Source organism: Anolis carolinensis, chromosome 3, assembly GCF_035594765.1.
Source record: "Anolis carolinensis isolate JA03-04 chromosome 3, rAnoCar3.1.pri, whole genome shotgun sequence".
Taxonomy (NCBI): Eukaryota; Metazoa; Chordata; class Lepidosauria; order Squamata; family Dactyloidae; genus Anolis; species Anolis carolinensis.
In genome coordinates this window covers 59,699,267-59,771,355 of record NC_085843.1, presented here as the reverse complement: position 1 = coordinate 59,771,355, position 72,089 = coordinate 59,699,267, and the positions used below count along the sequence as shown (strand labels likewise).

At 40.7% G+C, this 72,089-nt stretch overlaps 1 protein-coding gene across 1 annotated transcript; it reads left to right on the top strand.

The window, feature by feature from the left end:
• The first annotated feature begins 62,294 nt into the window (after window positions 1-62,294).
• LOC134297417 (uncharacterized) lies at window positions 62,295-67,766 on the top strand. Its single transcript, XM_062974976.1, has 2 exons — window positions 62,295-64,077; window positions 67,306-67,766. Exons 1-2 carry the CDS (start codon window positions 62,494-62,496, stop codon window positions 67,345-67,347), a joined length of 1,626 nt encoding a protein of 541 aa, XP_062831046.1. The 5' UTR covers window positions 62,295-62,493; the 3' UTR covers window positions 67,348-67,766.
• Window positions 67,767-72,089: the final 4,323 nt, after the last annotated feature.

Here is a 72,089-nt window from a genome sequence, read left to right as displayed (position 1 = left end):
TCAGGGGGCAGAGGACTCTTACAAGTAAAACAAACAGTCAAAGAAGAAGAACATGCCCTGATATAATATGTAAAGCAAAGTGAAGAACCTGCTTTGATTGAAGTCAAAAATCAGAAACTCCTCAAAACACAGCAGACAAAGAATCAGTACAAGAAAACCGCACTCCAAACTAGAGCTGACAGCTGGCACAACAAAACATTGCATGGAAAGTTCCTTGACAAAATTGAAGGAAAAGCTGATAAGACCAGGCTATGGCTCACGAATGGGACCCTGAAGAAGGAGACAGAAGGCCTGATCCTTGCAGCCCAGGAGCAAGCCATCAGAACAAATGCAATTAAGGCCAAGATCGAAAAATCAGCTGATGACCCAAAATGCAGACTGTGCAAGGAAGCTGATGAAACAATTGATCATATCCTCAGCTGCTGTAAGAAAATCACACAGACATACTACAAACAGAAGCACAACTATGTGTCCCAAATGATTCATTGGAACTTATGCCTCAAGTACCACCTCCCAGCAGTAAAGAACTGGAGGGATCACAAACCTGCAAGAGTATTGGAAAAGATACTGTGGGACTTCCGAATCCAGACTGACAAAGTTCTGGAACACAACACACCAGATATCACAGTTGTGGAAAGGAAAAAGCTTTGGATCATTGATGTTGCCATCCCAGGTGACAGTCGCATTGACGAAAAACAACAGGAAAACTCAGCCGCTATCAGGACCTCAAGATTGAACTTCAAAGACTCTGGCAGAAACCAGTGTAGGTGGTCCCGGTGGTGATGGGCACATTGGGTGCCATGCCAAAAGATCTCAGCTGGGATTTGGAAACAATAGACATTGACAAAATTACGATCTGCCAATTGCAAAAGGCCACCCTACTGGGATCTGCACGCATCATCCGAAAATACATCACACAGTCCTAGACACTTGAGAAGTGTTCAACTTGCGATTTTGTGATACGAAATCCAGCATACCTATCTTGTTTGCTGTGACATAATAAAATAATAATAATGATAATAATAATAATAATAATAATAATAATAATAATAATAATAATAATAATAATAATATACTTTATTTATATTCACCCTTCTCCCTGAGGGGACTCAGAGCAGATTACAGCATTTATATACATACATAGCAAACATTCAATGCCTTTACAATCACATGAAACACATAAACAAACAAAGCCAAGGCTTCTCCTTTCATTTCTGCCTTCAGGAGGCGGTGCTCTTCTCTGGCTCTGGGAGGTGCTTTTCTACATTTACAAGCTGAAGCCTGCATTGTCACCTCCTGGTCATGTGGCCAGCAAGATTGCTTGGAGTGTCTTTGCCTTTTCCCACCAAAGCAGTACATATTTATCTTCTTACATTTGCATGTTTTCAAACTGCTAGGTTAACAGGAACTAGGGCTGACAAATGGGACTTCATCTGTCTTGTGAATTTGAATTGCCAACTTTCAGGACAGCAGTTTAGCAGCACAAGGGTTTAACCCATTATGCCACTGCGAGCCCAGCTTTAATGACAACTAGTGTATAAGTAGTATTTATGAATATACTTGGTGTTATCTAGGTGTCGGAGGGGCTGCTGTCCCTGCTTTCATCCCTTTTTTCTCTTTATTTCCTTCCTCCCCCTCATACTTTTCCCTTTGTCTTTCTCTACCTTCCTTCTTTCTCTCATTTTTTCTCCCACTTCCCTCTCTCCCTCCTTTTCTTCTCCATTCCTTTCTTTCTCTTCTCTTTCCCTCTCCAGCTCTGAGAAGTGCTACCTCACATGTCTTCATAGCAACATGGCTATCTTTGTGGCTCTTTCCATCCATCCTTCCTTCCTTCCTTCCTTCCTTCCTTCCTTCCTTCCTTCCTTCCTTCCTTCCTTCCTTCCTTCCTTCCTTCCTTCCTTCCTCCCTTCTCCACATACATCTCCTTTCTTTCCCAGTGATGTTGCCTAGCAACAGCCTTTGTGGCATAGATAGACATACTTTGACTTTACACACACACACACACACACACATTGTAAGATCATCCTGGATAGGTGACTTACATTTTTAAAATGCATCTTTTCTAAAAATTAAGTATATTTTGACAAAAAGTTCTATGTTTTTTGTTGAAGTGCATTTATGTTTTCTATAATAGTAATTGTTAACCCATAAAATTCAAATTATAAGAAATAAAAATAGGAGACAGGGTTTTCAGAGAAGCTGCCATTCCAATACATTAATTTTCTTGATGTGCAGATTAGGCAGATAAAACACTGTAAATCCTTTATGCCACCATGCTGTTTTTACAGGCTTCACTTCTGTTAAACAGCTGCAGTTCCATATTGTTATCGATAGGCTTTTTCCAGTTTATAGGCAATGTGTTTCTCTGACTACTGCCATCTTTTCCAGTGAAATGGTGAACAAGGAAATTGAAAAACAACATTTCCCCATTCCATTATATTCCACCTTGGAGTAGCATTTCATACTAGGTTGAAATGTCACATTGATTTAGCACATTTTGTTGATGGAAAAGTTTTTGGCACTGACTGCATTGTGATTTTTTCTTTTGAATGTGGAGTGTCAACAGGTAACGTTCCTACATAGGCAGGCTTGAAGTCAGCCAATCAATCAGCATCTGGTGACACCAAAATATGGTGCTTATTGAAATCATCAACATCACAAAATTCACATTGATTACTGCTGGAGTATTCCTACTTATCCCTATATACACAGTTCATCTGGTCTTTCTGCACAATGTTATCCTGTGACCATTAAAAAAAACTTTTTAAAGGATTTAATTTTGTCAGGTTTCTATAGTGGCAGTCTAAAGCTCCCAAGGCTGAAATTAGAAACAGTATTTGAACTCTTCAATTCTTGAAGTAGGATGAGTAACTAACTGCACATTTATCCTATTCCTTACACTGTGGCCCTAGACATGCACTTCTACTAGACAGCCAATGTGATTCTAGGCTGCAGCCAATGCCATTCTAGACAGCATTAAATAGGAGAATAGTGTCTAAATCAAGAGAAGTAATTGTCAGGCATTTTCCTCTACCTCGGTAGAGTACTAAAAACCATGAAGCCAGCTAGGCCCCAGATTCCCTTGAGTGATGCAAGGGACTTACTGTGTAATAGAGTCCACACCAGATATTATTTCACTGATAGAATGCAGGCAGGCTTTATCTTTAGTTACTTAAGATATAAACACAACTATTAACACAATACACACACTCTACCGTATCCTGTGCAGCTCTACCATATAGTGTGCAGCTCGAGTCTACCATATGTTGTGCAGCTCTGAACAAGTCTTCAAACACAGCACCCAAACACAAATCAATGAACATGAAAGGCACTGCAGACTAACTCAACCAGAGAAGTCAGCCATAGCAGAGCACTTGATGAACCAACCTGGACACAGCATATTATTAGAGAACATAGAAATGCTGGACCACTCTAACAACCACCTTGTCAGACTACACAGAGAAGCCATTGAAATCCACAATAATAATAATAATAATAATAATAATAATAATAATAATAATAATAATAATAACTTTATTTTTATACCCCACCCCATCTCCCCGAAGGGACTCAGGGTGGCTTACATGGGGCCAGGCCTGATAAAACAAACAAAACAGTAACAAAGCAATAAAACAATTATCCCAGTAAAAAACATCAACATCAATAAAAACAATCATTAAAATCAACAAGCAGGATACAGTGTTAAAAACAGGAGACTAATTCGTAGATCCCAGGCGAGATGCAGAGTGATACGAAATGGGAAAAGGAAATTTCACAGTTGGACAATAAAGTGTGGGATAAAATGGCAAGACAACAACAATGGGACTATTATGGAATGGACAGATAGATCAATCCAGCAACAACTAAACATCAAAGGCCTTTTGAAACAGCCAGGTTTTTAAGCTCTTCCGGAAGGAGAGGAGGGTAGGGGCCTGCCTGATCTCTCTAGGTAGAGAGTTCCAAAGCCGGGGGGCCACGACGGAGAAGGCCCTCTCTCTCGTCCCCACCAACCGCGACTGCGAGGGTGGTGGGAGCGAGAGAAGGGCCTCCCCCGACGAGCGAAGAGAAGGTGTGGGTTCATAGAGGGAGATGCGGTCTCTAAGGTAGGTGGGTCCCAAACCGTTTAGGGCTTTGTAGGTGATAACCTGCACCTTGAATTGGGCCTGGAAAGTAAATGGCAGCCAGTGGAGCTCCTTCAACAGAGGTGTTGAATGTGCCCTGTAATTCGCTCCGGTTAGAAGCCTGGCTGCCGAACGCTGTTCTAGTTGTAATTTCCATCTTCAAAGGCAGCCATACGTAGAGCGCATTGCAATAGTCCAGTCTAGAGGTAACTAAGGCATGGACCACCCTGTCCAGCTCCCTGTGGAGGTCATCCACCAAGGCGACCAAAGCTGTCTCGGTACTGAACCCAGGCCTGAAGCCAGACTGTGATTGGTCCAGAAAATCCGTATCTTCCAAGAATCCCTGGAGCTGCGAGGCAACCACCCGCTCCAAGACCTTGCCCAAGAATGGTAGGTTAGAGATTGGCCTGTAGTTACAAGGATTGGTCGGATCTAATGAGGTCTTCTTCAAAATAGGCCTTACCACGGCTTGTTTTAGGCTGGATGGAAATTTGCCCTGCCCCAAAGAGGCATTAATTATTGCCACAAACCAATCAGCTAACCCACCACTGGCCTGTTTTAAAAGCCAAGATGGGCAGGGATCTAGGGCACAGGTAGTCGCCCTCACCGCTCCAAGAATCTTGTCCACATCATCAGGTTGCACAAACTGAAACGAATCCCACAAGATCGAACAGACAGATGCCTCGGTTACCTCACCTGGCAATGCTTCAAGACTGGCGTCCAAGTCGGAACGAATCTGAGCAACTTTGTCTGCAAAATGGTGAGCGAACTCGCTACACCGAGTTGCCGAGGAGTCAGGTGCCCCCCCCACCCTGAGAAGGGTGCAGGAGCTCCCCAACAACTCGGAACAACTCAGAAGATCTATTTGTTGCAGACGCGATGCGGGCAGTCGTGAAAACCTTCCTGGCTGCCCGCAACGCCGCGGAATAAGCCCTAATAGTGGCTTTAGACCGTGCTCGGTCAGAAACGTCGCGAGTTCTCCGCCAGCGCCACTCTAGTCTCCTTCTCTCACGTTTCATCTCCGCCAGCTCCCCGGTGAACCAGGGAGCCGGAGCAGCACCACGCAGCGAGAGGGGACGTTCGGGAGCAATCATGTCAATAGCCCTGGACAACTCGGTATTGTAACGAGCGACCAAGGCATTGACAGGATCGTCAGCCTCCATAGCAGACAGAACCCCAAGAGACGTCAGGAGTCCCTCAGGATCCATAAGTCTCCTGGGGCGGACCATCTTAATGGGCCCACCACCCCTGCGGAGGTTTGAGTCTTAAACTGATCAGATAATGGTCAGACCATGACAATGGACGAATAGTTTGCTCTTCCACTCTGACCAAACCGTCGCCCACAACAAAGACCAGGTCGAGTGTATGACCAGCTTGATGGGTGGGACCCGATATTACTTGGGACAGCCCCATGGTCGTCATGGCGGCCATGAATTCCTGAGCCGCACCTGTCAAGGTGGCCTCAGCGTGGATATTGAAGTCACCCAATACCAAAAGGCGCTGGGAGCCCAACACCACGTTAGAGACCACTGAGGTAGCTCAGGTAGGGAGACTGCTGTGTCGCGGGGTGGAAGGTACACCAGCAGAATCCCCAAACTGTCCCGGGTACCCACCTTCAAGTGGAGACACTCAAACCCAGCAGTTTGCAGAACGGCGCATCTGACCAGGGCGATGGACTGCTGAAAGACCACCGCAACCCCACCTCCCCGCCCTCCAGGCCTGGCCTGCTGATGCACCCCGAAACCCGGAGGACAAAGCTGGGTAAGGTTTACCCCACCCAGTTCAGCCAACCAGGTCTCGGTGATGCAAGCCAGATCCGCCTGCTCATCCAGGATTAAGTCCTGGATAATTGCAGATTTCCCACTGACGGATCTGGCATTAAGCAGCAGTACCTTCAACCCGGAGGGGCTGCCATGGAGGCTGCCACACCTAACCTTCTCCAGGGTCGCAAGACACCTGTTGCGCTTCTCCCTGGGAAACTGTTGACCGCACCCCCTCCTCCCCCACACGACCTCGGTGGAACCCTCCTCCCCCCGGACCCCACCCCCAGAGATCCTGGCTCTACTGAAATGTTATTAAGAGGGCCTAGTCAGCTCCCTGAATTCAAAGGTCTGCAAGGATCTCCATCTTGTGTAGTGTCTAAAGAAGGGGACAGATAGAGCGTATCAAAGGGGGGAGACCTCTCGAAGCAGCTTGAGAAGGTGTTAGAAAGAAGGGCTTCTGGGCAGGGTATGGAGAGGGGTTGAGCAGATTTAACTGAAAGCGAATTTACCGGGGAAGAGGACCTGCACAAAGGGTTAAACATCCTGTTTGACTTAGCCGGGGCTCGGGTATGTGAGGGCAGGTTGGGCATAAGAGGGCGAGTCGAGGGGTCTACAATTACCCTTCTGATGGTGATACTCCAAGAGTTCAGCTGGGACCTGAGAGCCCATAGTTCTTCTATTAACCGCTTGTCCTCAAAGGTGGTAATGAGGAGAGTCGAGTGATCATAGGATTGAAAGTCCTTGTGAAGCCAAGAGATGGTCTTAATCTTGATTTCTTTCAGGCTCCTAGAAAGAATTTGGGCCAAGGACCTCCGAATCCCTCTTTTTGAGGTCCATCTGCCTCTATTCAGTTGAAAGTCTTTGATATCAAATGCCAGTTGTTCCACTTGAAACGGATGGTCATAATGGCATCCTGCAGACCAGAGGGGAAAGTCTATCCCCAATGAAGTGTTCATTATCTGCTTTGGTGCTCCCGTTTCAAAATCCATACTCTCATCTTTCCCCTGTCCATGTTGTTCACCAGACAGATCTCCTCCTCCCTCAGCTTCCCCATTGTCTAGTATTTCATCCTTGCTACCCTTATGTTGTCCAATCTCTCCCTCTCCGATCATATCTGAGGGCCAACTGATCTCCGTTGAGTTATGTCCAATGATATTAATTTCCTCCCCAGGGGTATTATGCTGAGGAAAGTTATTTGCCATCAACGAGAATCCTTTAAGAAGAAGATCTACTTTCTCGTTCAAGGTTACTAGCTGAGAGAGGACTAGGCTAAAAGACCTTCCCATCAGCTGGCACAATTGGGACATTTCATGGTTTCCATAAATGTCGGTCATTTCTAGGGAATTGTGTGATAACCTAGTCCTAGTAAACCTATAAAATATCAATAACACTAACAAACAAGTATTAATGGCCTAGAATCAATTAAAAACAGTATAATTACTAAAAACAACATAAATTTAACAGGGGAGGAAAAGGACAGAAAAGGGGAGAAAAATAACTACGCCAAATGGTCTATTATGGGTACACCGTTCAAATAGACCAATAGGTAAGACAGACTCTCGGTTCAGTAGCCAATGCTGAGGGAAAGCGAGGAGGGCAGTAGGCCCGCAGCAGGAAACAGAATGATTTTAACGTCAGTTCCTCTGCCTTCTTCTTCCTCCAGATGGCCTCTTCTGCAGCAGAACAGCAGGCTCCTCAGCTCTGCCAGGGCCTTGTGGACTCAGGCTTTATAGATATGTAGCTTCCTTCCTAGGAAGTGCCGAGTCACACCCAGATGGAAAGGGTCTGGGGCTGCAGTCTACTCACAAGGAGTCCCAAAGGCAGCAACAGACAGGCTGGCTGGAGATGGTTCTGGCCTCTTCTGCAGCAGAACAGCAGGCTCCTCAGCTCTCCACAAGCATGTGGACAATTTCAACCGAAAGGAGAGAACCATGAAAATGGACAAAATCTGACTATCAGAATTAAAAACTCTAGAATCAACACAGTAAATAAAGAACAACACTCAGAAAACAGGAGAATTCCAGACAGGAAACAATCAGAGCCAGCTAACACCTCCCAACAAAGGATTTCTTCAGGGAGGAAGCAGCCAGGCCTTGAAGCTGCAAGGCTATTCACTGCTAATCAAGCTGGCCAATTGCAACATTCATACTTTCCTCAAACAGACAATGACATTCTTTCTCCTACCCCGGACATTCCACAGATATATAAACCCCACTTGCCCAGTTTCCCACAGGCCTCACAACCTCTGAGGATGCCTACCATAGCTGTGGGAAAAACATCAGGAGACAATAAAGCCTGGAAAACTCACAGCAAACCAATATTAATTATACCTGTAGAAGGAGAATAAGGGGAAATTCCCTCTAAGGACTAAAGGGCCCAGAATTTGCAAACCATAGTGTCAGAATTTCTAGACCAGATGTCTGACATTCTTCACCTGACTTCTCTATTGCAGTTGGCTGCAATTCCACTTTTTTAAAAAAAAGAAAAGAAAAGAAAAACTTACACGAACGGAATCCTACAGAACAAGTATTGTTGGTTGTGAAATAATAATCATCATCATTATCATCATCATCATAATCATCATTTTTATTTATACCCCACCACCATCTCCCCAACGGGGACTCGGGGTGGCTTACATGGGGCCATGCCCAGAACAATACAATATAACAAAATATAAATAAAACAACAAATCATAACGCATTAAACAATACAATAAAAGAAAATATACACTACAATAAACAAAATCAAAAGAACAGTAGAACAATAAAACCAAGGGCGGGCCACATGAACACTAGGTTAAAACTCAGGGTGAGAAAGGAAGTAGGAGTAAAAACCACAGAGAACAGGGTTATAGAGTGGTGGGGCAATCTGGAGGACAGATCTTGGAGGAGAACAGCAAAAGGGATATATGTAGCAATTACTCTCCAAAAGCACAGCAGAAGAGCCATGTTTTCAGGTCTTTCTTAAAGGCAGCTAGTGTGGGGGCTTGCCTAATCTCACCGGGCAGTGAGTTCCACAATCGGGGGGCCACAGCAGAGAAGGCCCTCTCCCTTGTTCCCACAAGGCGGGCCTGAGACATCGGCAATGGTAACAGGAGAGCCTCCCCTGACAATCGAAGGGATCGGGCAGGTTTATAATAGGAGATACGGTGACGAAGGTAGGTGGGTCCCAAATTGTTTAGGGCTTTATATGTGATGGTCTGCACCTTGAATTGGGACCGGAAAGTAAATGGCAGCCAATGGAGCTCCTTGAACAGGGGAGTGGATCTCTCCCTGTAATTCGCCCCAGTTATTAGTCTGGCAGCCAAATGCTGGACCAATTGTAATTTCCGGGCCGTCTTCAAGGGAAGCCCCACGTAGAGCACATTACAGTAGTCCAGTCTAGAGGTAACTAAGGCATGGACCACCGTGGTCAAGTCAGACTTCACGAGGTATGGTCACAGTTGGTGCACGAGTTTGAGTTGTGCGAAAGCCCTCCCAGCCACCGCCGACACCTGTGCCTCAAGCGTCAACACTGAGTCCAGGAGGACCCCCAAACTGCAGACCTGTGATTTCAGGGGGAGTGCAACCCCATCCAGCACAGGTTGCTACCCGATACCCCGATCAGACGAGCGACTGACCAGGAGGGCCTCTGTCTTGTCAGGATTGATCCTCAGATTGTTCCTCCTCATCCAGTCAGCCACAGCGGCCAGGCACTGGTTCAGCATCCGAGGGGCTTCCTTGGATTCAGATGGGAATGAGTAGTGGATTTGCGTGTCATCTGCGTAGAGATTACAACACCCTCCAAAACTCTGGATGACCTCTCCCAGTGGTTTCATGTAGATGTTGAATAGCATGGGGGATAGGAGGGACCCTTGCGGTACCCCACAGGTCAATGGCCAGGGGTCCGAGCAGGTATCCCCCAGCTTCACCATCTGGGAACGACCGTCCAGGAAGGACCGGAGCCACAGCAAAACCGTGCCACCGAGCCCCATCCCAGAGAGCCTCCCCAGAAGGATAGCATGGTCGATGGTATCGAAAGCCGCTGAGATGTCCAAGAGAACCAGCAGGGTCACACTCCCCCTGTCCAGCTCCCTGCGGAGGTCATCCACCAAGGCGACGAAAGCCGTCTCGGTACTGTGCCCAGGCCTGAAGCCAGACTGCGAGTGGTCCAGAAAATCAGTGTCATTGAGGAACTCCTGGAGCTGCGTGGCAACCACCCGCTCCAGAACCTTGCCCAGGAACGGGAGGTTGGATATTGGTCTGTAGTTGTTACATACAGGGAGGTCTTTTTTAATAGCGGTTTTACCACCGCCTGCTTAAAGCAGGATGAAACTGTCCCCTAGCCCAAGGAGGCATTTATTATAGCCACAAACCAATCCAACAACCCATCTTTGGCCAGCTTAACCAGCCAAGAAGGACAAGGATCCAGAGCGCAAGTGGTCGCTCTCACAGACCCAAGGATCCCCTCCAAGTCATCAGGAAGAACAAGCCGGAAAGAATCCCACAAAATCGGGCAGACAGGTACCTCAGTTACCTCTGCTGGAACTACATTTAAGCTGGAGTCCAACTCAAGACGTATCTGAGCAACTTTGCCTGCAAAATGGTGCGCGAAATCACTGCAACGAGTTGCCAAGTCATCGGGAAGCCCCTGGGCCTCAGAAGGAGGCAGGAGCTCCCCAACAACTCGGAACAACTCCGATGGCCTGTTGGCTGCAGACGCTATGCGGGCAGTTGTGAAAGCTTTCTTGGCTGCTCGCAAGGCCACGGAGTAAGCCTTAATAGCAGCTTTAGCCCGTGCTTGGTCAGACACATTGCACGCTTTCCTCCAGATGCACTCTAGTCCCCTCCTCGCACGCTTCATCACAGCCAGCTCCTCAGTAAACCAAGGAGTCGTCGTGACTCTACGCAGTGAGAGGGGACATTCGGGAGCGATCGTGTCAAGTGCCCTTGCCAACTCGCTGTTATAGCGATCAGCCAGGACATCGACAGGATCGCCAGTGTCCAGAACAGGAAGATCCCCAAGAGACCTCAGGAGTCTATCTGGATCCATCAGCCTCCTGGGGTGGACCATCTTCGTGGGTCCACCACCCCTGCGGAGGTTAGAAGATACGGCGAAACTTAAACAGATCAGATGATGGTCAGACCATGACAATGGAAGGATGTTTTGCTCTTCCACTCTGACTGCCCCACTGTCCACAATAAAGTCAAGGTCCAGCATGTGTCCCGCCTGATGTGTGGGCCCAGATATAATTTGAGTCAGCCCCATGGTCATCATGGCAGCCATGAAATCCTGAGCTGCACCTGTCAATGTGGTCTCGTCATGTATGTTAAATCCTCCCAAAACTATAAGTTGTTGGGAGATCAGGGCCGAATTAGAGACCACTTCTGCTAGCTCAGACAGAGAGACTGCTGGGTCGTGGGATGGACAGTACACCAGCAGAATCCCCAGGCTGTCTCGGGCTCCCACCTTCAAGTAGACACACTCAAACCTCGAGGATTGGGGAATGGCGCATTTGATCAGGGTGATGGACTGCCGAAAGATCACCGCGACTCCTCCTCCCCACCCCCCAGCCCTGGCCTGCTGATGCACCCCAAAACCTGGTGGACACAGCTGGGTGAGATTTACCCCACCCAGCTCGTCCAACCACGTCTCGGCGATGCATGCCAGATACGTCCTTAAAAAGAAAAATGACTCAAATTTTGGCACATTAGTAAGAAAAAAGAATCTTAACTTCACATCTTTATTATTTACTCAAAGGTCATACCATGACTGATAAATAGAATTCAGACTCTGCCCCTATCTCTCCTGTCATAGGGTAAGGGTGTCATGAAATAGATAAAGTCATGAGACATATTATGTATGGTTTGAATGGAGCTGTATGGAAGGAAGGAATGAGAGATAAATGTTGGAGATACCATTCTAAAATATTAAGGCCTGCAATGACTAACTACTTACTTGCTGAATTGTAATTAAAACCTGCTAATGAGACCTGAAATAGTTGACCTCTTTGGTAAACTGTGATAAGAACGGTGACAGTGATAAGAGAAATGTTTACATCTGTTTACATCTGTCAACATTTGCTGACTTGATGAACTTTTGGGGGAGAGACAATGACTTTTTTAAGTTAAGGATGTTAAATAGGAAGTCACCCCAAGGCTAACATCAATCAAGAAGAGTCAACATCTGGTTCAGGAAATTGAGATGGAGCCACGATGGAAGACATCTATCATTCATTTACAACTTTGAGACAACATCACCAAAATATTGCTATATAAGTGAACTTATGACAATCCAGAAATTGTGACAGAGATGCTGTTCACCCGCTATGCTATGCTCTATGGGAAGGAGAGAGATAGGGTACCTTTGGACTTCCTTTTCTCAAGGGAAGAAGAAGGAGTGCATTTTGGAGTCATGGTATGTGTTGCAGGGAGTCAGTTCTGCTGTATGGAAAACAGGGTCTGAATGTGTGTGAATGCTGAGTGAAAATGTAAACCTCCCCTTGGTTTGTTAGCCAACGTAACTTAACTGTAGGTTGTTTGTGAATCCAATGTAGTTGCTTAGAATATTGAAAAGTTATTCATAACAAGGGGAGGGGAAATAGATCTCAGAGTGAGAGTGATGACTTGAAAAATATGTGCATATATATATTATCTTCCTTAAATTTTCTCTTTGTTGCTGTTGATTATGATGCTGTTATTATATGACATTCTCTGTGGTTGACGCTTAATATGTCATGCTGCTGACTATGCCTATTATAACACTTCCATCATAACATCATCGGGGCCTTCTTCTCTGACATCACAAGATGATATTCCTTGACTTCAGAATTCTTTTTCTTCTGAAGAAGCAGGTTTACCACTTGAAGATGCCTGAAAACCAGCCAAGCACCACATCTGTTCAATATTTCAGTCCAGGATCAGAGGAGGAAAAGCCTACAACCCCAGGGAAAGACATAAGTACAAAAGTCTGCACTGATTCTTCCCTTCAGAAATAGTGTGAAGCTACAGTCAAGAATTTACGAAGGATACAAATGAAGGATGATGACAATAAAAAGGCAGGAGGTTGAGGCATTGGCCAAACACCTCTGCCTATAACAGTCAAAAAACATCAGCTCATTGTTAAGGACAATACCATTCCTGACTCACTCATGATTCCCTCATTCCCATTGACCTCTGGCTCTGCTTGACAACATTATTAACCTGGGATTGGATGATTTCTGCTTTGTCTCTTACTATTAACAATGTGTCTTTCCAGTACTGAAACTTGACTTCCTTCTGATGACAGTTCACAAAATGTAGATGCCTGAAGTAAGACACAAGGCGTTACCCCAAGCGTTAATGACACAACATGTCTACTGGCAAATGGGGTTACCTAAAACACTGGAGCATCAATACCAAACACCTACTGCAGCACCTATTTCCCTATGCTACCAATGTGAAACTGAGGGAGAAATAGGATTTTCTTGTTTTCCATTTTTGTTGTTGATATTGTGGTATTGCCATTGCTATAGGGCTGTCATAATCTCCAACCCCCCTCCACCCACACACACACATATTGGAGACATGTTGCAAGACTGAAAAGGATTTGGATTTCATAGATCCAAAGTCTCATCCAGTATGTTTTGCTCCTGGTGTATCCATCCTTTCTTTTCCCTTCTACAGCACTGCTGAGGTTAGAAATATGGAGGAGGACTGGGTTGTTGTATGTCTTTCGGGCTGTGTGGCCATGTTCCAGAAGTATTCTCTCCTGACGTTTCGCCCACATCTATGGCAGGCATCCTCAGAGATTGTGAGGTATGGATAAACTAAGTAAGGAAAGGAAAGAATATATATCTGTGTAGAGTGAGAGTCTTATGGAGGAGGACTCTCTGTCAACTTTTGGAAGAGACAGTACCATCCCAACAGTCTGAGTATCTTCCCAGAAGCCACAGGACTGTACACTTAGTTTACCTTTATTGCTTTAACACAATTAATGTGCTTAGTAACAAAGTCCTTTTCCATTTGTTATAAATTGAATGGCAAGAAATTCAGAAGGTCACACATTTTTGTAGTAATTGGTTCCAAGAGACACATTGTTGCTCTGCAACTAGATTTAAAATTTCTTTCCACTGTCTTATAGCACTGTAATTCTTCAGGGATTTGGAAAAGCTTCAAAAGCTTTAGGTGAAGATCCATTTGTCACAGGCTGAAGCTATATTACAAGCAGGAAGCAAGGAAGACATTTAATCACTATCTTAAGAATTATGAGTGACTCAACCTAAGCTGAACAGAGCATTTCTTTTACTCATTATAATGGATCTTATATTGATGAAAACCCTGAGCCCCATGTGATCACATTGAGAGACTTAATTGTATTCTTATTGTATTGTCAAACATGCTATACTTGTATGAGTATATTCAATATTATTACAAAATACAAACTTTAACATTTTTTCAGTTTGGACTAAAATTGAAAAAGAACATAATTGGGTTCACATTTCCCCAAGGAAATGTTAATGTTGTGCCTCCCAAGGCTGTGAAAGGGAAAGAGCACAACTTTCTTGATAATCATTCTTGAGGCTTATGATGCATTTCTGGAAGAATGAGGAGGAGGAGGAGGAGGGGGGGAGGTACAACTCATGTGTAAAGATTTTCAAAAAGACAGGTCATTAAAATCACTTTTTTTGCTTAAGGTTAAAAAAATACTTTGGAAAATCTATACATCAGAAAATGGCTAGGTATTTAGTATTCCCTTTTGTTTGTTATGACCAAAGTGATTCCTTCAAAAAATCACTTCTTTATAAAGTGCTGCTTTTTATTAATTCATTTTTACCCTGGATCGTGCCCTGACTTACAAGAAACGCTGTTTGACTATCAAGCAAAAAGTGGGCACTAAAAATAACATCATATGAAGGCTGACTGGCACAACCTGGAGGTCACAACCTGTCACAGTGAAGACATCTGCCTTTGTGCTTTGCTATTCTGCTGCTGAATACACATGTCCAGTGTGGAATACATCCCACCATGTTAAAACAGTGGGTGTGGCTTTTAATGAGACATGCAGCATTACAGGATATCTATGCCCCACACCACTGGAGAAATTATACTGTTTAGCTGGCATTGCACCACCTGACATCCACCGAGAAGTAGCAGCCAGCAATCAAAGGACCAAGGCATTGACATCTCTGGTCCATCCCCTGTTCGGATATTAGCCAGCACGCCAATGCCTTTAATCAAGACATAGTTTTCTAAGATCTACAGAGTTAGTCGCAGGAACACCTCAGCAACCAAAAGTAGCAGGCTAAAACCCAGAACCTCAATCAGTGATGCGAGAGCAGAAACTCCTCCTGGGCACACAGGAGACTGGACAACTTGGAAGGTGCTGAACAGGCTGCACTCTGGCACCACGAGATGCAGAGCCAACCTTAAGAAATGGGGCCACATAGAATCCTAGATGAAATTAGCAGAATCTTGGAAAAGTGCAAATATAGCAATGTCACCCAAACAGAACTCAGATAATACTCAGGTTAAGAATTACAGACTGATCTCACTACTAAATTACAAAATATTTTCCAGTATTCTTGCCAGAAGGTTAAAGGAGATCTTAGTGGACAGAATAGAAGAAGATCAAACAGGTTTTTTGCCCAGACAACATATAAAAGATAACATTAGGATGATATGTTGTTGAAGGCTTTCATGTCCAGAATCACAGCTATTTCCCTTTTATTGCTTTTATCGTAGTATTCAATTGTATTTATTATTGTCCTAATAGGATAGTTGTTTGTTTTCTGGGCTGTATGGCAATGTTCCAGAAGTATTCTCTCCTGACGTTTCGCCCACATCTATGGCAGGCAACCACTGAGGATGCCTGTCATAGATGTGGGAAAGACATCAGGAGAGAATAGTTCTGGAACATGGCCATACAGCCCAGAAAACAAACAACTATCCTATTAGGACAATAATAAATACAATTGAATACTACGATAAAAGCAATAAAAGGGAAATAGCTTTTCTGTTTTTAGATGCAGCAAAGGCTTTTGACAACAACAACTGGTTCTGCATAACTGAAATATTAAGGGAAATGGACACAGGGTTTTATTTCACCAATGCCATAGGTGCGATCTATTCACAACAATCAGCCAAAATCATAATAAATGGACAAAATTCAACTAGTATAAAGATAAATAAAAGGACAAGGCAGGGGTGTCCCCTCCCCCCAACTCTTTATCATGACCTTGGAGGTTCTTTTAGAAGCAATAAGAAAAATGAAGACCTCAAAGGTCTCAGAACTAAAAATTTAAGCTACAAAGTCCATGCATTTGTGGATGATCTGGTTGGAATCATAGAAGACCCATTAAATCAATTTGAAAAATGGTGGAAGGTAATAGAAAAGTTTGGGGAAGTAGCGGGACTGAAAATTAATAGAAAAAAACCAAAAATATTAACCAAAAACATGTCAAACAAGAAGAAAGAAGAGTTGCAAAAGAAAGCTGGCATAGAAATAGTGATAAAAATAAAATATCTGGGGGTAATAATTATGGCAAGTAATGCACAGCTCCTCCAAAATAATTATGACAAAAATGGAAGGGAATTAAGGAAAAAATGAAAAGATGTGGGACATTTCACCTTTCAATACTGGGGAAAATTGCAGTAATTACAATGAATATACTGCCAGAAGTACTATTTTTATTTCAGAATCTACCAATTTTAAGATCAAAGGTAACAATAAAAAACTGGCACAAAGAAATAATGAAGTTTATATGGCAGAACAAAAAGGCAAGAATAAGTCACAAATACCTAAAGGATGACATCAGAAGAGGAAGTCTAGGCCTCCCCGAATTATAGCTATATTATGATGCAGTGGCTTTGAGCTGGGTAAAAGACTGGGCCACGCTGGAAAAAAGGAAATTATTGGACTCAGAGGGACAGGACCTAAGAAGAAGTTGGCAAAGTTACTTATGGAGAGGAAAAAGAAACAGGGAAAAGAATTTTAAAATCCACTTCATAATGGTGGCCCTTTTAAGAACTTGGGAAAAGTACAAGAATAGATTCCATACAAAGGTACCACTATGGATTTCCCCAATGGAGGCAGACCACATGAGAGAAATCCCTAGGGAAAAATGGATGCCCTACAGACAAATATTAAAAATAGAAAATCAAGAAGTAGGGCTAAAAACACAAGAAGAAATCAAATTAATCGACCCGACAATGAAGTAGTTGAACTATTGGCAGTTAAAAGAAAGTTACACTGAGGATAAGAAGATAGGATTTGAAAAGAAGGATATGTTCTGTGACAAAATTTTAAAGATAGACACGAAACTAATAAAAACACTATATCAATGGTTGCTAGCGTGGGAGACAGAGGAAGAACAGGTAAAAGAGGTGATGATAAAGTGGGCAAGGGATGTAGTCCACACGATTAATATGGCAGAGTGGGTAGAAATATGGTCAAAGAAATTAAAATATGCATACTCAGCCGAACTAAAGGAAAACTGGTACAAAAATGTTTTACACTAGAAAGACTAGCCAACTTTAACAAGGGGAGAAATAATGAGAGATGTTGGAAATGCGGGAGCCACAAGGCAATTTCATACACATGTGGTGGAAGTGGAAAAAATGAGAATGTTCTGACACAAAGTCCTCAAAAAGATGGAGAAAATACTACAAAAGAAATTCAAATTTAAACCAGAATATTTTCTGCTAAGAATCACTGACTTTCAAATGGATCAAAATACAAACAAGTTGTTTGTTTACTCAGTAATTGCCACAAGGATATGCCTGGCTCAACTATGGAACTCTCAAGAAATACCCTCTATTGAAAAATGGATACTAGACACTAGAAAATGGATACAAGAATCCTAGACAGTAGGAAAACGGATTTACTGTTACAAATATTGGCACAATATATCACAAGGACAAATGACAAACTAGAACATTTTCTGAAGAAAGTAGAACTCTATTAAAAATGAACTTAAAATAACCCACGGACTGATAGATTAAAAAAACCAGTGTTTTCTACTTTTTCCTATCAACACAAATGTTCCACCACTTTTATTGTAATTCTAAAACTAAAAATAATAACAAAAATAAAAAGAAATGGGGCCACAAAGGCGAGTCCACAGCATGTGAGTTTGGAAAAGAGCAAACCACAGACCACCTATTACAATGCAGTCTGAGCCCTGTCACATGCACAATGCAGCACCAGAGACATTCCAAGTGGCCAGCTACTGGTCAAAGGACATCATGCCAAGTCTTTTTAACATTGTGTTTTCAAATACTTTACAACTTGTACCCTCGGTTTGCTTCTGACATGATAAATAATTAAATTTTAAGACATATAATCTTATCTGTTCAATGCACATAGCTTTTTATTTTCACCTCAGAGTATTTTAAAAATATATAGATTAATACTTTCCACATTAAAAAAGCAAACAAATTGTTTTCTGAATGAAAATTAACAAGTTCTCCATCCTGGCTAAATACATGTATTTTCTGTCACAGTTTCCTGTTAGGATCCCACCATTTTGCTACCTGATGCAGAGGAGCAAATAGTGTCTCCTTCAATAGATCAAAGTGCCCAAGGTTAGTTATGTTATTTTTGCCACCTGAAACAGAAAATCCCAGAAGCATCACTCCAGCTCCTGGCAGTAAAATTGAGGTGATAATAATATATTAACAATACATGCCTATTCAAAGGTCCCATTAAGTATCCAAGTAAATAGGGCCAGGGTTTAAGCCTCATTACCTAATCAATTTACTGCCCAATCATGATATTCAGAATCAGCCATCCCAGTGTGCCCAATAATTAGGCTGGCAACATGATAATTATACCAGAGCCTGTTTTGTACAGCCCCCCCACCTCTAGTCAATGGTTTTGAGAAAGTATAGTCCAAAAATTACTCTTCTAGTTTCTGGTCTAACCAAGCACTTTGTAACCCTATGCTTTATTCTTAGCAAAACAAAAACACAGTATAAACAACCATGACAATGTGACAAGGTACATCAAACATGCTGTATCAGAAACAAGCTAAAGATAGAGCCAGTACCTATATGATTGCCAAACAGCTGCAGACATGGGACTGCTTCATCAGTTATCATCCAATATGACTTTTTCTGTTTTGGACTATTTAGTCCAAGTTAAAAGGTTATTCTAAAACCATTTAGTATGAAATATGTTTTATCCAGCTGCGAGTCCTCAATTGCAACAAAGGGGTTCATTCTCTGGGAAAAGTCTCAGGGTGGTGTTATGCAATGTGGAGAAAGACATTGGACCTCATCACACTTGGGGGCAGTGGGGAGGGGAGAGAGAATGCAGGCAGTACTGTCTTCTTCTAGTCGTGTTCTTTGACATTCTGTCCTGAAAGAAGACTGGGAATTTATTCACCCCCATCACACAGGATGCAGATCTGTCTGCGTCTAGTTAAACCTTTTATTCCTCATCACACATCTATCTTCTTTTTCTTTAAAAAAAATGTTGCTGTAAATGTGCAATTTTAAACATAGGAAATGCTTCAATTTCATAATTTAAATAAATGAATTAATAAATAAATGCCTATGACATGGACATTGCAAATGATGGAATGGGATGAGGCAACTCTTGTCCCCAACCATTCCATTGTCTGTGTAGTACCCATAACACAGGTTTTTCTTTTCCTTTTTAATAAAATGGGCAATTGCAAAATTTCAAAGGTTTAAAATTGTTTGGTTACAGCAAGTAAGAAATAAAAAATAATTTAATAACATTACCAGTCCTTCCCTGTGTCTGGTGAATATTGGCAGCAGAAGGAGTTTTGGGGGGTATGAAAAGACCACCCACATAAAATGTCAGAAAATGGACTGAAAGTGGACTAATCCACTATTTCCAATCTCATGGGAAAATACCTGTTTCTACGGTGTTTCCCCGAAAATAAGACAGTGTCTTATATTAATTTTTGCTCCCAAAGATGTGCTAGGTCTTATTTTCAGGGGATGTCTTATTTTTCCATGAAGAAGAATTCACATTTATTTTTGAACAAAAAAATGAACATTTATTATATACTGTACAGTAGTTGTCATCACAAATCAGCATAACCAGACAAACTGTGAATCCTATCAAGAATTTCTTGTTACTACCATTATTTCCATGTACAACTGGTACGTACATTTACCAATCCTGTATGCTCTGGTGTTCTGTTTGGCAGACGCTGTGCATGCTTCCAAACAAAAACTTTGCTAGGTCTTACTTTTGGGGGAGGCCTTATATTTAGCAATTCAGCAAAACTTCTACTAGGTCTTTTTCGGGGATGTCTTATTTTTGGGGAAACAGGGTAAGCATTTCTAAGCACAAGGAGATGAGTGGGGTCAATTCTAGCCCATCTTTAAAATCTACACACTGCAGAATAGGTTGTGTGTCATTTGATGAGATCTGTGGGATTTTGTCTTTGAAGAATATTGAAGCTGAGACTACACTCTGTGTGATGAGAGCCCTTAAAATGTAAATTCCAAAGAACAACTATAGATTTGCATATTTAAACATTCTTGTAATATTTTTTGTATTTTCAACTAATTTCTGGCATATAATGACCCTAAGGCAAACCTATCATAGGGTTATCTTGGCAGAATTTATTGAGAGAGGGTTTGCCATTGTCTTCCTCTGAATCTGAGAAAGTATGACTTGCCCAAGGCCCCCAGTGCATTACCATGCCAAAACTCATATTTGAACCATAGTATCTCAGTATGCTAGTTCAACACTCAAACCATTACACCATAGTGACATTGTTGCCAGTGTGCAAAATAAATTGAAGTCTCCCAAATTTTGAATGCAGGAAAGTTGAAAGAGCATCATCACTTGCCATTTTTGTCTAAATAGTTTTGACTTGTGGTGCAAGACACTTGAAAAAGATAATCAGGCAGATCTCTGTTGGAAGAAACTGGCAGACTCTTGAATGAATTTAAGAAAAAAAACTTATTAAGAAGTTACATGATTTTAAATGCTAATAACTTTTAAAGTGGAGAAACAATTGTGTTCATATGTGCCTTGAAGCTGAGTATGGTGACCCCATAAATTTCTCACATTTTCTTAGGCAAATAATATTCCTTAATGGTCTAATAGCTTTTGGTGGTTCAAAAACATGTTGCAAAACAGTTAGAACATTTAGAGTCTAAAGCATACCTTTGTATGAACATCACCTTGTCAGTTTGAGCCAAATTAACTACACAGTCATTTCTTCTGCTCTTGAATAAGACACTTGGAAATTCTTGCAATTACATTTTATTGAATTTATAACCGTGTCTTTTTGTTACATTTTGAAAACATTCAGTTGATGACAGAATTGAATTGGGTGGCCAGGGAGAGGCATATCATCTCAAACAAGCTCATGATGAGCCAATCAATGAACAATCTAATCTTCCACTTTTCATGGCACTACATAAGTTAGGTAAAATACTTGTGCTGTACTTTCTGCTGAATGAAGCCTTATTAGAATCATAGAATAGTAGAGTTGGAAGAGACCTCATGGGCCATCCAGTCCAACCCCCCTGCCAAGAAGCAGGAAATCGCATTCAAAGCACACACACACCCCCCCCCCGACATATGGCCATCCAGCCTCTGTTTAAAAGCCTCCAAAGAAGGAGCCTCCACCACAGTCTGGGGGAGAGAGTTCCACTGCCGAACAGCCCTCACTGTGAGGAATTTCTTCCTAATGTTCAGGTGGAATCTCCTTTCCTGTAGTTTGAAGCCATTGTTCCGTGTCCTAGTCTGCAGGGCAGCAGAAAAAAAGCTTGTTCCCTCCACCCTATGACTTCCCCTCACATATTTGTACATGGCTATCATATCTCCTCTCAGCCTTCTCTTCTGCAGGCTAAACATGCCCAGTTCTTTAAGCCTCTCCTCATAGGGCTTGTTCTAGTTGCCATTTTAGTTGCCCTCCTCTGGACGCTTTCCAGCTTGTCAACATCTCCCTTCAACTGTGGTGCCCAGAATTGGACACAGTATTCCAGGTGTGGTCTGACCAAGGCAGAATAGAGGGGGAGCATGACTTCCCTGGGTCTAGACGCTATACCCCTATTTATGCAGGCCAGAATCCCGTTGGCTTTCTTAGCAGCCGCATCACATTGCTAGCTCATGTTTAACTTGTTGTCCACAAGGATTCCAAGATCTTTTTCACATGTACTGCTGTCTAGCCAGGTGTCCCCCCTTCTGTATCTTTGCATTCCATTTTTTTCTGCCAAAGTGAAGTATCTTGCATTTGTCCCTGTTGAACTTCATTTTGTTAGTTTCGGCCCATCTCTCTAGTCTGTCAAGATAGTTTTGAATTCTGCTCCTGTCTTTTGGAGTGTTGGCTATCCCTCCCAGTTTGGTGTCATCTGCAAACTTGATGATCGTGCCTTCTAACCCTTCGTCTAAGTCATTAATAAAGATGTTGAACAGAACCGGGCCCAGGACGGAACCCTGCGGCACTCCACTTGTCACTTCTTTCCAAGATGAAGACGACACATTGGTGAGCACCCTTTGGGTTCGTTCGCTTAGCCAATTACAGATCCACCTAACCGTCGTTTTGTCTAGCCCACATTTTACTAGTTTGTTTGCCAGAAGGTTGTGAGGGACTTTGTCGAAGGCCTTACTGAAATCTAGGTAGGCTACATCCACGGCATTCCCTGTATCGATCCAACTTGTAATTCTGTCAAAAAAAGAGATCAGATTAGTCTGGCATGACTTGTTTTTGGTAAATCCGTGTTGACTATTAGCAATGACTGCATTTGTTTAGCAATGACTACAAGTGTTTGCAGACCACTTCCTTAATAATCTTTTCCAGAATCTTGCCTGGTATCGACGTGAGGCTGACCGGACGGTAATTGTTTGGGTCATTCTTTTTTCCCTTCTTGAAGATAGGGATCACATTTGCCCTCCTCCAATCTTCCGGGACTTCTCCTGTTCTCCAAGAATTCTCAAATATGATTGCCAGTGGTTCTGAAATACCTTCCGCTAGTTCCTTCAGTACTCTTGGATGTAGATGATCTGGCCCTGGCGACTTGAATTCGTTTAGAGCGGCCAGGTGTTCCTGGACAACTTGTTTCCCTATTTGGGGTTGGATTTCCCCAAATCCTTCGTCCATTGAATGTTGCTGAGGTTGAAGATGGCTTTCTTTTTGTGAGAAGACCGAGGCAAAGAAGGCATTGAGCAGTTCTGCCTTTTCCCTGTCCCCTGTCGCCATCACCCCATCTTCTCCTTGCAGAGGCCCTATCGCCTCCTTTTTCTTCCTTTTTCTACCAACGTAAGCAAAAAAGCCTTTTTTGTTGTTTTTAATGTCCCTGGCAAGCCTGAGCTCATTTTGCGCTTTAGCCTTGTGAACCTTTTCCCTACAGGAGTTGGCTATACGTTTGAATTCTTCTTTGCTGATTTCTCCCCTTTTCCACTTCTTGTGCATGTCTCTTTTGAATCTTAGCCTGGTTAGAAGTTCTTTGGACATCCATTCTGGCTTCTTCGCATGTGTCATATTTTTCTTCTTCTTTGTTGGCACTGTTTGCATTTGCACCTTGAGTATTTCACTTTTAAAAAACTCCCATCCATTGTTAACTCCCTTGTCTTTTAATATTGGCATCCATGGAATGCTGCTCAGTATTTCTTTCATTTTTTGGAAGTCAGCTCTCTTAAAGTCCAGAATGCGTGTTTGACTTATCTTAGTTTCAGCCTTCCTTTGTATCACAAACTGCAGGAGCACATGGTCACTTGCACCTAAGGATCCACCACTTCGACTGTATTGATCAGGTCTTCCACATTTGTTAAGATTAAATCAAGAGTAGCCGATCCCCTTGTTGCCTCTTCTACCTTCTGGACCATAAAATTGTCTGCAAGGCAAGTGAGGAATTTGTTGGACTTTGTGCTTTTGGCCGAGTTTGTTTTCCAGCAGATATCAGGATAGTTGAAATCTCCCATGACTACTATATCTCTTCTTTGTGCCTGTTTGGTCAGCTGTTGACAAAAGGCTTCATCAAGTCATTCATCATGACTCGGAGGTTTGTAGTATACACCCACGACGAGATCTTTTTGAGTCCCGGTTCCCTTGATTCTTATCCAGATGCTTTCAAGCTGGTTTCCCGGATTACAGTCTTGCATTTCTTCTGTAACGTAACTGTTTTTGACATATAAAACTACATCCCACCAGGTTTCAGTGATGCCTATGACATCGTACGTGCGGTGCTGTGCTAAAAGTTGGAGTTCGTCTTGCTTATTTCCCATACTCTGTGCATTAGTGTAAAGACATGTAAGCCCCTGTGACCTCCCCTCGAGCTGTTTATTTGGGATTATTGTGATCTCGGTAATTGGTCCTTGCTGTGTTTGTGCAGCCCTCCATTTAGCCTTTTGGCAGTTTCCTGTGGCCATGGGTAATATAGTGTTTGCCAGGCTGTTGTTCCCCTCCCCCAGTGGATCTAGTTTAAAGTGCGCCTGATGAGGTTTGCGAGTCTGTGTGCAATGTATTTGCACAACACATAATGAGAGTGACAGTTTTAAGAATAATAAACTTTCATGATTTTTAATGGTTCCTTTATTCTTATGATGTAGAACTCTTCACTACCAGAATTCCACATGCTACATGGTTTCTACAAAAGCAGTTCTCACTTTCTATTGAAAGCACATGCAAACACATTTACACACACACATTATATAACCCTTTTAAAACTTAAGTGAAGAGTTTGATACTCTTCAAAGAGAGGCTGGGCAACTACCTGTTGGGAATGCTCTTGCTGGTTCTATGAAAATCTAAGCTTTAGATCTGATTCAATAAGGCAACTGATCTGCTAGGGAGGGTAGAACACTACCTAGAAGCCTTTTCTGAACTAACAATAGAAAAACGTAAACTCAGTACTAAGGAAGTGAGGCATAGCCTTTTGATGAAGCCAGAAGTCATTGCATGGTGCCTCATTTTTATCAATATTGCTGATTTGCATGCTGGTGTAGATACACAACTTGTTTACTATATTTTAGTGCTGATCTGGACTAGGTTCATAATTTAATACAGAAGAAGATACCAAGTAGCATAGCCTGTCAGATGTCTGATAACTGCTATCAATTGTCCTGTACCTACGAGCTACTTTCCATATATAATACATTCATTTCAAATAGCCGAGTTGCAAAGTTATGCTCAGTATCAGGTATTGAACATATGCCAGACACCCAACCACATAATTAAATATGTGGTAGTTACAGTTCTAGTAAAAAGTTGCAAAACATTTAAAAATGCTAGAAAAGCAGTAACTAGGATTTGGAATTCTGCATGAGGCAGAATTCTTCTATACCAGCAGTTCTGAAAATGGGCTCTGCTGAACCCTTCCATGAAACATGCTTAGGGGCTCCATGGGGGGTTGTGGAGGGCCCCGTTGGGTTCCCCGCTCCCCCTGCCTTGGTAGCACACAGCCAGTGGAGCCCCACCGGCACAGCCTATGTGGCCTCTCCATCACCACCGATGGTGCACCCTATGAGGCTTCCCTGCTGCCACCAATGGAGCAGCCTACAGGGCCCCATTGCCATCGCCAACGCCATGGCCTACGAGGCCTCTCCACTGCTGCAATGGCCTGAAAAGGCCTCCCCACCACCAATTTGACTGTGCTTTTCCTGCATGGCAGAAGCAGGTTGGACTGGGTGGCCCCTGGAGTGGTGGTGGTGGTGGTGGTGGTTGTTGCAAGACTGGATGGCCATCTGTTGGGGGTGCTTTGATTTGTGCTTTTCCTGCAAGGCAGAAGGAGGTTGGACTGGATGACCCCTGGGTTGTTCCTATTATCACAACGACATAGTCTGACACAGCAAACAAGATAGATATGCTGGATTTCATATCACAAAATCACAAGTCAAACACTTCCCAAGCGTTTAGGACTGTGTGATGTATTTTCGGATGATGCGCGCAGATCCCAACAGGGTGGCCTTTTGCAGTTGGCAGATCATAATTTTGTCAGTGTCTATTATTTCCAAATGCCGGCTGAGATCTTTTGGCATGGCACCCAATGTGTCCATCACCACCGGGACCACCTGCACTGGTTTCTGCCAGAGTCTTTGAAGTTCAATCTTGAGGTCCTGATAGCGGCTGAGTTTTTCCTGTTGTTTTTCATCAATGCGACTGTCACCTGGGATGGCAACATCAATGATCCAAACCTTTTTCCTTTCCACAACTGTGATATCTGGTGTGTTGTGTTCCAGAACTTTGTCAGTCTGGATTTGGGAGTCCCACAGTATCTATTATTATTATTATTATTATTATTATTATTATTATTATTATTGCAAAGGCTGGATGGCTCATGGGGTTTTCCAATTAAATACTGTTAAGTTTATGTTGCTTATGTTGCTTCATTTTAAATATTGCATTGTTCTTTCTTTCTTTATTGTTTATACTACAAACAAGATATGTGCTGTGTGCATGGGAATTTGTTCATTTTTTCAATTAATTCACACAATCATTCTTAATCCATCTGCCACTGGCTGGGCCCATCTATCTAATTTTAATATGCAATGTGGCTTCTGTGTCCAAAAGTTTCTTGGAGATCCACAAGAAACTTTTCCTTCAAAAAGGACTCCAAGGCTTTACAAGTTTGTGAACCCTTGTTGCATGCCCTTGAAATTTTGTACTGCAAAGTTGGAGCAGAGTTCTAGACAGCATATAATGTGATGCTGGTATCTCCAAGAGGAATGAAAAAATAGTAAATAACTCATTACTTTTCATCTTACACTCTGCTAGATCCCAGTTATACCATGCAGGCAGGAAGATAATTTAGCTGGAATGTTTTTCTATCGGACAATGAGAGAACTGAAATAAGTATACCCCATTCTTACAGACATATGCTATATACTGTAATGGCCTTATGAAACAAAACATTAGCTTTCTAAGTTATTCTAAGAGTCGATCGCTTAATGAGTCACAAAATTGATAACAATCCTAGCCTTTTGATCCATGGGTTACCACTTGCATAAAACTTTATTAATAACAATTCATAATCAATCTGAAATAATCAACCTGATTTTCTGCAGCAGCCTCACAACATTTCAGGCAGACTCAAACGAATAGCCAACTCTTGTTGGGAAAAGGTTCGCAAGACTAAAGTGCAAAATGAGCTCAGGCTTGCCAGGGACATTAAAAACAACAAAAAAGGCTTTTTTGCTTTCATCGGGGTTTTTTTAAAAAAGGAGGAACAAGAAGGCAATAGGGCTTCTGTGAGGAAAAGATGGGGTGATGGTGACAGGGAATAGAGAAAAAGCAGAACTACTTAATGCCTTCTTTGCCTCAGTCTTCTCATAAAAAGAAAGCCATCCTCAAACTCAGAAAAATGGAGTGGACAAAGGATTAGGGGAAATCCAACCCTAAATAGGGAAACAAGTCATTCAGCAATACCTGGCTGCTCTAAATGAATTTAAGTCCCCAGGGCCAAATCAACTACATTGATTGAGTATTGAAGGAACTATAGGAAGTTATTTCAGAACCACTGGCAATCATCTTTGAGAGTTCTCGGAGAATGGGAGAAGTCCCAGCAGATTGGAGGAGGGCAAATGTGGTTCCTATCTTCAAGAAGGGAACAAAGGACGACGCAAACAATTACCATCCAGTTAGCCTCACGTCGATACCATACAAGATTCTGGAAAAGATACTTAAGGAAGTGGTCTGCAAACACTTAGAGTCATTGCTAATAGTCAACATGAATTTATCAAAAACAAGTCATGCTAGACTAATCTGATTTCTTTTTTCAATAGAGTTACAAGATGGCTCGATACAGGGGATGCCGTGGATGTAGTGTACCTGGATTTCAGTAAGGCCTTTGACAAGTTTCCCCATGACCTTCTGGCAAACAAGCTAATAAATGTGGGCTAGACAAAACTACAGTTAGGTGGATCTGTAATTGGCTAAGCGAACGAACCCAAAGGGTGCTCACCAATGTGTCTTTTTCATCCTGGAAAGAAGTGACAAGTGGAATGCCGCAGGGTTTCGTCCTGGGCCCGGTTCTGTTCAACATCTTTATTAACGACTTAGATGAAGGGTTAGAAGGCACGATCATCAAGTTTATGAATGACACCAAACTGGGAGGGATAGCTAATACTCCAGAAGATGGGAGCAGAATTCAAAATGATCTTAACAGACTAGAGAGATGGGCTGAAACTAACAAAATGAAGTTCAACAGGGACAAATGAAAGATACTCCACTTAGGTAGAAAAAATGAAATGCAAAGATACAAAATGGGGGATGCCTGGCTTGACAGCAGTACATGTAAAAAAAAGTCCATGGAGTCCTTGTAGACAACAAGTTAAACATGAGCCAACAATGTGATGCGGCAGCTAAAAAAGCCAATGGGATTTTGGTCTGCATAAATAGGAGTATTGTGTCTAGATCTAGGGAAGTCATACTACCCCTCTATTCTGCCCTGGTCAGACCACACCTGAAATACTGTGTCCAATTCTGGGCACCGCAATTGAAGGGAGAGATGTTGACAAGCTGGAATGTGTCCAGAGGAGGGCAATTAAAATGATCAAGGGTCTGGAGAACAAGCCCTATAAGGAGCAGCTTAAAGAGCTGGGCATGTTTAGCATGCAGATGAGAAGGCTGAGACATGATAGCCATGTATAAATATGTGAGGGGAAGTCATAGGGAGGAGGGAGCAAGCTTGTTTTCTGCTGCCCTGGAGGCTAGGACACGGAATAATGGCTTTAAACTACAGGAAAGGAAATTCCACCTGAAAATCAGGAGGAACTTCCTAACTGTGAGAGCTGTTTGGCAGTGGTGGAGGCTCCTTCTTTGGAGGCTTTTAAAGCAGAGGCTGGATGGCCATTTGTCGGGGGTGCTTTGAATGCGATTTCCTGCTTCTTGTCAGGGGGTTGGACTCAATGGCCCATGAGTTGTCTTTCAACTCTATGATTCTATAAATAATAATAAGAAATATAAAAATGCAAAAAATCTTATGAAAATCTGCTCAGAGGTTTGCCCCATTGACTTTAATACATCTTATCTTCAGGTCTGTCTACAATGACTCAAATTGAGCCAGAAGTCATTCCTGGACCTTCAGATGGGACTTACAATCCATGATGTGGTATACAATCAGTTAACCCCACTCTGGCAGAAGTTGGAGAATGGTTTGGAGTTTCCCTGAAATTCCAAAGCAGACTTGTACCTCAGGGTTAATGTGAACAAAGGGAAATGCCACCATACTGTTTTCTCTTTACTCCATAGTTCAGACAAAAGGGGATGGCACTTACCTTTTTCATTATTTGTCACAGTGGCAGCAGCCATCAAAAGGTACCTTTGTTGATATCAGAAACATTCCCATGGAACCTGGGGAAAGGATGGTGGAAAGAAAGAGATTTCCCACTCTTTCCTCTCCACCTTTCTCCAAATCACACAGATAATATCCAGTAACAGCCAGGAGCTCTGCTGCCATAGTGATGAATGATGGGAAAGGTAAGGATGACCAACCAGCAGGGCCGAACCAGATTTGAACCAACTGGATGATCAGGATTTCACAGTTTGGGAGCATAGAGGTTGAAAACAAGTCCACGGAATGCTTCAGACTGCCTCGGATTTAGGTGCCAGTGTTGAGGGAGCCCTACATTAATTAAGACACAGCTTAGAATGTTACTTATATTTAGTTACAGTTCTGTGGCTCAAAAGTATAGCTACCATTATGGTTATGGTTTTTCAATGTGTAGCAACTATATATTATTCAGTCTTTATTTTCCTATTACTGAAATGTAGCAAAACTAGTTTAGGACACACCTACACTGACCAAGTAATGTGGGATGAGGTGGAAGCAAACATGGTGATAGGTAAAGCCCTGGAACTGGATTGAGACCTGAACAGTGCTTATACACACCAGAGAAGTTGATTCTGACTTTGTTCCAGGATTCATGACTTCAGAGTTTCAGAGCTGAGCATCAGGGTTCAGGTTGGGGTTTTTTTCAACTTCTTCTGCCGCAATGCACATGTGCTGATCACTGGAATGCCTGTAGCTTATTTGGTTTTGCTATGCAATGTGGTTTACACCAACACACATTGATGCACATTATGGGCCCTAATTTGGAGTATCCCAAGATTTTGCTTATCCTGGTTTAAAGTTCCTAATCTGCTTTCCTGTATGCATTTATGTCATGCATGATTTAAACAATGTTTCAGGATGCCTTCCATTCATTTTAAGTGGCCAGAATAGATGTGTTTTGGCTACTTGAAAGATATCTGAATGCACCAGCTAACACTGTAACCATGTAAAATTTCTTTCTCACACCCACCACTCTTTTACTGAGGCTATAACCCAATAATAATAAATGTAACTAAATACTATAGTTACCAAATGAAATGCATGAAGTTATTGGTTGTTAAGTTGCACATATAATGTTATTTAGGTATTCCTTCTGTATTGGAAAACAAAATTAATTAGTAACTTATTATTTAGAACGTGTTGTTTCCAAACTCTGAATAACGATAGGATTGCTACTTGAAAGCACATTGCAACTGCCAGTTTACTTGTCAGCTCTTTGTATATTTAGGGGAAAATTCAAGCATGACTGCATTCAGCTCCCATCATTAAATATGTTTTCTAAATTTCAATTTTTCCCCATCACTGCAATTATTTAGCCATTTTCAACAACCTCATTTGAGACACAGGGCATCCCTGCAGTCCAAATGGAATTTTAATGACTATTTGAGGCTGTGTTTCAACTTGGCAGGAGTGGGCCTAATACATTTCTATGGCATGCCAAAAAGCAGCAATAAAAACATGCATGTAAGATAGCAAATATGATGATGTTACTTTTAAGGCAGGAAAATGGAATGGCTCATATGTGATGTATACCAGTTTTTTTTCACATGCTTTTACTTATAACAGCTCTCTCTGTTTAGTTTCCTCTGTAAACTGCATAATTTTAAACCTAAATTTATTCATGAACATTATTTCCCTTTATCAAGCCTAGATGGTATTTCATTAAGAAGGCCTGAATGGGTGTGTGTAGGTCATGTGAAATAGTTTATATATTTACATATTCAATTACAGATATTTTATAATAGAATATGTAATAATTATAACCACTTCTACATAAGAAAAATTGAACCTGGAATGGGTAAAACTCATGGTTCATGGCCTCCATGATATTACAATGGTGGCTACTACCCTCGCTTCCCAAATTACAACTTTCTTTACCTTTCTCTCATTTCTAGAAGAAAAACAGAAATTATTTGCGCCAATGTCACAGAGATATATAATGCTAGAGGACATTCCAGTATAATCTAGAATAGGTCCCCCAAAACTAAGGCCTGTGAGCCAGATACTGCTCTCCAAGGTCATTTACCTGTCCTCTGCTCTAAAATTTAGATTTAAGGTCACCCTAAGTCTGAAATGACTTGAAGGCACACAACAACAACAATCCTGATTAATTTGACTATCTCATCAACTAAAAGCAGGACATCACTTTTCATTTAAATACTGGTAAGTTTATGTTAGCAAAAATTGTTCTTCAGTTTAAATATTGTATTCTTCTTTCAATTTTGTACAATAAATGAGGTATGTGCAGTGTACATAGGAATTCATTCTTTTTTTTCAAACTATAGTCTGCCCCCTCCCCCCAACAGTCTGAGAGATTGTGAACTGGCCCTCTGTTTAAAAAGTTTGAGAATCTCTGATCTAGAAGGAAACATTGATGTTCCATATTCAGCCAGGTCATTTCCTGAGGTGACCTAGTTTTCAGTCCTGGATTCAGGGATTTTTCGCTCATCTACAAACCATGTCTGATTAGCAAATAAAAAAGATTGATTCCTCTAAATGCAACAAAGTCATAAAATTAATACAATAAAATCACATTAAATCAGAACCTATGTTACCAGTGTCCTGATTAAAAATAAAAATAAGTTGTGCATAATTTCATCCACATAGATAGCTTACTGAATACAGAAGAAGTTGGGAAGAATTCCAGAAAGCACTCAAAATCAAGAAGGGACTGAGAAAGAGTGGAGGAAAGGAATAAATGATTGATTTTGGTTGCAATAGTAGCAATGGTGAGTACCTTACAGTAGGACAGCCCTAAATAGGATTTAGGAGAGGGTTTCAATCTAATTTGCTGAGTGTAATTTCTTCTAACACAAGTTAATTTATTTTGCAGATGGTTTTATTGACAAAAGGAATTGAAGTGGCATCTGAATGATAACAACAACATAATGATAGAAACAACAGAAAATATCTCCATTATTTGGTTCACAGAAACTTACCTTTTTCCTAACTGATTGGGCACTCTATTGTTATTTGCCATTAAGTTGATTGTTTGCCATTTTGACTTATGCTGATGAGGAGACATCCAAACCCCTTGTTTTCAATTGCCTTACTCAAGCAAACTTAGAGCTATGACTTCCTTGAATGAATCAATCTTCCAGTAATAGGCTTTTTTTCTTTTCCTATTGTCCTCCATTGTCTTCCATTTTATTGAGTATTGTTGTCTTTTTTGAATGAGTCACAAATCTCATTGTGATAAATCCGGAATATGACAGTTTCAGTTCAGTCCTTCTAGTGAGATTTGAACCCTGATTTGTTATAGGATCCATTCATTTGTCTATCCAAGTAATTACAGTTATATTTGACTTTACCAAGACAGTTGGCTCACATTAATGTCTGTCGTTTTCCCAATTAAATGAAAGAGAGATTTAATTTTCTCAACAAGTTTCTTGTCATTGTTCTTGTAAAGCCAGAACAAAACAGAACAAATTATAGATTGAACCTTGTTTGGAAAAAGCAGATTGAGGAGAAATCAATTAATTCAACACCCTACATGTATAGAAGTGCATTCTTACATGTAGATATATTTTTGAAAGGAGATTAAAACCATGTGTTTTGTATTTGCAGGTAAGAAGGGAAAGAAATCCATATGTATGCATGTTAAACATGTCATACTAATACCATGGGATGGATCTCTGAGCAAATTAAGATTATTTTATAATTTATTGATGCTTTCAAAATATTTTACTTTTCCTGTACTTTCTCCATAGCTCCTGAACATTTCTTTTCAGAGCACTCTACAAGCAAGAGCTTTTGCTTTCTTTGCTTTCTGTATTTTAAGCAATAATCTCTTCCTCGCAGAACCAAAGGCTGAAGTCTGAGAGGTCAGCAAAGCTCTCTCTAAACAATAGTAATGATTGTTATATTTGACTTTGCCAAGTAGTTTCCCAAAATTAATCTGATCCTTCATAAAACCCTCAAATGCAGGCAGTTCATAGAGTTGCAGCTGTCAAAATGTTATCCTATAAATGAGAAAAGTGCTATTAGATTTCAGAGAAGTGCAGTTGTATTTTCAATTATGTTACACAAGTAGTCTAGAAGAGTGAAAATAAAAGTTTACAATTCAGTTTGAAACAGAAATGTGAATGCATATCAGGGACAATCCAAATTAGTTGTTGCATGGAATTCATCCCAATCAAGTAACTTGACACTTATATGTCCAGTTCTGTAACCTTGATTTTGACTTTGTCCATACTTCCATACAGGACTGATTTTATGAAGAACACAGATTTTTTGATAAATGACATGTATTTATTGAATTTACAAGCCTATTTTCTACCAAAGCATTTAAAATACTAATAATTTAAATTTATATCTCAAGATTATGATAAATGGGTAGCTAAACATTAAAACACAAAATTCATGAGGCAGGAAGAATAATCAAACTTCAAAGTGAAGCTTCAAACTCCAGTTCCATATTAAATGGCAAGCAATATTTTTCAGCTCTGCATATTTTGAAAAATATTCAGCCACTTAGAAAAGAGGAGTAGCTAGCTAGGGAGAATAAATGGGATCTATAATATTGGTGGGGAGTTAAGGGAAGTATAATCTGTGTGTCTTTTTTCCCAGAGTCAGGTATTTTTAGGGTGGTCTAAATGGTGAAACTTTTGTGTGTGTGTGTGTGTGTGTGTGTGTGTGTGTGTGTGTGTGTAAAAACACATGCACATGCACTCTCTTTATCTTCTCCAGAAAATCAAGTATGATAGCTGGACTTTTAAAAACAGTGCTCCCAGAGATCATCTAAACTTCTGCTAGCTTAATATTTATATTGCTGTTGTTAATTGTCATAATGTTGACTGAGAGACCTCCAAGTCCCCCATCAACAATAGCCCCAGTCAACTTTTGCAAGCATAGATCCATTACATAAACATGAGATAATTGAGACTATTGAACTGCAATGTGATCTTCCTCTTTCCTGCTCCCTTGCAACTTGCCAAGCTTTATTGTATTTTCTAATAAGTCACATTTTCTCATCACATAGCCAAAGCACAACAGGTTCAAAATGCTTCTATCTATCTATGAAAGATTTCAGTCTTAGACCCCCACCCCAACCACAATGGAGAGATGCATTTTGTCTCAGGTGGTGTTTACTTTCAAACATGAGCAATCTTATTTTAAAGATGAGATTCTTCATAAAACAGTTGTTCCATGTAATATGATGGTAAACATTTTCCCAATTACATTATACTAATCTTAGAAAGAAAGAACCGTATGAAACTAAATTATTTGATTATATACCCTTTTTCAATCTCTCTGTTATCTTTACCTTTCTTTTACAATCAACCATTTTTATTTTTAGGAGAAACAAAAGGATATAATAACAAAAAGCAGAAAGATACCTGCACCAAAATGCCTTTATAGGTGATAATGTCTGAAACAGACAGCAACTTTATTATGTTTAATGTACCACATGGCACTCTGCACTGGAAGCATTATTTCAGTGTGCATTGAAAGCAACTTTTGGTGTGTGGGTCACCTCCCCCCCCCAAAACAAAGCATAGTTTTCTTTAGATGTCTTTCCAATGTGGATCATTTTTTTCACCTTAACGTGATTCCAGTTGTATGTCAAGACTAGGAAGTACTGTTCTGATTTATATTTTCCTTCCATTAACCAAAATCTTGTAATTTCTGCTCAAAGTGATTCATAAATAGGGATATAAAGAGTAGTCACCCAAATGTTCATGATGAATGAGATAGGGTGGCTCAAAATGTCAACACAACCCATTGAAAAAACATCAACTTCAATGAGAGCTGTTGCTTCCATAATAAGAATGAGAAGAAGTATGTTTTTTATCAAGATGTATGTAATTTCTGCAGAAATAATTCTTTAAAGAAGAAGATGGTTTCTTACCTTCTTACAGATAAAGTAAGAAGAGTTATGTCTACATTATTATGCAAGAGGATATGACCAGCAACTATTTGCTTTTTAACACAAACTATATTTAGATAAAAAGAAATAAATACAACAACAATATACAGTAGCTAGCCTGGAGTTTTGGTCCTAAGAATGCAGGACAAACAATTCTGCAAGTTAAGGGTAATTTTGATGGTATCTGTGAATGTATGGCAGATTTAACTTTTAGGGCTGTGCAAAAAAGTAGTTTGTATCTCATATGTTGGATCTAGTGTATAAGATCTGTACATACAATACAATATTTAGGAATATGGGCGGTGTCCACAAAAAAAACCTTAAGAGGGCTGGGCTGTGGCGCAGCTGGCTAGTAACAGCTGCAATAAATCACTACTGACTGAGAGGTCATGAGTTCAAAGCTCGGGTCGGGTTAAGCCCCTGACCATTAAATAGCCCGGCTTGCTGTTGACCTATGCAGCCCCGAAAGACAGTTGCATCTGTCAATTAGGGAAATTTAGGTACGCTTTATGCCGGAGGCTAATTTAACTAATTTACAACATCATAAAACTGCCAGCAAAACAGGAATGGAATGAGGAAGTACAGTCACTACTGGACAGTGAAGCAACAGCTCCCCCTGTGGCTGGAATCGTGAAGCTGGAAAAAAATGTTAAATGCCTCTGTGTCTGTCTATATATGTTGCTTGTCTGTTGGCATTGAATGTTTGCCATATATGTGTTCATTGTAATCCGCCCTGAGTCCCCTTCGGGGTGAGAAGGGCGAAATATAAATACTGTAAATAAATAAATAAATAAGATTCAAAACACTACCCTATGTCTCTTCGGAAGAGGTATGTTTCAGAAGTGGCTCTAGGTCACCATTGCAGGTGCCGCTTCTCCCCAAAAGGGCTGGATTTGGTTCCTCCAAAGGGACCCAAAACTCTTTCCTCAAAAAGGGTAGCAAGTGGGGCCTGTGTAGGTGGGAGGGAGGGATGACTGGCTGGATGGCTGGGCAAGGAAGAAACCCCTCTGGCACATGGCCATCCCACAGAGAGACACAGAGAGACCATCACATTGAGGCTTTAATGAGGGCAGCCCCAGCATTCTGAAGTGAGCAGAATTATGGGAAATGTAGCTTAGGGTGGGGCCTTTTCAATTCTTTGCCACAGAGGTCATAGCCTTCCCAAACTATATTTCCTAGAATTCTGCTTAAAGCCTTGTGCCTCCTCCTCCTCAATGATCAATGGTTTCATCAGCTTCCTTGCACAGTCTGCATTTTGGGTCATCGGCTGATTTTTCGATCTTGGCCTTAATTGCATTTGTTCTGATGGCTTGCTCCTGGACTGCAAGATCAGGCCTTCTGTCTCCTTCTTCAGTGTCGCATTCGTGAGCCATAGCCAGGTCTTCTCCTTATCAGCTTTTCCTTCAATTTTGCAAGGAACTTTCCATGCAATGTTTTCTTGTGCCAGCTGTCAGCTCTAGTTTGTAGTGCAGTTTTCTTGTACTGGTTTTTTGTCTGCTGTGCTTTGAGGAGTTTCTGATTTTTGACTGCAATCAAAGCAGGTTCTTCACTTTGCTTTACATATTCTGCCAGGGCATGTTCTTCTTCTTTGACTGCTTGTTTTACTTGTAAAGGTCCTTTGCCGCCTGATCTTCTAGGCAGATATATCCGGTCAACATCACTGCGAGGGTGCAGTAAATGATGAATGGTCATGAGTTTTCTTGTTTTTCTGTCTAAATTGTCCAGTTTCACCTGTGTCCAGTTTATGATGCCAGCAGTATATCTTATGACAGGTATGGCCCAGGTGTTTATGGCCTTGATGGTGTTGTCTCCATTGAGCTTGCTTTTGAGAATTTTCTGACCCTTTGTGTGTATTCTTTGCTGACCACAGTTTTCACATGTTCATGCTTGATGTTGTCCAGCTGTAATATGCCCAGATATTTATAGGCCTCTGGCTGGTGACACTTTATTGTTTGGCCATTGGGCATATTTATGCCCTCACATTCAATTATTTTTCCCTTCTTCAATGCCACTGTCGAACATTTGTCCAAACCAAACTCCATGCTGATATCAGTGCTAAAAATTCGGACAGTGTTAGTCAGAGACTGGATTTCAGTTTCCATTTTCCCATACAGCTTCAGGTCATCTATGTACATCAGATGCAAAATTTTGTGAATTTTCTTAGAGGTTTGAGAGCCGAGATTTGTTTTTTGTAAGATTGTTGATAGAGGGATCATGGCAATAATGAAAAGCAGAGGGGACAATGAGTCTCTCTGGAAAATTCCTCTTCGGATATTGACAAGTCCATAGCTTTCATTTCCAACAAACAGTTCAGTTTTCCAGTGCTCCATCATGTTTTCAATAAAGGTACCAATGTTTTTACTAATCCTGATGGCGTCCAGGCACTTGATGATCCAGCTGTGTGGGAGTAAGTCAAAGGCCTTTTTGTAGTCAATCCACGCCATGTGAAGATTAGCTTTTCGGCTTTTACGGTTCTCTAGAATCATTTTGTCAATCAATAACTGGTCTTTTGTGCCCATACTTTTCCGTTTGTTGCCTATCTGTTCATCTGGTGAGATTTTTTTTCTTCAAGATAGTCTTGAATGTTGTCAGCTATGATGCCAGTCAGTAGTTTAAACATAGTGGGCAGACAGATTATTGGCCTGTAGTTTCCTGGTGCTGCTCCTTTTGCTGGATCCTTTTGTATCAGGTATGCACTTCCAGTTGTTAGCCATTCACTGATACTTCCTTTCTGCAGCATCTCATTGAATTGTTGGGCCATTTTTCCATGGAAACTAATCAGATGTTTGGGCCATAATCCATGAAGTTGATCACTGCCAATTCTTGACTTTTTGCACTCGTTTGCTGATTATTATTATTATTATTATTATTATTATTATTATTATTATTATTTTAAAGGCTGTATGGGCATCTGAAACTTGGGGGAAATAATTCCCTGGTTATGTTGTATCATCAAAAAAGAAATTCAGGAAAATAGCTCTTGTAGTTTTTTTTTTAAGTTGTTGAATCTGCAAAGAAGAGGACTGAGACTGAGTGATACTTCTAGTAAGTAAATCTCTGTGCTTCACTCGGGGGTCCTTCCAACCTAATGGGGGAAGCATATCAGTTTAGAGGCTGGGTGGCCATCTGTCAGGAGAGTTTTTCTTGTGCCCTTCTTCCTGGAAGAAAGGGGTTGGACTAGATGGTCCTTAGGGTCCACTCCTACTCAAGAATTCTATGAAATGTAGAATTTATATAAATTTTTATTGGTTAATATGGGAGACATTCAGTGAGATAGCTGTTGTGGCTTTTTGAAAAGAAAAATGTTTCTCTTAATTTTTTTAAAAAAATGCCTAAAATCAGTAGATGTATGAATATTTCTGAAAGTTGGGGGAATGATCCTCTGTTACGTTGTGTCATTGGATAGAAAATTCAAGGAGATAGCTCGTATAGTTTTTTTAAAAAGAAAAATGTTGTTTATAAAATAATTGCAAATTTCCCAAGAATCCATGGATAAGTTCAACATTCTGAAATTTGCTGGGCTAATGGTAGTAAATGTGTTCTACTATTGTAGCATGTTTCACCCCAATAGCTGTAGAAGGGAGGGAGAAAGAAGCCCCTGAAGTTTCCCCAATTATAGTAATTATGTACAATTACTATAATGAAAAAGGAATGAAATTTTGTTACTATAGTTATGGTAAGAAAATTTTCGATAACTATACTTTAGAAATATTTTAGCAATTAAACACCAGCACGCCCCAGTTTTGTAATGACTTTTGAACGATTTTTAATGGATTGTACATACCTAGCAATTACTTAACAAAAAATAATGAGAATTTTGTTATATTGTTATAGTTATGATATGGACCACTTACGATATTTTAGAAACAGTTTAGAAATGATTCGCCTCCCCAACCCCCAATTTTTATTGACTGCACCTGCCTTATAACGGTGTGCCAAGGCATTACATGTGGAGAGGATGGATCCATAGGTTATTTAGGGCCAGTCCATGCCCTTACAAACCCTCTTTCACCTTTTTTAAAAGATGATTCTTGAAGTTTCTGAAGTGATGCAACACAGTGGTTGCTGATCATTGTCGTCCCATGTTCAGACAAATCAAGCAAAATCTCCTTGTCAACCAACAAGACATTTATCATAGATTTATGTGCTGTGCACTGGCTTTTGATTGTCTTTGGTTTCCATTCTTGGTCTCTGAGTCATACAGGTATGCCCAGATCTCATCCTCAGTGTAAACACTGCATCACCCCAGAAATTTTGAGAAGCCATCCATATGAAAAGACACCCACACCAGCTGAATGTAATCCTTTTACACTACGATAATGCACGTGCCCACACTTCTTTGGCAAAGTCACAGTTTTCTTGCACAATTGAAATGATGTGTGATGTGATATTCACCTTACAGACTCAATTTGGCATCCTCAGACTTTCACTTATTTTCACTTAGGGTGAAAGGAAGCTTTCAAGGATGACACTTTATTTGCATAGGTGAAGTGGAAGACAGTATTAGTCACTGGATCTGTATTTTAAAAGTGAATTTGAGGAGTGGGTTCAAAGCTGACACAAATGCATCACTATTATTGGAGAAATTTGCAATAATATTTTGAACAATATCACATTGTAGACAAAAATACACAATTATGTAGTTGCATATATCTCATGTTTTAAGAAGTTATGCTCTGATAGGCATGAGTTTTGTTATGATCGGAAACATTTCTGACAGCTTACTAGCTTTGCTCATTTTCAAGTAATTAAAGAATTGTATCATTATTTTATATTTTTATTGTCCATTAAAACTATTTTAGATTAATTTTATTATGGTAATGTTGTATTGTTTTAATTGTCATACTATCTAACATTGTAACTGTATAAATTGTTTTAATATAAATATGTGTGCCATCTTTGGTTGAATAAATAAACTAGTCCTTCAGCCTAATTATTAGACTTTTTGAGACAATTTTATAAATTCTGTTGCTTTTGAATGTGGGGGGAAGTAGTCACGTTAAAGTCAGATATATTAGAAATGCTTAGAAATGCTGGTAATGTTCCTCTAAACAGGTACTGTGTGTCTCAGGCATCGGCAAACTTCAGCCCTCCATATGTTTTTGACTTCAACTTCCAAAATTTCTAGCAGCCTACTGGCTGTTAGGAACTGTGGGGTTTGAAGTTCAAAACACCTGGAGGGCCAAAGTTTACCCATGCCTGGTGTACATACACCTATTCTCCCATTTTGCAGTGAGGATCTTGACCACTTGGTCATGTGAATGTGGAGAAATAGCAAAGTCAGTAAAGAGCCATTCTTGTGTTTCTATTCATTTTATTTGTGCACCACCCTGAACTCTTCAGATGAAAGGTAAAATGCAAATATTTACATCTTTTTTTATTCCCATGAAAGGATTAATGTTGGATTTAGTCAGTTAGCTGTGTGAAGTTTTAATGGTGGAAAATAGAAATTACATCTCCATCTACTTTAAAGAAAAAATAATGAGAATGAATATGATAGCTCATCTTTATTTTTTACTGGAAAAAATCTATCTTGCTCTTTATTCAAAAGAGACTGTCAGTCCCTCATTCAAGCTTTCAATCTAAATAAGGCATAATACAAAAGGAAAAGAGGATGGGGAGAGAAAAGGGAAAAGTTATTTCAACTAGCTTCATTAGAAAAAAAAAGTTTCCATATCTCCCTTGACAGATTGTGGCAACAGAGTACAGTGTACAAGATGGCAGAGCCATATATAGCAAGTGGCAAAAGTAGCAATGAGAAACCCAAATAGTTCCCAGAAAGGAAAAGTAATGTATGCCAGCTTTTGTCCATAACATATTATTCATTCAAGTAAGGGCCTCTTTCAACACAATTACAATGTATCCCTACACATATCTACTCAGAAGTAAATCCTATTGAGCTCAATGAGGTCTAATCCCAGGAAAGTGTACTCAGGATTGCTGTGTTAATTGTTTTATGTATCTTGCCTTTTTCAAACCACCAGACAGTTTTAATTAATAGAACGAATTCCAATTAGACTTAGACTGAAACAACACTATAGCATATGAATATATAATTGTCTAAGTCACATACTTGCTTTAAAAAAATTGCCAAAAAGTAATGAAAATTGAAAGCTTTTAAAGACAAATTACAGTATACTATGAAAGAAAGTTAGTTGTTATTGTAATGTATACACATTTTAGCAGTATTGTTCTAGGTGCACTGTCTTCCTAAATGCAACACATCAAATTTACTCTCCCTGAATTTTTATTCCTCCATCTCAAGGAATACAAATTCAGATTCCATTACTAATTGCTTCCTTGTAATCATGAAAGCAGCATCTGGGGAATCCGCAATCCTCCAACTGCATTAAATAGAAAGAAGGCTGTAATTCACTATACTGAAAGAGTAAGCTAACATATCCCAATGTACACCTCAGGCTCAGGGGGGATTTCTCTGGTATTGTCAGACCTTTCCCATACAGTCATGTTATTATCATATAATATCTGAATTAGATCTTACTGTTGGGCTAAAAAGAAACTCTCCAAAGTAATTACAGGAGGTCTGGCAGGTGTGATGATAACCCTGAAGTTTTGAAGCAAATAAAAGAACAAACACATTTAACTAGTTCAGCAATTTTCCCCTGAAGTAAATCAATTCAAAAGGAAGCTACCATTTTCTAGAGTGTAAAATTTGATAATCTCTTCCAGTATTGTCTACGTTGACTAGCAGATGCTCTTCAAAATGTGCTTTCACACTATGCAAATAAATTATTATTATTATTATTATTGTATGCCACAGCAAATAAGATAGACATGCTGGATTTCATATATTATTATTATTATTATTATTATTATTATTATTATTATTATTATTATTTCCTGCTTTATCTCTCCTGTGGGGGACTCCTGCAGGGTGGTTTAACAAAAGCATTAGCATACAATTTAAAATATACAAATATGCAAACATTAAAACAGAAATAAATATAAACAGTATTAAAATGTTTAGTTAAAAACCATTAAAGCCTATTCAACGTTAAAACCACAAAACCCCCTGAATTGGTCTTAAAAGCCTTCTTCTTTAAAAACCTGTAGTGCTGTGATTCCACTTTAACTATCATGGCATTCAATGAAATCCTGTAGTTTGGTGAGGCACTAGTTGATAACAATACTAAACTACAAATCCCAGGTTTCCTTGAACATATTCTTAGCAGTTAATGTAATGTCACAATAATGGTAATGTGTGAGGTTGCACAAAGACCATGCTAATGGGTGCAGTTTCCAGGGCCCTCAGAACTGACAAAATTTCCAGCTCTGAGAAGCTTATTTCTATACCTCAGGCCCCTTCTACAATGCCATATAATCCAGATTATCAATTCAGATAATCCACATTATCCACTTTGAACTGGATTATATGAGTCTACACTGCCATATAATCCAGTTCAAGGCAGATAATCTGGATTTTATTGGCAGTGTAGAGGTGCTGCCCCTTCTGTCTTTCTCTTCCTGCCTCCATTGCCTATGGCATCATAGCTAGACTGATCTGGCATTCCAACTGAACTACAGCCAGTCTTTGCTTTATCTTGCTATTTTGTCTCTTTGAATGAAAAATCAAAGCTTGAACCAAACAGAGGCCATCTTTGTGCAAAATATACACTCTTAATTGGTCTGGAGGTATGGTTAGATTTTTTTTCCTTGAAAACAGCTTTCAGAATTTCTCAGCCTGCATGTTTTTGAGAGTTGTAGACCAGACATTTACTTTTCTGAACTCTTCCACTTGTGGCTTACACTACATGTTGACAGGATCCTGTGAACAAATTTCAAGCATTATAAAACTGTACCAAGTGTAACAAGGTTTAGCATTAAAAAGTCAAAAATGTCTCCAAGTAGGCAGTACTAATAGTGTTTGATAATCTGAGTCACCCAGTGTCTTCCCCTCTTATCTACCTATCCTGGTCAATCTGTGATGTAAACTGATACTCTTAGGGACATTTTTCCACCTCTTCTTTCCCCAGCAGTCTCCTCTTTCACAAAATGAAGCTACTTCAGATCAACACCCTGAGTAACTTTCCAATCTTAGAATGGAGTTCCTATAATAAAACCTTTACGTTGTTTCTCCAAACCATTGGTATCTTTGTTCCTTAATCTATCAGAAACCTCATATAAAATTCAATGATGATTATGGCAGTGAACGAGCTCTTCCACATGAGGAGCAATACTGTGAACCAGGCCTGGGGTGGCTTTGCTGCCTGTCTTCATCCCACAGTAGCAGTGGGAGTAGAGTCTACATCAAGCTTGGACAAACTAGGGCCATATAGGTGTTTTGGACTTAAACTCCCACAATTCATAACATTCCTTCATAAAAAGAGATCTGAAGCTGGAGAAAGTATATGAAGACCAGGAGGGCAGGATTCTAATAGTTAAAGTGAGGATTCAGCATAAGCAGGTTTTACTAGTGGGAATTTATGCCCCTAATGGAAAACAAAAACAAAAAAAATTGATAAAAACTTATCAAGTATTCTGGTGGAATATGGGAGAAAGAAATTATCTCTAATTGTGTAATGGATCCAAAACTAGATCAAAATTGTAAAACAAAAAAAAGGACATAAAGGAAGGGAGACTCCCAGGTTCACTGATCGGAGAATTACAACATTGGGAACGATATGACATATGGAGGTTACATTATCTAGACAGAAGAGAATATTCTTATAACTTCCTTTGGCATAGAACTGATTATATCTTTGCAACAAAAGAGTTGATAATAAAAACTGAAAATGTGGAATTACTACCCAGGGTGTTTTCAGATCATAATCCAGTTCTGTAGTCTGTCTAACTATATTGGTTTAGGTTATTCGTGTTATACTCAATTCATTGATATTAGGTTTATATGAATAACACTGTATTCATATGGGGGACTTGTTGGGATTGTATGCCAATATTTATCTGTTTTTTTGAAGGCAGTGAATGTATGCTGTTGTTTGTTGAAATCCACCCTGAGTCCCCTCGGGGAGATAGGGCAGAATTGAAATAAAGTTGTTTATTATTATTATTATTATTATTATTATTATTATTATTATTCTCCTCTCTATATAAAAATGTAATGTTCATTTTACTATGGAGTAAACATCAAAACCACTGAACCCAATCACACCAAATCTGGCCACAAAAGATATAGTCATCCAAAATATGTCTTTCAATCAAAAAACCCTAGAAAAATAGTCCAAATTACAGAGGATGAGGAAGAGCCTTTCTCCCATTATCTGCCAGTTAGAAAAGTAGGCTCTGCTGCCTTTAGCCGCCCCCCCCCCCGGCTGCCTTTAGGCCCCACCCCCCTTTGTATCCTAGCAACTCCCTCAGCCAAAATGGCACCCAGGGCACAGGCAGAGTAGGCCTGATCCACACTGCCTATACAATACAGATTATCTTATTTGAACTAGATTATATGGCAGTGTAATCTCAAGGTCCTTCCACACAGCTACATTACCCATTTATAATCTTATATTATCTGCTTTGAACTGGATTATCTTGAGTCCACACTGCCATATAATCCACTTCAGTGTGGATTTTGTACAGCTGTGTAGAAGGGGCCTCATATAATCCACTTCTAAGCAGATAATATAAGATTATAAATATAATATGAAATAATTACGGTAGTGTAATAATACAGAACAATATAATCTCTAAAACCAGGACAGTAAATAAAGAGCAACACTCTGAAAGCAGGGAAATTGGGAATTCCAGAAAGGAAACAATCATGGCCAGCTAACACTTCCCAACAAAGGATTCCCCCAGTCAGGAAGCAGCCAGGCTTTGAAGCTGCAAGGCCATTAAATGCTAATCAAGGTGCCTAATTGCAGCATTCATACCTGTCACACCGAGACTATTAATTGCTATTCAAACTCGCCAACCAAGGATTCCACAAGGTAGAAAGTGGCCGGGCTTGCAAGCAGCAAGGCTATTCAGTGCTTTTCAACATGGCTAACCAAGATTTCCCTTAGATGAAAAATCCCTAGGCTTTGAAGCTATTCCATCCCATTCAACCTGGCCTAGCAAGGATGCCCTATGTAGAAAGTGGCCAGGTTTTTAAGCTGCAAGAGTATTCAGTGCAATTCAATCTGGCCAAACAATGATTCCCCTACAAAGGAAGTAGCCAGGCTTCAAAGTGGCTTTTTGATTGAGGGTGCTACTCCAGCTACTCCAGAAAACGGCAAGGCTATTCACTGCTATTCCACCTGGCCAACAAATGATTCCCATCAGCCACAGCAACGTGTGGCCAGGGAAAGCTAGTTATTATATCCTTTTAAAGTTAAAAGGAGAACAATGGGAGAGAAAGCTGTGGAGAATAAATGACTATATACTGAAAGACTCCAGAAATAAGGAGAAGATTAAAGAAGGAATACAAAACTATTCAAGAGAGAATTTAAAGGAGGACACAGCAAAAAGGTTGCCTGGGATGTAGAGAAAGCAATAGCAAGAGGTTTATTAATAACCCATTATAGTTCTTACACCTAAGCAGGACAGCAATATGGGGCAAGTTAAGAATTTCAGACCCATATCGTTAGTAAATTGTGATTATAAATTATTTGCAGATATTTTAGTAAACAGATTGAAACAAATCTTAGTAAAAAATACTACACAGAGATCAATTTGGTTTTCTTCCAGGCAGACAGTTAAATTGGAACCTGAGGATGGTGTTAAATATATTAGAGGTTGCAGAACAAGACCCTAATAGAGATATTGTGTTGCTGCTTTTAGATACAGAGAAAGCTTTTGATAATGTCTGCTGGGAATTTATGGGAAATGTACTAGGTCACTATGGAGTTGGTCAGCAATTTTAGAGGGTTGTAAGCACTATTTACTCAAGAGCTAAATTAAGAATAAATGGTTAATTGTCAAATCCTATAGAAGTACAAAAGGGACAAGAAAATATTGCCCCCTGTCACCTTCACTGTTCATTTGAATGCTAGAAATATTAAACATTAGAATGAGAGAAGATAACTGCATCAAAAGGAGTGAAAAAAGGGCATGAATTTAAAATGAAGGCTTAAGCGGGTGATATGGTGTGCTTTTTTAGGAGACCCAATAAGGAGCACCCAAAATTTAATGGAGACTATCAATAAGTATGCAACATTTCAGGATTTAAAATCAATAAAGAAAAATCTGTGGTTTTAATTAAAAATGTATCTACAGGTAACATTGATAGACTGGAGAAATTATCAGTGTGCAAGGTAGTATCTAAAGTAAATTATTAAAGTTGAGGACTTCCGGTTGAGCTCTCATGGCGGCAGGACGGACTTGCTAAGGGCTCTTGGCAAGCCTCCGTTATCAATGCGATCGGGTAGAGTCTTGGACTCCCCTCTTCTCACGGATTGAAGTGAGAAGGGACGCAAGGCCCGGAGAGCACCGTAGATCCGACCCTTGGGTGTAGATCCAAGGGGAACGGGTCCGGTTGCTGAGGGAGCGCAGATCGTGATAACGGCAGTGGGCGCAAAGCTCGCACTAACTGCCAGCCCAGCTCTTTTTTAAAAGCGTCTCAAAGAGAAGACTTAAGAACTGAAAAGGGAACTGTGAGTAGTACTTTTTATAATACTATTCGCTGCCTAAAGGTTCAAAATGAAGAATCTGTAACTTTAAAGAAAATCAGAGAATTACAATTACAACATTAAGGCTCCAAAGACAAATGAACTAACTGACTATTTATAACATCGTCGCATCGTTGCACCGTAGATCCGACCCTCAGGGAAACCGAGGAGAACGTATAAATCTTTCTTTTGATTGTAAAATAAGAAAGAAAGAAAGAATAGCTGGGATTATCCCAAGATCTTCACTGGGCTTTCCCTTCAAAACTCAAGCTAACCGAGTGTTATCAGCAGCACCAAAATTATATCAAACTTGGAAATGGAAAGGAAGTGGGAGATATAAATAAAGCCAGAAATCAAACTGGAAACCCGAAAGGACAAGAAGGCCATTTTACTAACCTTGAGTGGTATCTTGTTATCACTAGAGCGCCTTCGTGTAAACATTCTAAAGTCTGGAAAGCTACGGAGAGCAAGAAGGTCAGAAAGTATCACAGGGCGAAGGAGTTTACAGCAACGGAAGCTCAAAGTGGTGTACCAGCCTTTAGAGTCCGTGGGCAAACCACAACTTACTGATTTGGACTGTGATTTTGGAGGAAGTTTTGTGGGATACTGTGGAGGACTGAAGATCGGGAACTATAGAAAAAGAACGTAGAAGAAGACATTCCCCACTAACAGAGAATCTCTGAATGTAAGTGGTATCAGGTTATTTGGAAACCTATTAAATTAACTTACTAAATTAAACCAAATAAAAAAGAAAAGGACTGCAGCGCGGTGGGAGCAGCTCTGCGGGAGAAAGATAAAGGTCCTGCCACAGAAGAGAACATATTGAGGGGATAAATACAATAAAAGGAGACAGTTACATGGACGGAAGGACTAGAAAATATCGAATAAGTGAAACTTAAAGAATAAAGAGAAAAAGGGAACTTGGGAAAAGACTGATAGATTGGATCCAAGGCTATTAATTTGATTTTATTAGAGAATTAGCCAGTTCATTTGTTAGCAATAGAAGTGCAAAATAACATATCCTAATTTACCAGATAACTAGAACTGTGAGCAAATTATTTATAAAGGAATAGATGGTGGGGAAAAAATACAAAATACTGTAATTAGATAATCATACATCAAATGATGCGACATAATTATCATTAAATTATAAAAATAATAATAATATAAAATTAACAACTGAACTTAAATTTGTTTTAAATTAAAAAATATTATTAACTATTTTCAATTAAATTTAATATTTAGGGGAAAGAATTCCCTTAAATAAAACAAAAAATGGCGGGAGCAAAACAAAAATTTGAAAAGGACATTAGAGAATACAAGGGTCTTGGTAGAAGAGCCTCTCAAGCAGAGGAAGTAAATCTTAAAGATATCTTGCGGGAGATCCAGAAACTGGCAGAGCAGCAAACAGAATATCAGAAAGAGTCCCAAATGAAATTAGACAAGCATTCTTTACAACAAAGAGAAATGTGTCAAGAGATGTTGGAAATGAAGAGAGAGATTAAGGAGGAGATTGGTCTTCTGAAAATGGAAATGGCAAAAACTCATAAAGACATAAATGATTTGAAATCTGATAATCCAAAAATTTCTAAACTACACTCCAAACTTCAAAAGAGAGTTGATGGGCTGGAGGATAAAAATACTAAAATTGAAAAACTACAGGAGAAAATAGAATTAAATGAAAAGGATTTTCAATTGAGATTTCATAATATACAGGAAGGATCAGGAGAAAACATAAGGAAAATCATAATAAAAATGATAGCAGATCTACTCCAGAGAGAGGAAAACTATGTAGAAAATGAAGTTGACAGAGTATTCAGAATTCAAACAAATTTCTCGAGAAGAAACCGGGCAACACGTGATACTATTATAAATTTTGTTAAAAAAAGGGTCCGAGACGAAGTTTTGATAAATAATAACAGAAATTCTATTAGTTATAAAGGCAAGAAAATAATTGTACTAAAAGAATTTCCCCAGTCCACCTTGGATAAAAGGAAAAAATACTTTTTTCTTACGGACGAACTCAAAAGACAGAAAATAAGATTTAGGTGGGAAAGAAATGAGGGAGTGATGGTAACGTGGTACGGAGAGAAATTTTGGCTTACCAATGTAGACAAGGCCAAAGATTTTTACCAGAAATTAATGAGAGAGAGAAAAAATAACCCTCCTGAAACCTCTCCGCCCTCGTCCACCAAAAGGAAAGAACCTAAACGAGCTAGGCTTCAGTCTCTAAAAGAGATAAAAGGAAATAAAGATGGAACACCGACTGCTTCACCAGAACAATCAGATATAGAAGAAGAAGAGAAAGAGGAAGAAAGTGAGGCGGAAAGGGAACCAGTGATTGTGTCGGAGGATGAAGAGAAAATGGAAGAAGGAAGAGGAACACATGAAGTAGATGACGTGGAAGAAGCTAGACATGGATAGAGGTAACATTTCTAGACAATTAAAATTTTACTCTAACAATGTGAACGGTATAAATTCACCAAGTAAGAGGAAGGAAATAATGTTACAATTAAGAAAGGGAAAATTTGATGTTATAGCATTACAAGAAACACACATTTCGCAAAGGCAATGTTCTCATTTGATAAATAGATCTCTCGGTAAAGAATTCTTTTCTTCAGATATCAAAAAAAAAAGAGGGGTGGTATTATATATAAAGGACAATATTCCTGCGACATTACAATTCAAAGACCAAGAAGGAAGAATGCTAGCAGTGCAAATTATAATTGAACAACAAAAGATACTTATCTGTAACATTTATGCCCCTAATGGACCACAAACTAAATTTGTGAAGGAACTCAGAGCAAAAATTACTGGGTCGGACTTTGACCATTTAATCATTTTAGGGGACTTCAATGGCATAATGGAGATGAAAAAGGATACAAGTAAGGTGACCAAAAATAAAAAAGCGGAAAAGATAAGACTATTCCCACAAAACTTTAGGAAATTGAAAGAAGAGTTTGATTTAAAAGACATTTGGCGGATGAACAATTTGGAAGTAAAAGATTATACTTTTTACTCCCATAGGCATAGAACTTGGTCGAGAATCGACATGATCTGGCTTTCTAATTCATTGTGCACAAAAGTAGAGGAAATTAATATTTTACCCCAAGACAGATCAGATCATAGTCCATTACTTCTGAGAATTAACCATAAGAAAGTGAGGCAAAGATGGAGACTAGATAACAATTTGCTTAAAAAAGAGGAAGATATCATTAGAAATAAAAAATTGACAAGAGAATACTTTGAGACAAATACAATAGGGGAAACTACAGAACAAGTGATTTGGGATGCCTATAAGGCAGTAATTAGAGGTCACCTTATCCAGCAAAAAATTGAGAAAAACAGAGTGAAATTTCAAAAATTAAGTAAAATTAATGAAGACCTGAACAATACTGAGAGAAAGTTAAAAGAAAATCCAACAAATATTAATTTAGTAAATCAAATTAAATGCCTGCAAAACAACAAAAGAAGCTTGGAAATAGAACAAACAGCTAATCAATTGAAATTTATAAAACAACACAATTTCGAGAATGCTAACAAACCGGGAGTATGGCTAGCACGGAAGATAAGAAAGAAAAAGCAGCAACAATTAATTACAAAAAGAAAGAAAGAAAGAAAAGATGACTTTGACGAAAGACAAGGACATTCCTGAATTTGAAGAGTTTTATCTTAACCTATATAAAGAAGATGATATTAATCCAGAAAGAATTGTGGAATATTTAGGTAAGCAAAAGCTTCAGAAAATCACAGATTACCAGAGAGAGGAATTAAATAAGGAAATAACACAAGAAGAAATTAGAAAGGTGATGAAAACAATGAAATCGAACAAAGCACCAGGGCCAGATGGCTTTCCTATATATTTTTATAGAATTTTGGAAGATGAACTTCTACCCTGGCTAATGAAGATAATGAATACTGCTCTCAAGGAGAGAAAAATCCCTGAATCGTGGACCAAAGCTGATATAATAACAATTCCTAAAGATAAAGGAGATGAATTAGAAGTATGTAACTATAGGCCTATCTCTCTTTTGAATACAGATTACAAAATCTTTACAGCTATATTGGCAAATAGATTTAAATTTTTTTTGAATGAATGGATTGGAATAGAACAAAATGGTTTTTTACCAGAGAGAAACTTAAAGGATAATATTAGATGTATAATTGATGTTATTGAATACTACGAGCTCCATCACCAAAAAGAAGTAGTGTTGATGTCCTTAGACGCTGAAAAAGCTTTTGATAAACTAAATTGGAATTTTTTAAAATTATTGGGCAAAGAATTGGACTTAGGTTATTATTTTTAAAATGCGCTAGAATCAATCTACAACAAACAAACTGCTAGAATATTAATAAATGGACAACAATTGAAAGAAATAAAAATTAGTAAAGGAACGAGGCAAGGGTGTCCGCTCTCACCTTTAATTTTAATTTTTGCAATTGAAATTCTAATCAGAAATGTCAGGCAAGACGATCGATTGAAAAGATTGAAAATTAGGAATCAAGACTTTAAAATTCGGGCCTTCGTGGATGATATCATGTGTATAATTGAAGAACCCAGAAGTCAAATACAAGTATGGTTACAGAAAATTGAGAATTTTGGTCAATTAGCGGGATTTTATATAAACAAAGAAAAAACAAAGATGCTTGGTAAGAACTTGAGTAAGAAAAATCAGTTGAAAATACAAGAGATGACGGATATAAAAATTGTAACAAAATTGAAGTATCTAGGTATTTGGATAACAACAAAAAATGCTAAACTATTGGAGAATAATTACCTGGCAAAATGGAATGAGATAAAGAAAGATTTGGAACAATGGCAATTCTTAAACATCTCTCTATTAGGTCGCATTGCAATCATAAAAATGAATGTGCTACCCAAATTACTTTACTTATTCCAAAATCTACCAATAATTAGAAACAATAAGATTTTTAAAGAATGGAACAAAACGTTAGCTAAATTTATTTGGAAAAATAAAAAGCCAAGAATCCAGTATACTATTTTGATAGATCTGGTGAAAAGAGGAGGTTTTGGATTACCAAATTTGCAACTATATTTTGAAGCCAGTGCATTACAATGGGTAAAAGATTGGGCAACCTTAGAAAATGTAAATATATTGGGTTGTTGTATGTCTTTCGGGCTGTGTGGCCATGTTCCGGAAGCATTCTCTCCTGACGTTTCGCCCACATCTATGGCAGGCATCCTCAGATGCCTGCCATAGATGTGGGCGAAACGTCAGGAGAGAATGCTTCTGGAACATGGCCACACAGCCCGAAAGACATACAACAACCCTGTGATCCCGGCCATGAAAGCCTTCGACAACACACTGTAAATATATTGACTTTAGAGGAAATAGACCTACGACGTGGATGGCATGCATATATTGGATACGATAAAAGGAAAATTGAAAAAAACTTCGGCAACCATTTTATTAGATCGGCCTTAATAAAAATTTGGGAAAAATATAAACTGCGTTTTTACAGTAATAAAATTCCATTATGGATCTCACCTTTGGAAGCTGAACAAAGAAATATACTAGGTTGGACAAACTGGCCAAAATATAAGGACATTTTGAGTAAAAACAAAGATGGCTATAAATTGAAATCCCAAGAAGAAATAAAGGAGAAATTTCCGGGTATATCATGGTTTCAATTTGCTCAATTAAAAGAACAATTTAATAAGGACAATAAATTGGGTTTCAGCGTGGCAGACAATCTATGGGATAAAATCATGACAAATAAGAAGAAAACAATTTCTAGAATTTATACTATATTACTAGAGTGGGCAACAGAAACTGAAGAAATAAAAAACTGTATGATAAAATGGGCTATAAATATTGGACGACCAATCAAATTAATAGAATGGGAAGAGATCTGGAACAAAAAGTTAAGGTATACATATGCCTCTGACTTAAAAGAGAATTGGTTGAAAGTATTCCATAGATGGTACATAACACCAAAAAAATTAGGTTTAATGTATAAAAATTATGACAACAGGTGTTGGAAATGTAAAACTCAGGAAGGCTCGTATTATCATTTATGGTGGTTATGTGAAAAATCAAAAAAATATTGGAAAATGATTCATCAAGTAACACAGTTAATATTACAAAAGAAATTCCCACTAAAACCAGAATATTATTTATTAGGGATTACAGATAATGAATCTGAATTTGATAAAAATGATGATATTTTATTTACATATTGTGCCACAGCTGCTAGGATGACTTTCGCGAAAATGTGGAAAGCGGAAGAAACTCCAAAAAAAGATCTCTGGATACTCAAGTTAGAAGAAATTCAAAATATGGACAAACTTACGTTCCTTTTGAAAGATACGAACGGGAAACCTACTAGAAGGACAAATTGGAGTAAACTGGAAGAATATATTAAGAAATCTGATTTGCAATAGTTTAAATAATGGTGTTAATTTGGAATTAGATAATTTGAATACAGTGTTATATATCAAGATAATTGAGGAATGGAAGTTTTACTTCCTTTCAGATTGTAGTTCCCTGTTATTATGTGTTTGTTATGTTTTTGTTCCTGTAATGTGAGCCCCCTTCTCCCCAGTTCCCATTCCCCCATTTCCCGTTTGTTTGTTTGTTTTTTTCTTTTTTTCTTTTTTTTTCTTTCACTCTTCCCCTGTCCTTGTGTTTCTTGCACCTATCCCTGTTTTTAATTGTGCACTGTATTTGAAAATCAAAATAAAAATTTAAAGTAAATTATTAAAGTTTATGGCTAACTGACAAAAACAAAACTTATAAAGCTTGGGAGGTGAAAAAAGACTTGGAAAGATGGCAAAGAGTTCAAATAATTTGGATAGGGAGGATAGCTATGATAAAAATGATAAATCTACTTAAAACTGTAGGAACAGTGTAGATACCTGTGAATGCATTCCTTTTCTTTTTACCAATCCAAATTCAAGGAAGGTATTTCTTTATTCCATTTTTTTTAAAATGTGTATTCAAATATACAGATACATACTAGTTGTTTAGGCTCTCATCCCATATTACTATGATGTGAAGATGAGTGGATTACACAACACTGCACATTAATTTGGGAGCACTCCAACTAACTATTCTTGATTTTAAATAACATGCATAGCATGACTTCTATCTGTAAAGGATTAATTTAATTAGTGATTACATTAGCGCTGGCAAATTTTGTTTCACACAGAAATTGAATATTTTTGCTGCATAATGATTGTTTGGGTAATGAGGGGAAGGTATTTGAGATCTAATATTTTCCCAGAAAACAAGATGGATTTATTGAGATGTGGGAATGAGAAAAGAATTAAAGCCTGAACATTATGCATTTATTAGTATGTGCTATTTTCAATGCATCTTTATTTGCTGACCATTCTGTGCTTTAGGAGTACTGAATGTTATAAGTATTTAGAAACATCATGAAGCATCCAATTTGTCAGAGTGTGAATATCAGATCAAATCATGGAGATTCAGTAAATATTTTCCCCCTTCTTTGTGGAAATTCTTACTTAAATTACATTTATTGTAAGATTAATTTTTTTTAAAAAAAAAAAATCTTGTTTTCTTTGTCCAGTGGCAGCATCCAACTTCCCAGGCTGCTGCTGAGAACCAGTATTTTAGGGTGCATCTACATTGTAGAATTACTGCAGTTTGACATCACTTACCTGCCATAGAATCATGGGAGCTGTAGTTTGGCATCAAGTCAAGCATTGATCCACCTACTTCTTCAGCAATGGACTTGCCTTGGTTCCTTCCTTCACACTTTGAGTTGTTCTTGCCAAATATTGCATGCAATAAAGCTACTTTCATCTCATGTGCATCAGTGGGAGCAGGAGCGGCCCTAGGTTTTTCCAGGTGGTAAGCCAACCTGGGGCCGCGTGTGCCCCCGCCTGAAATTGCGCCCCCCCGTCCCAAACTTACCGGTGATAGCGGCGGCGACCATTGGGTCACTCGCCGTGGAACCAGGAAGTAGCTTGTATTCTCGTGAGATCTCATGAGATCTTGCAAAATATTGCGAGAATACAAAATACTTCCTGGTTCCGCGGCGAGCAACCCAGTGGTCGCTGCTGCCGCCGCCCCCCGCCGCCGCTGCCCACAGCCCCCATTTGCTGCTGCTGCTGCTGCTGCGGGTGCACCCAGGAAGGCGCTGCGCCTGAAGTGGGGGCTTCAGCGGCGTCAATGAAGAACTGGGCCTGAGTGGGAATTAAGAAGCCTACCGTTGTTCAGGTTACAGTTTATTAGCATGAGCCTATTTGTATCTTTATTGGGAAATGTGTTTAACTCAGTTTAATGAGATATTTCTAGGGAAGTCTGCATAGGATGACACTCTGTGTGTTTGTGTGATGGACACCCACACATGGTAGACACAATTCTGATACATTTAACAAGGTTTAGAAACTAAAATTAAATATAAAATAAAATATCTGAGTTGTTTTGTGATCCAATTCTCAGCACATATACATTACTGATAAAACAGACTACCTTTCAGAACAATCTGTTTCAACCTATCTTTTTATTAACAAAGGATGCCGTACCAATCTTCTGAATTAGCACACAGGTTAGCTAAGAGCTGAGACATTTTTAGAGATAATCAAGGAAAAAGAACACAGCTCTCTAGATATTTTTCACAAGCATTTTCAAGAGTATTTCTTCCAGTTCTATAGAAAAAAGAGACATATTGTCATCCTCTCATTCTCATCACAATTCCCAGCAAAAATGAGACATCTAGGGTCCCATCTACACTAACCATTTTCTTAATGTAGATTATCGGCTTTAAACTGGATTATATGTTCTACGCTGGATTATAAAATAGTTTAAAGCAGATAATCTGCATTTAGAAACTGGGTTATATGGCAGTGTAGCTGGGGCCTAGGTCCCCATGGAAGATTTCTATACTTAATCTTAGCCAATAGGCTGAGAAGTGATTTCAAATGATGGGTAGGCTGCCAAGTCAGCTATTGCTGTTGCAATTTGCAGAGGATTAATGGGTGGATGTATAGAAGGAAAAGGTGGGGGAAAGAAAAGAAGCTTCAGTAATTGATAACTGTTAAAGAACTCCAGAAATGGGAAAAAAATCAGTAGCATTGACTCCAGCACAAAACATGCATATGTGCACAGTTATAAGCATTGTACATATATGCAACATAGATCTTATATATATCAAGAGAATCTGAAGGACGCGATGCCTCTGTACTAAGGGCCCTTCTAGATAGGCCCTATATCCCAGGATCTGATCCCAGGTTTTCTGCTTTTAAATGGATTATATGAGACTGCAATGCCAGATAATTTGGGATAAAGAGAAAACCTGATATCAGATCCTGGGATAAAGGGCCTGTTTGGAAGGACCCTAAGATGTCTGGTCTTTGAGATCTTTTTGAGTGGCTTCCCTCTTTTTTCTCCCCTGCTATGTTAATTTAAGAGGTCATATGACCTCATCAGATTGGGGGAATTTATTCTGCGATGCTTTTACCCTGTCTTGGGGATGGAGTCTGGAGTCTCATGCTGGACATCACGTGACATCTTGTGACTTCAGGCAGAGGTCCCACCTACAACAGGGGTGGAAGCGTCATTGAACACTTCCCCCAAAACAGAAGAGGCTTCCCAAGTTGTGTTGGCTTGAATGGAGCCAGCATGGGGCCTTGCCAGGAGGGCAACACTTTCCCCATGTGATAGGGAAAGCGTCGCTGAGAGGGAACTGCGCGTGGGATGATGGATTCATGCCACTGCCCCTGTCTTTTCTCAGCGAAGCCAGGCAAAGCAGGACACTTCACCTGGCCTCTTTGATGAGGCCCTGAATCAAAGGTGCTTGCCTTTGTACATTTTACAAATGTGTTATTAACAAAATGGCTACAAACTCTCCTTGAAGGGGAGGGAATTTAACCCAATCAGATTTACATTCAAGCATGTGCCATAAACTTTCTTAAAGAAGGTAACATATTGAAAGCATAGCATCTTGCAATTGTAGAACTCTGTCAAAGTAAAAGACATACTGGGAATTCATAAAGAGAAAATTGAGAACAAGCAAATTAAATTAAACATGCTACATTTTAAATTAAAATATACACATAATTGTGGCTAATGGAAGTGCAGAAAATATTATTTATTCACTTTTTATTCACTTCCACATTCTGTATTTCAATTGTGAAGATTTTGTATAGAAAAACTAGCTGTGGCTGGCCATGCGTTGCTATGGCGAAGTATTGAGGGTAAAGGGTAAAGGTTTTCCCCTGACATTAAGTCCAGTCGTGTCTGACTCTGGGGGTTGGTGCTCATCTCTATTTCTAAGCCGAACAGCTGGCATTGTCCGTAGACTCCTCCAAGGTCATGTGGCCGGCATGACTGTATGGAGCGCCGTTACCTTCCCACCGGAGGACGGGACTCTCATTTACATGTTTTCGAACTTCTGGGTTGGCAGAAGCTAGGGCTAACAGTGGGGGCTCTCTCAGTTCCCCCAATTCAAACCTGTGGCCTTTCAGTCCAGAAGTTCATTAGCTCAGTGCTTTAACACGCTGCTCAATTGGGATATTATTTCCTAAAGCTTGTAAATATAAAATATTTCTGGGTCTTTTTTGTCTGTTGGAGGCAAGTATGAATGCTGCAATTAGGGAAAATGATTAGCATGTAATGGCCTTGTAGCTTTAAAGCCTGGCTGTTTCCTCCCTGAGTGAATTTTTTGTTGGGAGGTGTTAGCTGGCCCTGATTGTTTCCTGTCTGGAATTCCCTTGTTTTCAGAGTGGTGTTGTTTGCGATATTTTATGTGCTTCTACTGTCTGTGGCCCTCAGAAAACAGGATTTGCCAGACTTTGGTGATGGGAATACTTTGTTGGGAGGTGTTAGCTGGCCCTGATTGTTTCCTGTGTGGAATTCCCCTGTTTTCAGTGTTGTTCTTTATTTAGTGTTATGATTTTAGAGATTGTATTGTTCTGTTTTATTATGCCACAGTAATTTTTATATATTCAGATTTTAGTGTTTTTGAATACTTGGAGCCAGATTGTATTCATTTTCACAGTTCACAGCAACATAATAATAATAATAATAATAATAATAATAATAATAATAATAATGATAGTAATAATAATGTGATGCCTCATGGGCCTTGTAGTCCTTCTCCTAGTGCCATCGTGACAGATGAAGACGAAAACATGGGGTTTTCACTGGTTCAACAAGAGCCGGAATCTTTCCAGCTGCCGGATGTTTTCACCCAAGAACCCAGTAAAACAGACCTTGGGCATTCCTCACCCCCGTTCCCTAGGAGACAGTCCTATTCTACAGACAGGGGAGTGAGAGAACAGACTCGTAGGAGCTAATGGATTGCAGCTAAACAACAGGCTGATTAGCCATGCTTCCCTTGGGAAATTTTAAGGAGTTTCACATCTGGACAAAGTTGGGTTTCGTTTCCCGTTCTCTAGGGAAAGAGGTCGTTGGCGGGAAAATGAGACCCCAATATAGGTGCCTGGCACGTTAGAATTGTTGCGGAGTCAACAGAGCAGCTCCAGAAGCAACTTCGTGTTTCCAGTCTTGTGTGGACTTCGCAAAGTCCGCAACCCCAGTTCCTTGCTTCCCGGATCAAGTATTCAAGATTTGTCTAGCCTTGTTTTTAGCCACGGACCTTGTTCTTAGAATTTCTGTTTCGCCTTGTTCCTAGTCACGGACCTTGTTTAATGATTCAAGTTTGTTTCCAGCCTTGTTCTCAAGCTACCTTGGACTTCAAAGACTCTGGGCATTTTCCCCACACTATTGCTTGGCAATAGTGTGTGTTTCGGTTATTGGATTTAAAACTTTGAACTCTAATATCATTTATTGGACAATACATTTTTGGACTTTATTTGGCCTCATTTGATAGGTCAGCTTCTGAACTATATTCTTCACTTGTTTTTATTACCTTTATATATTTACTTAATAAAGATATTAGATAGATATTGGCCTCTGCGTCTGGTTCTTGGTGCTCCGTTGCCTCGGGCGTGACAAATAATGACTTTGGTAATACACACTGCTTCACTCCCTTCTCAGCTTCCTTTCTGGAAGAATCGTTTCTTGGGAGATGTTAGCTGGCCCTGATTATTTCCTGTGTGGAATTTCCAATTTCCCTGCTTTCAGAGTGTTGTTCTTTATTTACTGTGCTGGTTTTAGAGATTATATTGTTCTGTATTATTCTATCACAGTAATTATTTCATATTACAGTAGAATCTCACTTATCCAACATTCGCTTATCCAATGTTCTGGATTATCCAACAGAGTCTACCTTTTAGTAGTCAATGTTTTTGTAGTCAGTGTTTTAAATTCATTGTGGTATTTTGGTGGTAAATTTGTAAATACGGTAATTACTACATAGCATTGCTGCGCATGGAACTACTTTTTCTGTCAAATTTGTTGTATAACATGATGTTTTGGTGCTTAATTTGTATAATGATGTCCTAATTTGATGTTAAATCGGCTTTTCCTGAATCGCTTCTTATTATCCAACATATTCACTTATCCCACGTTCTGCTGGCCTGTTTATGTTGGATAAGTGAGACTACTGTATATTGATATTGCTATATTATCTGCTTAGAACTGGATTATTTGAGGCCCCTTCTACACAGCTGGATAAAATGCACACTGAAGTGGATTATATGGCAATATGGAGTCAAGATAATCCAGTTCAAAGCAGATAATATAAGATTCTAAATGGGTTATATAGCTGTGTGGAAGGGCCTTGACTCTACACTGCCATATAATCCAGTTAAAATCTGATAATCTGTGGAAGAGGCCTAAATCAGGCCTAACTGTGCCTGTCCCCTGGGCTGAGTAGGTTGCTAGAAGACCAAGTGGGTGGAGCTTAGCCTTCTTACTGGCAGCAATTGGATAAAAACTATTATTCCTCTCCCTGTAATCAGGACTTTATTTTTCTTTTCTTTTTGTTGTATCAACCTAGAGCCATGGATGATGGGTTGTGTTGTCAAAATTCGAGGTTGGGGGGCCTGTAGCTTTGTTGTTTTGTCCGCTGCCCTGATGCCATCACTTTTTTATATATATAGATGAAGCACACCTGTTTCTGTAAAAGGCAAAGACATCAATATGTCAATTTATTAACCAAATATTTGTTTGCTTTGAAAGTGTAACCTTATTTTTGACTACTGAAAATATCCTCTTCATGCCAGAGTAAGTAATTCAAAACTATTAAGACTGTTCAACATTAAGATTGTGTTATTTGGCAGGTTTCAGTCATACAAGCCAAAATAATTAACAGAGAACTCCCTTGACCACTTTTGCTGTGAAAGCATGAAATGGAAAGCATCTATTTTTGTTTATCTTTATTAGTGTATCACTATTTCATCCTTCTACTTAAAATAGCATTCAGGGCTTGCTACCATTAAAACAAATGTAAAGAAATTAAAATAGGTTTTAAAGAAATATAAACAAATATTGTTACGACTTCTTCCTCTTGATCAAGACTGTTCAAATTATCACAGTAATCAATGACACTAAACTAATTCAAAAGTTTTTTCACATCCTTCCTAAAATTAGTGCAATTGGGCATTGAGGAGAGTTATAATATAGGAGCTGGAGTCTAGGGATCTATGAAATGTTCAGAAATCCATTATATTTTTGTTTCAAATTTTGGCTGTGTTGGTAGAGAATAGGAGAGTCTGTTATCATAACTACAAATTACAAAATATATTGGTTTGGCCAATATGTGGAAAGTACAAAAATAGGTTTTGAAAGGGGTTGGATAGGATCCAACTAAGTATATGGGCTGACAGAAGAAACCAGTCACTGGATATGGAAGGGAATTATCAAAAGGAATGGAAACCCTCTAAAACAGATTTTTCAGTTGCATAGAGAATTAGGGCATGAAAGTATGAAAAAGAATACTTGGACAAAACATTATATGTGGAGGAATATCACTTTCATTTAGAATTCTGTTAGCTCTTGCACCCATTGGTTCATAGACTATATGAGGCGCCATGGGGATAAAAGCAAACTATGGATAAAAATCAAGAAAACGATTCATGCCAAAAGATAGAGAGAGACTGAAGCCCTTCCAGACAGCCTCAAAACACAGGACCTGTCTTGGGTTTATCTAAGGTGTCCAAATGATTCCTTAGGTAAACCCGAATTAATTTGGTATAAACTGGTATTTCCCAGTTTACTCCAGATTAATTAGACACCTGTAAATATCTGGATCTTAATGTAAGGTCCAGATCTTTCCAGGTGTGGGCCTTGTGGGGATTGACTTTGAGACTGCTTCTGTGATCCTAGGGGACAATCCCCACAGTGATACTGGTTCTTCAGGCTCCTGGAGCCTGAAGGAGCAAGATAGCGCCCCACCCTCCCCTCTCAGCCCCCCAATTACCACCTAAATTAACCTGCTGAAAGCTCCTGTTGTGTCAGGATGGGAGGGGGGATGAGGGCCTCCCCTCCAATACTTCGTTTTGATGGGTTAGGAGTATTTGGTGGAAAGGCCTGAGCATTCAGCCAGTCCCCTCAAATAAGTTCAAGGGGCAAATGGAGAGTTGAGGGCTGGCTGCCCTCCCAAATTAAAGAACCCTAGAGTTGGAAGAGACCACATGGGCCATCCAGTCCAGCCCCCTGCCATGCAAAAAAAAACATGATCAAAGTACTCCTTGATTTAAGAGTGTTTTTTCAAGTTAAGAGCTGTTGCTTGGCCCAGGTTTCACTTTGACATAAGAGCAGCATTTTGAATTAAGAGCTAGTGCCAGAGGGAGTGCTAGTGTAAAAGTACAGGGCTTTAGGGCTTCAAGAAAGCAGCCTCCATGTCTTGTGTCTCATACTCTTGTCTGCTTTGGGAGATTACTGTCTGCTTTACTCTTGTCCGCTTTGAGGAACTTTGGGTTAGTTGATTTTGTGTGGTTTTTATTTCTGGTTTGTTTGGCTTCATGAAGAGAGAGAGGAAGAGAGAGCAAGGAAGGGAGGGAGGCTGGAATAAGTACAGTATGGAGAAAATGTTTATGCATCCTAGCCACAACTTTGTGCTTCTATCATTGTGTCACAACTACCATTTTAAAGTTGGTCTTTCTTTTTTATTGTTCCACATGAATGTGCATTTATATATTATTTGTTATTTATAAAATACCATTTTTGTTTAAAAACATGAAACAAAAGATGGGCAAGTCAGGGGGCTAGAACAAATTATTATCATTTCAGTGGGAACATTCACTTTGGGATAAGAGTGATTTGAGTTAAGAGTTCAGTCACTGAATTAATTAAACTCTTAAGTGAAGGTATCACTGTACTCTTAAACTCTGCTGAACCAACCTCTGGAAATGATTGTGGTCTTTTTTGACCTTGCATTAATAACATCATTTATATTTTTTTCTACTTCCTCAAGACTGATATTTTTCATCTAATTCGAGTTTGAATGGAAAATGAAGCTCCAGCTACTGTTTGCACTGAGAGATAAGAAGATAAATAATAGTAGATATCTGTTTTATAAAACTAAACTACTACTTGTTATACTTAGTAAAGGTAAAGGTTTCAGTCTAGTCATGACCGAGTCGGGGTGGGTGCTCTTCTCCATTTCTAAGCTGAAGAGCCGGCGTTGTCCATAGACACCTCCAAGGTCATGTGGCCGGCATGACTGCATGGAGTGCCTTTACCTTCCCGCCAGAGCGGTACCTATTGATCTACTCATATTTGCATGTTTTCGAACTGCTAGTTTGGCAGGAGCTGGGGCTAACAGCGGGCTTTCTTTCCGCTCGTGGGATTTGAACCTGGGACCTTTTGGTCCGCAAGTTCAGCAGCTCAGTGCTTTAACACACTGTGCCACCAGGGGCCCCTTGTTATACTTACATGTCAGAACCCTGCTACTAGAGCCTGGATGTGGCTCTGAGTTTCAGGGTCACTGACATTGATAAGACACCTGCGGCTCAGGACTCGGAGAAGAAACGGCTGCTGGACTTGGCGGGGAATTTGCGCGGGGTTTTACTGAGCGGGAAGAGACTTTTCAAATGAGGGGGAGGGTATATAAAGGATGGTTGGCCGGAGCCTCCCATTCTTGGCTTTTTTGATGTTCATGTTTCCTACAGTAAAAGTTTCTGGTGATATCACAGAGAGTCTCGTGTGTTCATTCAGGAGCGGCTGTGGTGAGCTGACACTAAGCCAAGAATACGGACACCATCCCGCTGTAGCGGTGAGGTGTAACATGCAAGTGGAGGATGAAGAGCTCTTGGGCGCAGGAGGAGGAAGGTCGGAAAGGGCCACTCCCGAGCCGGACGCTGAGTTCCACCAGCTGGCGGCCCTGGCGTCATCCACCGCTTATGCCCAGCCAAATGGGGTAACCCAGAGGCGTGGAGTGGTACGGGGAGATAGCACCGGGGGAGAGGAAGGTTCACCTTCCCCAGGCCCACAGAGGATGGTGTTTCTGGAGGAGAGGATGTCGGCGATGGAGACCACCCTGGCAGTGATGTCGAGGGCGATGGAGCGCCTGGCGTTTTTGGCGGAGCCAGAGAGAGGAAGGGAACTTCGGGCTGGCTCAATGTGGGACGTGAGCGTGGGAAGCAGCCAGGGCTTTGCAGACCTCCCAGCACCGAAGGGAAGGGAAATGCGAAAGGAGCCCGGCGCCCGGCCCAAGACCCAAACAAGCCTGACGCGGGTGGAGGAGAGTGACGACGAAGGGGAAAAACCTCCGAGAATCCCAGCTACGCTCCCAGCTGAGACCCTGGTGCCCCTGGCGAATGCCGGGCGTGGCACAGGGCCAAGAGAAGCAGCAGCGGGGCCCACTGGTCCGCAAGGGGGCTTGCGACGGGCGGAGAATTGGGGATTGCCACCACAGGGACCCCTACCAAGACGAGAGGAACTAAGGATCGAGTTTGGGGGAGAGTCCTCTGAACTGGATTTTTTCCTGACCACGGTGAGGGGCTATATGGAGGACAATGCTCACACTTTTAGAACGGAATCCAGCCGGATACGGGCCATTGGTGCAGTGTTGAAGAGGGGAGCGGCCAGCTGGTACGTTCAGCTGCACGCGCGGCGCGACCCATGTCTGGGGTCACTCCGACGCTTTATGGGGGCCCTGGAGACCCGTTTCCGAGATCCACTGGAGCAGATCCGGGCGAGGGAGAAGTTGAAGACCGTCTCCCAGGGGCAGAGGTCGGTATCTGAGTATGCGGAGGAGTTCCAATGCCTCGCCGAAAAGGTGCCAGAATGGTCTGCAGTAACAAAGATAGAACTCTTCAAAGAGGGTCTCAGGCGGGAGATCCTCTCCTGGGCGGTGCATCGTGATGAGCCTGACACACTGCGCGGATGGATTCAGCTGGCGGGGCGCGTCGAGACATCGCTGGCCCAGGCGAGGAGGCACCGAGGAGGGCTACAGCAGTGGCCGCAGATGAAAGAGGGGAGCCGGAAGGAGGGATCAACCCCAGCCGGGAGGAGAACGGAGCCGACAGGGAACGTGAGCGCCAGCAGGAGTGGCTGCTTTGTGTGCGGCCGGTTGGGCCACAGGGCTGCCGAGTGCTGGCAGAGAAAAGGGGAAGGCGGAGGCCCGCCCAAACCAAGAGCCGTGGCAGGGAAACGCGCCGAGGAAGAACCACCGATGAGGCACCACTCGGGGGGGTTGGTAAGTCAGGACAAAGCTATGATAGTGGTCCCCATTCAGCTTGAAAATGGCAGCAAACAAGCAACCTGCAAAGCATTTGTGGATTGTGGATGTTCCAGGAACATCATCTCCCCTGAATTAGCCGAGGGATTGGGATGCGAAAGAACGAACCTAGAATCCCCAATAGCTTTTTCGCAGTTGGACGGATCCACAGCATCGGGATCGTTAGCTAAGTACAGTGCCGAAGATGTAAAGTGTAAGATAGGGAGTTGGGAAGGAAAGGTGTCATTTGTGATATCACAAATAGCCAGCTATAATGTTATACTAGGCATGCCGTGGCTGGGGCAGGCCAACCCGCAAATCAACTGGGAGGATAAGAGCATGATCTTCAGGATGAATTTGGAAGAAGGGAGCCAGGAAGGGGAGAGGGAGCCAGGGAAAAGGGGGGAGGAAGACTCTATCAGAATAGCAGAACTGGCAGATAAATTACCCCCAGAGTATCGGGATTTTGTGGACGTGTTTGATGAGAAGGAAGCAGACAATTTCCCACCGAAGCGGAGAGTTGAAGTGAAAATAGAGCTAGTCCCAGGAGCAGAGCTTCCCAAGGCAAAAATATACCCGATGTCAGCTAGGGAAAAGGAGGAACTGAGAAAATACATTGATAAAAACCTAGCGAGGGGTTTCATAGAGCCTTCAAATTCCCCTTTAGGGGCGCCTGTGTTGTTCAGGCGGAAAAAGGACCAAACGCTGAGGCTCTGCATTGACTACAGGGGCCTAAATGCAATCAGTACTGTAAATAAATACCCCCTACCCTTAGTGAAGGACTTGATCGCCCAGTTATCGGAAGGACAGATATTCACTAAATTGGACTTAATTGAGGCCTACCATAAATTGCAGATCAAACCAGAGGACAGGTGGAAGACGGCCTTCTCCTGCGCATTCGGATTATTCAATTATCGTGTGCTCCCCTTCGGTTTGTGCGGGGGAGGGGCCGCGTTCATGCAATTAATCAACGAAGTATTGCATCCATTGTTGTACAAGGGAGTCTTTATTTTTTTAGATGACATATTGATAATGTCTCGGACTAAGGAGCAACACGTAGAACTAGTCAGGGAAGTCCTACAAAAGTTGAGGGAAGCGAAACTGTATGCGAAGCTTGCCAAGTGCGAGTTCAATAAAGACCAGATAGACTTTCTGGGGTATAGGATTTCCTCCCAGGGAGTGGCGATGGACCCTGCGAAGGTGGAAGACGTGAGGGGGTGGGAAGCCCCCAAAACACGGAAGCAGCTGCAATCCTTCCTAGGGTTCGCAAACTTCTATAGAACATTTATCAAGGACTTTGCGCGCCTCACTTTGCCATTAACGGATTTGTTAAAAACTAAAGGCAGGGGAGAAACAGCCAAAGTGAAGGCCCCAGGGGCCAAACTGACATGGACAATAGAATGCCAGGAAGCTTTCGAAGCCCTTAAAAAGCGTTTTACTGAGGAACCTGTCCTACAGCACCCCGATATGTCTAAGGCCTTTGTATTACATTGCGATGCGTCAGACCGGGCATATGGGGCAGTTTTGCTGCAGAAAGACGAGGGGGGGAACCTGAAGCCATGTGGCTATCTGTCAAAAAAGTTTAGCGATACAGAAAAAAACTGGCCGATTTGGGAGAGAGAAGCCTTAGCGATTCTAAAAGCACTAGAGTGCTGGAGACACTTTCTGGAAGGAAGTGGAACACCGTTTGAGGTGTGGACTGATCATAGAAATTTACAGTATCTAAGATCCCCTCGTAAACTATCAGCGAAGCAAATTAGATGGGCCCAATATTTCAGCCGTTTTGATTTCAGACTCAGATTCTTCCAGGGGAAACATAACATACTCGCTGACGCTCTCTCTCGGATGCCTCAGCACGGGGGAGGAATTCAGGAATCTGAAGGGAGCCTGTTCCTAGATAAGCAATGGGGCCTGGCAGTACTAACTCGAGCACAAGCGGCCAAAGAAAACAAACGTACTGCCATTTCCACGGGGGGAGGAGAAATATGGGAGGAAGAGTTGAAACGAGCGTATGGAATGGACAAATGGTTACAAACTAACAAAGAAAAGGGAGAATTGTGTGGGGATTTGGTGTTTGTAAATAAGAAATTGTATATTCCTGAATGTTTAAGACGAGAAATGTTAAGGAAGTGCCACGATAACAAGGGTGCGGGTCATCTAGGCCCCACCAGGACTATTAAACTGTTGGCCAAACAATGCTGGTGGCCCGGAATGAGGAAAGACGCCAGGGGGTACGTCACGCAGTGTGAATTATGTGCAGAGGGAAAAACACCACCGGGGAAGCCCCAGGGGCTATTGCAGAAGGTGGTGGAGCCCATGAGGCCATGGGAATGCGTGGCCATGGATTTTGTAGGCGAACTACCCCCCAGCAGAGGCCACAGATACATTTGGACAATATTGGACCTATTCTCAAAACAGGCACACTTTGTGGCCCTGCCAAAACTCCCCTCAGCTGAAAAACTTGCTGATTTGTATGTGAAGCATGTATATCGCCTACATGGGTGTCCCGACAAAATAATTAGCGACCGGGGAGTCCAATTTACTGCAAAATTTTGGGGAAAATTCTTACAGCTGTTAGGAGCAGAAAGGAACCTGAGCTCGGCTTTTCATCCCGCAACCAACGGGGGAGTCGAACGCACCCAACAAACACTGTGCCAATTCTTGAGGATGTACACCAATTATAGACAGGATGATTGGGCGGACCTTCTTCCGTTTGCTGAGATGGCTTTTAACGGGGCCGTACATTCGGCCACAGGTCGTGCCCCATTCGAAATAGTATACGGACAGGAGGTGGCACCTTTCCCCAGGCTACCCGAGTGGAAGGAAGGAGAGGGCCAGACCGACAAGGAATGGCCGGCCAAAATTAAGCAAGGGTGGCAGAACGTGGTGGAGGCATTGCGGGAAACACAAAAGAAGTACAAGCTCTTTGCAGATCGTAGGCGCCGAGAGGGGGACAAATTGGGCGAAGGGGATCTGGTTTGGCTGAGCACAAAAAACCTGAAATTGGGGTTCCCATCTAAAAAATTGGCTCCACGCTATATAGGGCCGTTCAGGGTAGCAAAAAGAATAAACGAAGTGACCTATGAGCTGAGGCTACCCAAGGACCTAGGAAAGGTACACCCGGTATTCCATTGCAGCCTGTTAAAAAAGTATAAAGGAACTCTGGACAGCGGAGAACAATAGTTGTGTTTAATCTTTTCCTTCCAGGACGAAGGGGAGGAGGACGCCATGTCAGAACCCTGCTACTAGAGCCTGGATGTGGCTCTGAGTTTCAGGGTCACTGACATTGATAAGACACCTGCGGCTCAGGACTCGGAGAAGAAACGGCTGCTGGACTTGGCGGGGAATTTGCGCGGGGTTTTACTGAGCGGGAAGAGACTTTTCAAATGAGGGGGAGGGTATATAAAGGATGGTTGGCCGGAGCCTCCCATTCTTGGCTTTTTTGATGTTCATGTTTCCTACAGTAAAAGTTTCTGGTGATATCACAGAGAGTCTCGTGTGTTCATTCAGGAGCGGCTGTGGTGAGCTGACACTTACATGGCTCCAAATTTCAAGCTTTGAGAACTAAAAAGGAAAAGCAATAACATAATCTGAGTTTTGATACATCACTCTCAAATTAATTTCTAAAAAAATGTTGCATTAGCTAGAATATAATGTGTATTGAATCGGATACTAAATTCAGTCCTTGGTAACTTCAGTAGAATTATGAAGCTGCATTTTGAACTGATGCAGGACCACTGCCAGCCAGAGTTGACTATTTAGAGCCAATGATATCATGATATTTAGACTGATAGAAGCATCTTCCTATGTTCCAAAATAGTATTATTATTTTTCAATAATAGTGTTGAAAAAAATTATCTTTAACAAGGAAAACTGATTTTAACCATATCTGCATATTGTATCAACATGCAAAAGAGTGAGATTTGGGGACTTTTTATTTAATCAATGTTTATGAGGCCATGTTATTTGCTGTTGCTATTTTTAGTGTTTATCATATGATTTAAATTATATTACTGTCTAACACATAGTGGTCTGAGAAGATGCAGAAAAGTAGTCATTGATAAGGCAGATTTAAAGTCCTGCTAGAAAATATAGCAGTTGTGTTCTAAGAAAATTAGTAGAGGGCAAAATATAGAAAGATTATGTGGAGTTTAAATTTGCTTTGCCAAATGTTCCCTGCATAGCTGTGTGATGCATATTAATAGCTGTCTTCCAATTAACCTGCAGGCGTAACCACTGGAGTCATGCACTCCTGGGGGAGGGGGGGGGCTCAGGGGAGGTTCCAGATTGAGCACAATCCAAAGACCTCAATGGCAGATCAGGCGGAAGATAGCATGGTACATGTTATAACGACTGTGAAGGCAGGAGAAACCTGCAACAGATTGAGAAGTCACAGTCGTCATGTTAACCATGCCATGGTTTGGACTCTCACTCTGATCTCCACACATAAAAAAAAAAACCTCATGCACAGGTGTCTTCCAAGAACTTCGGTATTCGGACAACAAGGGATTGCCTAAGTAAGTAAGCCTATCAATAATGTTGCAACTTTCTGTGCTGATTTGCTGACCCAAAACACAGGATAAAAGGGTCCCCTTTTATCCTGATTCTGACTAGAAAATGTGCATATTCACCTGACTGTATATCTCTGCACTCACGAAAAACATGTCCACTTTTTAAAAGCCCAAAAGAGTTGATCAGCTGATTGGGCTGTGAAACAGACACACAGCTGATTTAGAGGAAGCACGAATAGAAAGCAAGTAGAACTCTCTGAAACTCTTTATTTTAAACTTTATAATATTAAACAGAGGTTGAATAAATAATTGGGGAAAGAGAGAAATCTGGCTGAAGTTTTTTAATTCCCTCCATTATGTGCTGAACTTCATATGTGAACATGCAAATCTCATAACTGAGTGATTTTTTTTAAACCTTCCACCGGATGTCTCCTATCCGCCCTCCATCTTGTTCCAATATAGAGGAAGCCTGTGAAGACAGCAGGGGACCTAATTCCGGAACTAACAGGTCTGTGTGGGGACATGTTCTCAGGTCCTGGGTATTTTTGTCCTCATTTTTTGTCCTCCATGAAAACCCACATTTTTGTGCTGTCTGGGAGCACCCTGGGCTGGATTGTTAAAAAATCCACATTCCCAGACCTGACCCATTTGTTTTTTCATTAAGAGCATATTTGTGCCATATATTGGATTCTTTGTTTTTCAGATTTGTTTCCCACCACTAAAATTTCAGCCACACCATACTTCTATGATATAGGTTAGACCAAAACATTTTCTGAAAGCCATCCAAAGACTTTTGTAGCTGAACAGAGTAGGAATTTGAACATGGATTTTTTACATAAAGTCCAGTGCCGTTTCCAGGACACCATGCTGATGGCCTTTTCTTCAGTAGTTCTGGTAACATTTTTGCCCTTTCTAAAACTAAACAAGACATCTTACTGGTTGTTTTATGTTTATCTGGTGTTGCATATTACAAATCTTTCAAAGCTCAAAGTTTGGTGAAAATGATAATGACTATGTTGTGGTGCCTTTTAAAAACCTGCAGCTATTTGCATAACAAGTGAACCACATAAATTGATTAAATAAATGGTAATGATGTTACACAATTAACTAAAATGTGTGGTGACAGCTCTGTCAGTCATAGCTTGGAGTCTTTTGGAATAAATCTGAAATTTGGCATCAATACTTTGGAAGTCTGGAAGAAAGGCGAGACTTCAATCATTGCTCTTGTCAATTGGCAGAGCATAGATTAAATTCTCAGAAGCATAGCCTATAGGACTTTGTTATTTTGAGATACCTTTGACTATCATAACAGCATACCTGCATGTCAAATTAACATAAAAAACAATGTTCTGCAAATTTTGAATTTTAAATGATGATTGATTTAACAAACAAAATAATCGTGCTTCTCATGTCATTGCTCAGATAAAGCAGAAGGTTTTGGCCTTCAAAGTGACTAATTAGCAGGATTCTGTTTGAGCTACAGTTTCCAGAGCACTTCTTTCCTGTACAACCAAAATAGATTTGAGCTAACACCTTTGTTGCCAACCACTTTCTTGACCAATTAGCAATTTGCATGTATCATCTATTCAGTCCTAGAAAATAATTCTTAATTATCACCATTATAAAAACAGATTTAAAAAGGAATGATGATTATGCACCATCTGGAAATGTGCTCAAGCTGTCAAAAAAAATCTGTGGATGCTTCCTATATACAGTATTCAAATGTCTGCAGGAAGCATTTGGTCAAGGGGGAAGAATTCATTCAAGCTCGTGCTCTCTTAAAAAAAATGAGCTTGGATTATCATGTAAAGTTCAAAGTAAGTGCAAGAGTTTTACTTTAAAGGATTTTAATAGGATGCATATTAATTGGATGGGCTGCATAAATTAATGCAGGACAATAGGAAGGCAAGAATCCATTCTAAACATGCTCAACAGAGCAGTATAAATGCTTCATGTGGCTGAAAGAATAATGGAGGGGGAACTGCAGCAAGCAACTGCTGCATAGATGGAAATAGATAAACAGATGATCACCAATTTCTCTGAGCAATTAAAGATCTGGAGAGTTCTATTGACTGCAACCATACCCTGTTAGTGCCTGTTGAGGTACCTTTGGCTCTGTGTTTCCTGGCAACGATATCTTTAGAGACCCCAATTGGGGACAAAACTGGTATTAAGCAGTCTTCCATGTCTAACAACCTGGCACTGTTTCTCATAGCTCAGATAAAAACACAATTAAGCAAATTTGCTTGCCCACTAATGTGCAGTCAGGAAAGAGGTGGGAGAGAGTCATGAAGGTTTTCTTAGTACTGATTTTTGGTATAGGCAAGTTATAAATAATATGCGTAATTGAAAAAAAACCCCTTGCTTTCCACACACAAAAAATCTACTCAAGTGTATAATAAGAGTACATTGTGTACAAAATTGCTTTTGCTAACAAAGGGATGGAGCTGAAATAGAAATGCATGATATTCTGCAATGGGTATGGGTAAGCAGGAGGCTGAACACAAGCCAACTGCATCAAAGAAGCACTGCAGAGAAGCAGACCAATTGTGTTGCCTTTGCTGTCTCAAAATTAGAGTTAACTTACTAGTGTCATTTCTTGATAACTCTACAGTAGGTGTGCCACCCCTGATGCAACTCTATGTTGATATGTAAATCTGAAGAGAAGAAGCTACAGCTCATGCATGGCCTTACTTACCAGGCAATGCCTGTTGCGGTGTGGGGCGCTCTCCGGCCCCGTAATTGCATTGGCAGGGGGCTTCTCCTTCCCAGAAGCCCCCTGTGCAGTGGGAAACTTTGCCGACACAGGGCCCCTGGGCCAATAGGAGGCAGGCCCAGCCTCACCTCCTGATTGGCTAGGCCTACTGGGGGGCTGGCCCTAGCAGTTCCATTTGAGGCCTCCCGGTAGGCCTGAGCAGGCAGTGGGCCTACTTTTCTTTGTGGTGAAGGACGTACTGGCTTCTCGGCAGTGGCGAGCGACAACAAGAGGCAGAGAGGCGAGGAGGGCAAGCGGCCGAGAAGCAAGCAGAGAGGAAGCAAGCAGAGAGGATGCAAGCGGCGGCAAAATGCAGTATTACTGGCGTTGGGGGTGTGTATGTGTGCTTTGGTTGCCGTTAGGCCTGCTTGGCCTTCCTCCGCTCACTTTCTTCTCCGCCTCTCTGGGGGCTGCCTCGGGCCTCCTGCTGGGGCCTTCTCCTCGTGGCAGCAATCCCCCTATCTTCGGCAGGAGGTCTGCTAGGCTTTCGGTCCCTCTCGTCCACCGCCTGGCTGTGAGGGCAGGCCTTGGCCTTCCTCATCTGGTTCTCCTGTTCCCCAGGGACACTTCGGACAGTGACTCCTCTGAGGGCGAGTATGCCCAGGTGATCTGGTAGACAGGAATAATTATTGGAGGACGGTGGCCATTGTGCCAGGCCTCCCCGAGTGGGCCATTAGGGACAGAACTGAGACAGCTTCTGTCATGGGAACCCCCCTGCACCGCCT

What these genes read in the sequence shown, in the direction of transcription:
- LOC134297417 (XM_062974976.1), top strand. Translation starts at nt 62,494, where the DNA reads ATGGTTGGCCGGAGCCTCCCATTCTTGGCTTTTTTGATGTTCATGTTT. An exon ending in GGCACCACTCGGGGGGGTTG is followed by an intron (nt 64,078 to 67,305) that starts GTAAGTCAGGAC and finishes TTTTCCTTCCAG; the next exon opens with GACGAAGGGGAGGAGGACGC.